The following is a 72,089-nucleotide window of genomic DNA, read 5'->3' on the forward strand; positions in this document are numbered from 1 at the left end:
CCGGCCATATTCAACGGGTGTTGAGCGCTCGTAAATTCATTATTCTGCACTCTGGTACACTCAGACGAGAGTGCTCTGAAATCGGAGTAGATCGCCAGAGCAAATTTATGAAAGCACCCGAATGTCCATTGTGTAACGGCCGTCGTCTGAAGAAGTGGACCAAGGTGCAGCGGAGTTAGTGTTCATTATTACAATTTAATGTAAACAACATGAACACTATACAAAACAAGAAAAGAGCAAACTGACAGCAAACAGTCCTGTCTGGTACAAAACACTGACAGGAACAATTACCCCCAAACCCAAAGGAAAAACATGCTCCTTATGTGTGACTCCCAATCAGCAGCAACGAGCTTCAGCTGTGCCTGATTGGGAGCCACACACACGGCCCAAAACAAAGAAATACAAAAACATAGAAAAAGGAACATAGAACGCCCACCCAATGTAACACCCTGGCCTAACCAAAATAAAGAACAAAAACCCCTCTCTATGGCCAGGGCGTTACAGTACCCCCCCCAAAGGTGCGGACTCCGGCCGCAAAACCTGACTCTGAAGGGGAGGGTCCGGGTGGGCCTTCTTACGGCGGCGGCTCAGGTGCGGGACGTGGCCTCTGCTCCACCCTTGACGTCGCCCTCTTCGGTGGCGCACCTGGCCGCGCCGAAGGTCTGGTGGGCGACACTGACTGCGCCCGGCTGGCGGCCGGCGATGGTTGCGCCCGGCTGGCGGGCGGCGATGGTTGCGCCCGGCTGGCGGGCGGCGATGGTTGCGCCTGGCTGGCGGGCGACCCTTGTTGCGCCCGGCTGGCGGGCGACCCTGGCTGCGCCCGGCTGGCGGGCGGCGATGGTTGCGCCTGGCTGGCGGGCGACCCTGGCTGCTCTGACGGCACTGACCCAGGATTCACCAGGCTGGGGAGACATGACAGAGGCCTGGCCCTAGGCGTAGGCACAGGACTCACCGGGCTGGCGGGCGTCCCTGGCCACTCTGGCAGTTCGGGGCAGTCTGGCCACTCCGGCAGGTCGGGGCAGCCTGGCCACTCCGGCAGGTCGGGGCAGCCTGGCCACCCCGGCAGGTCGGGGCAGTCTGGCCACTCCGGCAGGTCGGGGCAGCCCGGCCACTCCGGCAAGTCGGGGCAGCCCGGCCACTCCGGCAGGTCGGGGCAGTCTGGCCACTCCGGCAGGTCGGGGCAGTCTGGCCACTCCGGCAGGTCGGGGCAGCCTGGCCACTCCGGCAGGTCGGGGCAGCCTGGCCACTCCGGCAGTTCAGCGCAGTCTGGCCACTCCGGCAGTTCAGCGCAGTCTGGCCACTCCGGCAGTTCAGTTGACTGGCGGGCAGCTCTGATGACTGTTGACTGGCGGGCAGCTCCGACGACTGTTGACTGACGGGCAGCTCCGACGACTGTTGACTGACGGGCAGCTCCGACGACTGTTGACTGACGGGCAGCTCCGACGACTGTTGACTGACGGGCAGCTCCGACGACTGTTGACTGACGGGCAGCTCCGACGACTGTTGACTGACGGGCAGCTCCGACGACTGTTGACTGGCGGGCAGCTCCGACGACTGTTGACTGGCGGGGCTGGGGACACGCACCTTGGGCTTGGTGCGGGGTGCTGGTACTGGGCGTACCAGATTGGAGACACGTACCTCAGGGCTAGTGCGGGGAGCTGGCCTGGGGCTCCATCCTTGCCCCTCTTCACAGCCCTTGTGCCCCCCCCAAAAAATTTCTTGGGGCTGCCTCTCGGGTTCCCTTAACTCTTCCATAGCCCTGGACACGAACATCCTTAAATCCACCCACGTCCATCCATCCATGCTGTTCTCCTGCTGCTTGGTCCTTTGGTGGTGGGTAATTCTGTAACGGCTGTCGTCTGAAGAAGTGGACCAAGGTGCAGCAGAGTTAGTGTTCATTATTAGAATTTAATGTAAACAACGTGAACACTATACAAAACAAGAAAATGAGCAAACCGACAGCAAACAGTCCTGTCTGAAACAAAACACTGACAGGAACAATTACCCCCCAAACCCAAAGGAAAAACATGCTCCTTATGTGTGACTCCCAATCAGCAGCAACGAGCTTCAGCTGTGCCTGATTGGGAGCCACACACACGGCCCAAAACAAAGAAATACAAAAACATAGAAAAAGGAACATAGAACGCCCACCCAATGTAACACCCTGGCCTAACCAAAATAAAGAACAAAAACCCCTCTCTATGGCCAGGGCGTTACACATTGAGAATGCACAACGACTATACCATTTAGCTAAGCTAAGAATGACGGGAATAATCAAGTCAATAACGTTGGGTAGTTACCCTATAGTTAATATACAAACAAGTTTTATGTATAACTACTAACGTTAGGTAGATAGCTAACGTACCGGTACATACTGCTGCAATGATATGCTATGTGGTTCGTAAGGACAGCGTAACTAACAAATTGTCAGCCAACATAACGTGTAAGTTAACTTATTTGAAAGTCATTACTTTATTACATTGAGTAGCAAGCTACCGCAAAGACGTGCTCTATCGACTCCGCGGCTTGAGCATGCTTTTGGTGCACAGTTGATAGCACGCTGGACTTCGGGCAAGAAGGTTGAGGGTTCGAAACCTGCTCCCTGCTTGTTTCATTTGAAGTCGTGCACAATTATCAGTTTACTATTTGGTTTATATTGCCCATTCATTGTCAGTTAGAGACACAGTAGTGCATTGGGACCCAAAAGCATAACCAGTGCTCTAACTCCCCCTTGGTCGTTAGGGCAAATCTGGTCTGTGAAAGTAGAGGGGGTTTTTCAAACCTAGCTCGGCTATTAGACTATTCTTTAGTAAAGGTTGAATAGTCTAATGTTCAGCTATTAGCCCCCCTCCCCAACTTGCAACAGATTATTGTTACTCCCATCTTGTTCCTCGCCCTCTTCCACGTGTCATTCTCCGCCTGAGTGGCTTGCTTGTGGGCGTGCTGGCAGGATACGGCAGCACCTTCGGTTGTGCCACAAGAATTCTGCATAACAAGTTTGTATGAAGGTCTAGTTATTCATTGGCAAATTGTTATATGCTATGGAGGTACATTTGTGTCTTTTTGTCGAGAGCAAAACCTTTTTCTTTTCAATCAAAATAATTGTTCTGAAAGCAACTTTTTTATTTTCAATCAAAAAGAATTGTTCTGCACTCAAATATTTTGTAAGAGTGCATAACTTCATGCATTTTATTCCCCAAACATATTTTGAGAATAAAAAATGTATTTGAAAATAAAACTCCAATTTAATTTTGCTATATACCACCCTCCATTTTGGCCATTTTTTGAGAGTCAGTTTGGCTACAACAATACTGTTCAGCCTTTCTTTCCGACACAACGGAAGTCATAGCGGACATCTACGAAGGACTGTGTGATGATGGTATCTCAGGTAAGCAGCACTGGGCGGTCTTCTGTCTAACTTCTACATAGCTAGTAGTCAGCTCCTACGATTCAGTGTTGGTTCATAACATTCTACTATATTACATACATACATACATACATACATACATACATACATACATACATACATACATACATACATACATACATACATACATACATACATACATACATACATACATACATACATACCGTAGAATGATAAATCATGCAATTATTATTCTCAGATTAACCAAAAAGATTTAGCTACGAACGCCTGTTCTCGCCATTTTCAGTTGAACTCATCTAACTTTCTTTCATGGCAACTCATAAGCAGGCCATGTCCTATTTGCTTCATCGTCAATATATAATCATATTTCATGACAGTGTAACGGTTAGATTTTTTTACAGAAGGATGAAAGAACACAATATGTCTGTCAGGAAATGCTACTCTGATATGTCAGATAGACCAGAAAGTCAGGGCCATTAACCTTTTACATCTAGATGTTCCGCTAGCGGAACACCGCTCCAATATCCAATGATAGGGCGTGGCACAAATTACAAACTCCTCAAAAATCCCAAAACTTAAATTTTTCAAACATATGACTATTTTACACCATTTTAAAGACAAGACGCTCCTTTATCTAACCACATTGTCCGATTTCAAAAAGGCTTTACAACGAAAGCAAAACATTAGATTATGTCAGGAGAGTACCCAGCCAGAAATAATCACACACCCATTTTTCAAGCTAGCATATAATGTCACAAAAACCCAAACCACAGCTAAATGCAGCACTAACCTTTGATGATCTTCATCAGATGACACTCCTAGGACATTATGTTATACAATACATGCATGTTTTGTTCAATCAAGTTCATATTTATATCAAAAACCAGCTTTTTACATTAGCATGTGACGTTCAGAACTGGCATACCCACCGAAACTTCCGGTGAATTTACTAACAATTTACTAAATTACTCACGATAAACGTTCACAAAAAGCATAACAATTATTTTAAGAATTATAGATACAGAACTCCTCTATGCACTCGATATGTCCGATTTTAAAATAGCTTTTTGGTGAAAGCACATTTTGCAATATTCTAAGTAGATAGCCCGGCATCACAGGGCTAGCTATTTAGACACCCAGCAAGTTTAGCCTTTTTTACTATTAGAAAAGTTTGATTACCTTCGGTGTTCTTCGTCAGAATGCACTCCCAGGACTTCTACTTCAATAACAAATGTTGGTTTGGTCCCAAATAATCCATAGTTATGTTAAAACAGCGGCGTTTTGTTCGTGCGTTCAAGACACTATCCGAATGGTAAATAAGGGTTACGAGCATGGCGCATTTCATGACAAAAAAAATCTAAATATTCCATTACCGTACTTCGAAGCATGTCAACCGCTGTTTAAAATAAATTTTTATGCCATTTTTCTCGTAAAAAAGCGATAATATTCCGACCGGGAATCTGGGTTTAGGTAAATAGACGAAAGAAAATAAAGCACGGGATTGACTCGTGCACACGCCTAAGCCCATTATCCTCTTATCGGCCACTTGCCAAAAGCGCAAATGTGTTTCAGCCTGGGGCTGGAATGACATCATTCAGCTTTTTCCCGGGCTCTGAGAGCATATGGGAGCCGTAGGAAGTGTCACGTTACAGCAAAGATCCTCAGTCTTCAATAAACAGAGACAAGAAGAACAAGATCTTGTCAGAGAGGGCACTTCCTTTAAGGAATCTTCTCAGGTTTTTGCCTGCCATATGGGTTCTGTTATACTCACAGACACCATTCAAACAGTTTTAGAAACTTTAGGGTGTTTTCTATCCAAAGCCAATAATTATATGCATATTCTAGTTACTGGGTAGGAGTAGTAACCAGATTAAATCGGGTACGTTTTTTATCCGGCCTTGTAAATATTGTCCCCTAGCCCTTAACAGGTTAACAAGAATTTAAGCTTTCAGCCGATATAAGACACTTATATTTACCGTCATTTGTTGTTTCTCTAAAATCTGCGATCATGACAAAAGGTGCTGCATGATTTATAACTAGCCCGTTGACAGGACGCCTATCCCTAAGAAGTGCTTTAATAAATAAACGTAACATAATACAAAACAAGAAACCACAAACAACGCACAGACATGAAACAGAAACAATGACACCTGGGGAAGGAACCTGAAGAAGGTTAAACCAAGGCCTTATACCTTTTAAAGGGTTAATAAATTATGTTATGATAAACTGTAAGGTCTCTCTGTGTGTGTTAACACCTGTTTTGAGTGTTGTGACCATCAGACACTATCAGAAGGCGTTACCATTCAGACTCCTGTCTGGATCCCACCATGGTTATCTGGTTTTGCGACAACACAAGGCTGCCACAGACCTGATGAAACCAGCAACATGTCAGAAGATGCTTACACTCGTTCACATTGTTATGACTCTATACTTGTGATGAAAGGTTAATTTTCGGTCATACCCACTTCTGAGTTTTTACTTGCTGATAAGATGGGGTTAGATTTATTAAAATGTTGTTGCTAGGGAAAGTTACGTAAGGGGGATTGGGGAGGCTATATGAGTTACAGGATGTCTTACACATTTTGCAGAACTTGGGGAGAACTATCATATCTTCTTCGGGCTAGGGGGCAGTATTCGGAAGTTTGGATGAATGAGGTGCCCAAAGTAAACTGCCTGTTACTCAGGCCCAGAAGCTAGGATATGCATACAATTGGTGGTATTGGATAGAAAACACTCTAAAGTTTCCAAAACAGTTCAAATAATGTCCGTGAGTATAACAGAACTGATGTGGCAGGCGAAAACCCGAGGACAATTTTTTTCAGCTCACCCCTGATTACTATGGCTGTAAATGGGAATATAAATGGAATACCTCCCAGATTGCAGTTCCTAAGGCTTCCACTAGATGTCAACAGTCTTTAGAAAGAGTTTCAGGCTTGTTTTTTGAAAAATTGAGGTAGAATTTGTAGCTTTCGTAAGTGGCTCCCATTTTGGCTGTAGTGTTTGTTGCGCGTTCCGGTGAGGGCGCGTACTTCGTTATTTATCTCCGGTAATAGTCTCCGGTATTCTCCGTCTTACATTTGATAGTTTATTTACATATTAGGGTACCTGAGGATTGATTAGGAATGTTGTTTGATATGTTTGGAAAAAGTTTATTGGTAACGTACAGGATTCATTTGTATGCATTTTGAATGAGGAAAACTGGTGGATTACTCAGTCAAGCGCACCAATGAAACTGACTTTATCAAACAAAAGGACCCTTTGTTATGTAGCTGGGACTCTTGTGATTGCAACCAGATGAAGATCTTCAAAGGTAAATTATTTATTTTATCGCTATTTCTGACTCTCGTGACACCTCTGCTTGGTAGGAAAATGAATGTAATGCTTTTGTGTGTGGGGCGCTGTCCTGAGATAATCTCATGGTGTGCCTTCGGCGTAAAGCCTTTTTGAAATCTGACAAAGCGGCTGGATTAACAAGAAGTTAAGCTTTTAAATGATGTATGACACTTGTATTTTCATGAATGTTCAATATTACGATTTTTGTCATTTGAATTTCGCGCTCTGCAATTTCACCGGATGTTGGCCAGATGGGACGCTAGCGTCCCAATGATCCGTAAGAAGTTTTAAACTGTACTCTGTATCAACTTCTGCCTACAATTGTATTACTACAAGGAGTATTTAGATACTTAAACAAAGAGTCTGTGTTTCCTTTCCATTACTAATGTATGTTTGATAATTATATAGACCTGACCATTTGTGAAAGAAATTGACCAACAAACCAAAGGGAGTGACATATATATATATATATATATATATATATATATATATATATATATATATATATAGGGCAGGTAATCAAGGAAATGATGGAGTCCAGATGAGTTTGACGACACGCAGGTGCGCATAACAATGGTGACAGCCATAACGAGCACCTAGAGGCCGGAGAGGGAGTACAAGTGACAAACGGTCATATCTCCGTTATTGTTTTCTTATCTACAAAAAATAAGCTATTTTCTTTACTTTCAGAGTATGAGCTGATCAAGGGGTCGAAAATGAAGATATTGCCAGATGTATGTTCACTGTCCGAGGAACAGGCCATGGAAGCTTTATTGCTGGCAAAAGTGTCCATAACCAGAGGTAATTAAACTGTTCTGTGTTCTTTTTCTCTCTTCCTGTCTTGTTGTACATGGAATCTGTCTCACATTGATTAATTAAAAAACCCTTAAGATGTCAGCTGCTAATTTTCAGATTTACACTAAAAACACTCAGCCATTTTCACTGAACTCTCAAGCACCTGTTGCTGCCAAGTCATGATTTCCCTTTAGGGGTTAGCCTTGCAATAACCAAGTGGTGAGACACATTGCCCTCTATATTTAAATGTTTCAGGTACATTCAGATAGGTGTCTGCGTCACATACAGTCAGTAACCACTCACAGAGGCACACAAAACTTGCATTTCTATAAACTCGGACCCACCTCAGTGATCATTATTCATGGAGGAAGACCACAGGACAACAGAGATTAGGTCCCCCCCCACAAAACCTTTTATTTCTCTATTAGGGTGGAACGCTTATGGAGAGATGTTTGGAGTGCTGTGACATGTCAGTGCTACAACTTGCTGCACAGTTTGGAGGAAGAAGGCTACCTTGACCTGTCGAATTCCATCCACCTCTTCTGTGTTGGAAATGTGTTCTTACCTCATCTGAAGGCAGATCTGCAGCATTTCACAGAGAGTTGGAATAATCACCCTTTAAGTACAGAGGCGAACCTGACATCTCACCAGCTGTTGCCTTAGCACTACACAACTGAAACAAGCCTGAAACAATGAACAAAGACTGACATCTAGTGGAAGCCATAGGAATTGCAATCTAGGAGCTGGAATTGCATAGAACCCATAGCTTTCCAATATAAAAAAAATTCTGGTTGGTTTTTCTTTGGATTTTCGACCTGCCATATCAATTGTATTATAGTCTCATACATTATTTTAACATTTCTACAAACTCCAAAGTGTTCTATCCAATGCTACCAATTATATGCATATCCTGGCTTCTGGGCCTGAGTGGACACATAAGTCAGGCGGAAATGAGAAAAATAGTACAGATAAAGATGTAGTAGTCCCAGAGTAAATGATCTAAGGTCAGTTTTGCATTTCACCTCCTGATGATTATGATGACTGACCATGTTAGAATAAAACCAGCCTTTACTTAAATCATGTTTCTAGTCTATTGCATAGTTACAAAATGTATAATCATTTATGTCCCAGCCAGGAGCAGGAGTGGTAAACACAGTTTTAGTGTATAATTGTAATACATACATGCAGACACAGCATCATTCAAAGAATGGAGTTTGATACACCTGGTATTGGATATGACTGAAAAAGAATGTCTCACAGAGATTCATACCTGAACCGCACCTTTATTTTCCATGGAAGAGTACATGATCAATGAATATATTCAATGTACAGACTACAATGTGGGGATCTCATGCGTGGCAATAACTACAGTACATGTGGACTTGCATCTTTGGCACAATAAAGTTATTATTATTCTACTCAATTCATAGGCTTCATTAATGTCAATCAGACTTGAAGTCGATACAACAACTATGATAGCTGAGGTTCATAGGTTCTGAACTAATGTGCATACCAAATGTTTTAGGGTCCATAAACAGATCGGCTACATACTGTAGCTAGCTACACATCCATAGGCATACAGTTATTTTCATCCTCCACTACACAATAAGCAAATAAATAGTTAGCTAGCTAAGTTACTTCAGCTGCATTGCATGGCAAATTTAAGCAAGGCAAGCTTACATAATTGTACATTCAATTTGCAGTAAATGCTTTAGCTAGCTAGATTCTTTACATCCACTGTTTTGGTTTCCTGGTTTTCTCAGGAGTCCCTAAAACATTAAACAACACGAATTACAATTTCATACTCATGTCATAACACTAGCTAGCTAGCTGGCTAATGTTAGCTAGTCAGCTAACTTGCTAAATATTTTCATAAATTAACTTTATGACAAGAAATATGCACAATCATTTTTCTCTACATTAACTAACATATTCCTCTTAATTGTACATTTTTTGCTTGACTCGTTATGACGTTATAATACTTACATTTGTTTCCACCATAATGTTTTGTCAGTCATCTTTGCTGAAGAAAGTCACCAGCGATGGATGGCTCACGTCAAATTCGTCATTGGAACCACTCGATATGATTGGTCATATGAAAACCTTGGGACCCAAATGCACAATGAGAGCTCTAACTCCTCCTTGCAGTGGTCTGGAGCAATGAAGCCGTGACGCTGGGTACCTCTAAGTCCCGCGATGTAAACTCACAACTTTTAACGGAGGAACCACTGTACACACACATAAACACACACACACAATGTGCTTGATCAGGATAATTTCAATTCTACATGAAGACACTTGATTTAGACTTGAAGAGTTTATTTCCAAAACACTGTATCCACAAATGTTTTACATTTCAGTTTTTTCATAATTGTCACGGTTGTCGTTGGTGATGGAGGACCAAAACGCAGCAGGTATGTGTATGCTCATCTTGATGTTTATTTATTTTCAAAATGAATACCAAAATAACAAAACACGAAAACGAACAACAACAAACAGTCTGGCAAAGCATAAGGCTCAACACAGAACAATCACCCACAAATACCAAACACACCCTAATATATGGGACTCTCAATCAAAGGCAGATAGACAACACCTGCCTTCAACTGAGAGTCCCAACCCCAATTAACCAAACATAGAAACAGACATACTAGACTAAACATAGAATACCTGAAAACCAAACAGTGCCCAAAAACCCCGGAATACTTAAACCAAATGCCCCTTCAACAAAACACACCACCCCGAACCACATAAAACGAATACCCTCTGCCACGTCCTGACCAAACTACAATACTAATTAACCCTTATACTGGCCAGGACGTGACAATAATAAATGAATGCTTATTGTACTTTCGTGTGTGTGTAAAATATTACTGTTCTCATTTTTTGATTTGTGGAATTTAGATTAAAACAAATGTAAAATTCTATATATTCATTGTTTAGCTGGAATGGAATGTTGGTGTATTGTTTATTTGACTGTGATGTGGTTGTCTCACCTTGCTATCTTAAGATGGATGCACTAACTGTAAGTCGGTCTGGATAAGAGCATCTGCTAAATTACCATTTATTTTTTGCAAAATGCTATTTATCCACCTCACTCTCAGAGAAATAAATGACTAAAATGTAAAATGTAAATGTTTTACATATAGATCTCATATTACTGTCACGACGTGGCCCTTTTGGGTGTATATCATGGCTTCCCCCCTTCTCTCACTCTCTCTCCCACCACAGGTTTTACAATGGTCATAAATTCCTGGGAAAAACTCTCTTTGCTGCCATGGAGTATTGAGGGAGAGAGCCTACGGAGAACAAAGACATTCTTCTTGCCAAAACTCCTAATACAATATTCATATTTTTGAGAATGTGGGAACGGTCCGTGGACACTTAAGGGACAGTCATGTCGAGTTTGTTTAATTTGGTGATCTCATTGAAGGACAGGAAACACACATTACTGTGTCTTTGGTTGTGTAAACATCTGATGGTTGCATAAAATATATGATTGAATATGAAACTATTTGTGAGAAGATGTATTGTGATGTTGGCCTTCTAAATGAGATACGTGTTTAGATATGAAGTTTTAACTAGTCAGTGGCCACGCCCCCGTGATTCCAGACATTACATCAGGCGTCATGGAACCGCCCTTTCTTCCCCAGAGTATAAAAGCACTTGTGACAAAATGTACATTTTATGCCGAAGAGACCCACGGTAAACCGTACGTCACGAATGGTTAAGAAATCTACAAACTAGAGTCAAGATAACGCCAGGACAGGGTCCCCACGTTGAAATGGCTAAACTCTGAAACTATCGATCACTACCGAAGAAGTAAATCCTAGACCGTAACCTTTATCAGTCCGCAGCTGAAAATATGCGTAAGGCTAGGACGAGAATACCGACAACCTCGGAAGCATCTATTCTAACAGAAAAACTCTTATGAACTACAGGGTACGCTGACGTATCAATTATAACAGATCTACAAAGGACACGGCGACCAGCATTAAACAAGCAGAGACTCTGATTAACTATTATCCAGCAGACAGACCGGCGATCGCAGAGAGGGACAACAAAGGCATACACTCGTAAATATGTAAATTGCAATTCATTTTCGAATGAGCAGTTGTTCATGTTAAAAGTATTAGCATTTCCATGAGTGTAGTTAGAAACTTTGAGTTTCCCGCTCTTCAACTGTCCCCACCCCTTTCCTTTGTCTACCAAGCCGTCATATCGGCTTAGCCCACTAGGGACTTTTCTATCATGTCAGTAACCAATGTATTGTGTGTGTTTATGTAATTCTGTTACTGAATAGATTGATTAGTTAGTAAATAAATAATTAAGCCAATTTGTATATCACTGATTCATGATTTATGTTAGGGTTCGTGCAGATATCCAAGCGTTTGCGACGTTCAGTAATGAGACTGATGAAGTAATAAAATACATTAATAAGTGACTGTAATGATAAGATATGAAAATATCTGGAGCGTTGTGTATAGTATGTATAAGCTGGAAGTAGAAGCCTAAGTGTTATTGTTTATTTGTTTACTCTAATTGGGGGAAGGGTGATAGGGTTTGTGAGGAATAATAAAGGAAGGTATATTCTAAAGGAAGTGTATATGTGTATATACACTACCGTTCAAAAGTTTGGGGTCACTTAGAAATGTCCTTGTTTTTTAAATAATTGTTAAAAAATTGCCCATTATAATAACATCAAATTGATCAGAAATACAGTGTAGACATTGTTAATGTTGTAAATGACTATTGTAGCTGGAAACGGCTGATTTTTAATGGAATATCTACATAGGCAAACAGAGGCCCATTATCAGCAACCATCACTCCTGTGGTCCAATGGCACATTGTGTTAGCTAATCCAAGTTTTCCATTTTAAAAGGCTAATTGATCATTAGAAAACCATTTTGCAATTATGTTAGCACAACTGAAAATTGTTGTTCTGATTAAAGAAGCAATAAAACTGTCCTTCTTTAGACTAGTTGAGTATCTGGAGCATAAGCATTTGTGGGTTCGATTACAGGCTCAAAATGGCCAGAAACAAAGAACTTTTTTCTGAAACTCGTCAGTCTATTCTTGTTCTGAGAAATGAAGGCTATTCCATGCGAGAAATTTCCAAGAAACTGAAGATCTCGTACAACGCTGTGTACTGCTCCCTTCACAGAACAGTGCAAACTGGTTCTAACCAGAATAGAAAAAGAGGAGTGGGAGGCCCCGGTGCACAACTGAGCGAGAGGACAAGTACATTAGAGTGTCTAGTTTGAGAAACAGATGCCTCACAAGTCCTCAACTGGTAGCTTCATTAAATAGTACCCGCCAAACACCAGTCTCAACGTCAACAGTGAAGAGGCGACTCCGGGATGCTGGCCTTCTAGGCAGAGTTGCAAAGAAAAAGCCATATCTCAGACTGGCCAATAAAAAGAAAAGACTAAGATGGGCAAAAGAACACAGACTCTGGTCAGAGGAACTCTGCCTAGAAGGCCAGCATCCCAGAGTTGCTAAGAGCTAATCAACAGTTCAATGAAAATAGTACAGGTGTCATACCAGTGAAGGGGTTGACCCCCGCCAGCCTTTCAGAAGTCTGATATCTTCAGAGAGAGACAGACAGACAAACAAACATATACAGACAGACAGACAGACAGACAGACAGACAGACAGACAGACAGACAGACAGACAGACAGACAGACAGACAGACAGACAGACAGACAGACAGACAGACAGACAGACAGACAGACAGGCAGAGCAAGAGAGAGACAGACAGAGAGGGAGAGGGGGGAGAGAGAGACATACAGATAGAGGGAGAGATGGGGAGAGAGACAGAGAGGAAGAGAGACAGAGAGGGGGAAGGGGAGAGAGGGAGAGAGAGGGAGAGAGATCTGTTGTGTGAAGAAGACAATGGTCGCCTCCTTCAACAAACCCCACTTAGACCGCAGCAACACTGACAGACTCCCAGCGTACACCACTCCATAGGTCCCCCGGCCCAACACCACACAGTCCGTCTTCTCGTTATTGTCATACCGCAACACACACAAACACTCGCTCACACAGTCACAGACACACACACGCAGAGAGAGGGAGAAGGACAACGAGAGAGCTTGAGAGATGGAGAGAGAGGACACAGAGAGAGTGAGAGGGGTGGAGAGAGAGGACACAGAGAGAGCTAGAGGGATGGAGAGTTAGAAGGACAGAGAGAGAGAGCTAGAGGGATGGAGAGAGAGAAGAACCAAGAGAGAGAGAGGGATGGAAAGAGTGGACACAGAGAGCTAGAGGGATGGAGAGAGAGAAACAGAGTGGGAGGGATGGAGAGAAAGAACAGAGAGAGAGAGCTAGAGGGATGGAGAGAGAGAGAAACACAGAGAGCTAGAGGGATGGAGAGAGAGAAGGACAGAGAGAGAGAGCTAGAGGGATGGAGAGAGAGAAGGACAGAGAGAGAGAGCTAGAGGGATGGAGAGAGAGAAGGACAGAGAGAGAGAGCTAGAGGGATGGAGAGAGAGAAGGACAGAGAGAGAGCTAGAGGGATGGAGAGAGAGAAGGACAGAGAGAGAGCTAGAGGGATAGAGAGAGAGAAGGACAGAGAGAGAGCTAGAGGGATGGAGAGAGAGGACAGAGAGAGAGAGCTAGAGGGATGGAGAGAGAGAAGGACAGATAGAGAGCTAGGAGGGATGGAGAGAGAGAAGGACAGAGAGAGAGCTAGAGGGATGGAGAGAGAGAAGGACAGAGAGAGAGAGCTAGAGGGATGGAGTATGTGTGCTTTTACCAGATTGGAGGTTTGAGTTTGAAGAGTTTTTCTGCAGCCTGAGTAGCTTTATGTCGTTAGCTAACATACTAATGGTGAAGAACAGTAACCCATTCATTGTTAATCTTCTCTAACAAGCCCTTGCGACCCAGTAAACTGTTTAACCTTACTCCTGGGAGAGAGAGAGAGCAAAAGAGAGAGAGCAAAAGAGAGAGTGAGTGAGTGATTAAACAACAGGGAAGTGAGTATTGATCCCTGGGGAACCCCGGTGACACAGTCAAGTTAAGGGTGTCGGGGATAGGTGTACAATTAAGGGTTTACGGGTGTACTACAGTAGTGTAGAGTTCTTACTTTTGTCCAGCAACAATGAGCAGAATAGCCATGTTGATACCAAAGTAGAGAGGTGGCTGGAGTTCAAAACATTTCCTGTACCTAGAGAGAGAAAGAGAGACAACTTATAGCCTACAAGGCCCCTTTCTTGGGGACAGTGCCTCATGGGACATAGCCACATGGCCTCCTGCTTTCTCGGGCTCCTGGGCTTCAGTCCTGGCAAACCTGTGTGTGTTTGTCTCACCACTGGATGGCGTTGTCCCTGTTCTTGGTGTCTTTACAGTTAGATTCGAGGAAGATGTCCTTGCAGATCCGTCCACACAGACAGAACATGTCTGGAACCGGGTGGTCACATGACTTAACACATGTAACATCACACCTAGAGCCTGCTCCCTGTCCCCTTGGCTGTTCCTCCTTGAAACATGTCGGTATTACAGACTCAAAACTAATCAAAATAAGGGAAGTTGCACACTCCATATATAAACTCCCAGCAATTGAATGGGTATTTACCAACGCTTCGGCATCACTGTGCCTTCCTCAGGGTAATGTCATGAATACTTGAACCAGATTATGTAGACAAACAGTGCAATTAGTGCAACCAATGACAATAGTGAGGGGTGTTTACATACACCTTAGCCAAATACATTTAAACTCAGTTTTTCACTATTCCTGACATTTAATCCTAGTAAAAATTCCCTGTCTGGTCAGTTAGGATCACCACTTTATTTTAAGAATGTAAAGAGAATTATTTATTTCAGCTTTTGTTTCTTTCATCACATTCCCAGTGGGTCAGAAGTTTACATTCACTCAATTAGTATTTGGTAGCATTGCCTTTAAATTGTTTAACTTCGGTCAAACGTTTCGGGTAGCCTTCCACAAGCTTCCTACAATAAGTTGGGTGAATTTTGGCCCATTCCTCCTGACAGAGCTGGTGTAACTGAGTCAGATTTGTAGGCCTCCTTGCTCGCACATGCTTTTTCCTCAAAACATAATGATGGCCATTATGGCCAAACAGTTCTATTTTTGTTTCATCAGACCAGAGGACATTTCTCCAAAAAGTACGATATTTGTCCCCATGTGCAGTTACAACCCGTAGTCTGGCTTTTTAATGGCAGTTTTGGAGCAGTGGCTTCTTCCTTGCTGAGTGGCCTTTCAGGTTATGTTGATATAGGACTCGTTTTACTGTGGATATAGATACTTTTGTAGCTGTTTCCTCCAGCATCTTCACAAGGTCCTTTGCTGTTGTTCTGGGATTGATTTGCACTTTTCGCACCAAAGTAAGTTTATCTCTAGGAGACAGAAGGCATCCCATGGTGTTTATACTTGCGAACTATTGTTTGTATAGATGAACGTGGTACCTTCAGGCACTTGGAAATTGCTCCCAAGGATGAACCATTTTTCTTTTCTGATGTCAAGCAAAGAGGCACTGAGTTTGAAGGTAGGCCTTAAAATACATCCACAGGTACACCTCCAATTGACTCAAACGATGTCAATTAGCCTATCAGAAGCTTCTAAAGCCATGACATCATTTTCTGGAATTTTCCAAGCTGTTTAAAGGCACAGTCAACTTAGTGTATGTAAACTTCTGACCCACTGGAATTGTGATACAGAGAATTATAAGTGAAATAATCTGTCTGTAAACAATTGTTGGAAAAATTACTTGTGTCGTGCACAAAGTAGATGTCCTAACCGACTTGCCAAAACTATAGTTTGTTAACAAGAAATTTGTGGAGTGGTTGAAAAACGAGTTGTAATGACTCCAACCTAAGTGTATGTAAACTCCCGACTTCAATTGTATGTTGATGCTAATATGATGTATAATATTAAATTATGTTTCTATATGATAAGAATAGCGTAATATATTTAATATGCCATAAACATTTTTTTTTAACAGTTTAACTAATTCATTTTAATTAACTTAATCATTATGACACAACCCTCACTATTGTCTACATAACCTGGTTCAAGTATTTATGACATTACCCTGAGGAAGCCACAGTGATGCCGAAGCGTTGGTAAATACCCATTCAATTGCTGGGAGTTTATATTTGGAGTGTGCTACTGTCTTTATTTTGATAGTTTATAGTTTATCTGCTGTTAGTCAGCACCTCCACACAAAACTATTTTTCTGGGTGTGCGTCCTCTCATGTTTTTTAATCTAGTATTACAGACTCAGTCAGGGACTGGTGGAAAATGTCAGTGAAGACACTTGCCAGTTGGTCAGCACATGCTCGGAGCACACGTCCTGGTAATCCGTCTGGCCCTGCGGCCTTGTGAATGTTGACCTGTTTAAAGGTCAACATTCACATCGACTATGGAGAGCGTGATCACACAGTCATCCGGAACAGCTGGTGCTCTCATGCATATTTCAGTGTTACTTCTATGCTTGCTTCAAGGCAAGTAATTTAGCTCGACTGGTAGGTTTGTGTCACTGGGAAGCTCGCAGCTGTGCTTCCCTTGGTAGTCTTTAATAGTTTGCAAGCCCTTAGTACAATTCAATCTTAGTCCTGTATTGACGGTTTGCCTGTTTGATGGTTCGTTGGTGGGTATAGCGGGATTTCATATAAACTTCTGGGTTAGAGTCCCGCTCCTTGAAAGCGGCAGCTCTACCCTTTAATTCAGTGCAGATGTTGCCTGTAATCCCTGGCTTCTGGTTGGGTATGTATGTACGTATTGTCACTGTGGGGACGACGTCATCGATGCACTTATTGATGAAGCCTTTGACTGATGTGGTATACTCCTCAATGCCATTGGAGGAATCCCGGAACATATTCCAGTCTGTGCTAGCAAAACAGTCCTGTAGCTTAGCATTTGCTTCATCTGACCACTTTCTTAATGACCGAGTCACTGGTGCTTCCTGCTTTAGTTTTTGCTTGTAAGCTGGAATCAGGAGGATAGAATTATGGTCAGATTTGCCAAATGGACGGCAAGGGAAAGCTTTGTACGCGTCTCTGTGTGTGGAGTAAAGGTGGTCCAGAGGTTTTTTCCCCTCTGGTTGCACCTTTAACATACTGGTAGAGATTTGGTTGAACGGATTTAAGTTTCCCTGCATTAAAGTCCCCGGCCACTAGCAGCGCCGCCTCTGGATGAGTGTTTTCCTGTTTGCTTATGGCCGTATACAGCTCATTGAGTGCGGACTTAGTGCCAGCGTCGGTCTGCGGTGGTACATAGACAGCTACGAAAAATATAGTTGTAAACTCTCTTGGTAAATAGTGTGGTCTAAAGCTTATCATGAGATACTCTACCTCAGAGGAGCAAAACCTCAAGAATTCCTTAGATTTCGTGCACCAGCTTTTGTTTACAAATATACATAGGCCGCTGCCCCTTGTCTTACCAGAAGCCTCTGTTCTATCCTGCTGAAAAATAATTAAAACCTGCCAGCTGTATGTTAATCATATCGTCGTTCAGCCATGACTCGGTGAAACATAAGATATTACCGTTTTTAATGTCCTTTTAGTAGGATATACGTGCTCGTAGTTCATCTATTTTATTATCGATTGATTGTACGTTGGCTAATAGGACCGATGGTAAAGGTAGATTACCCTCGGCGACAGATCCTTACAAGGCACCCAGACCATCGTCCTCGATATCTCCGTCTTTTCCTCCTGCGAATGATGGGGATAAGGGCCATGTTGGACGTCCGAAGTAAATCCTTCTCGTCCGGCTTGTTGAAGAAGAATTCCTCCAGTATGAGGTGAGTAATCGCTGCCCTGATATCTAGAAGCTCTTTTCGGTCATAAGACACAGTGGCAGAAACATCATGTACAAAATAAGTCACAAATAACGCGAAAAAACATACACAATAGGTTACGGGATCGTAAACCAGCAGCCATCTCCTTCAGCGCCATATATAATCCACTGTGTGTCCTCTGATCTGACACCCCCAGACAGCCAGCCAAGCTGAGTTATGTCCACCGTCTGAGGACATTCTTGAAGTGTCGCACACGATCTGCGTCTTTAATCAAACAACACACACACACACAAAACAACATGCACACACTACCTGATGAGACAGAGATGGTAACACACTTGTCTACAACACACACAGCAGTTTATACAAGCAAGAAAACGGCAGCCTGTATGTGTGTTGAGGAATGTGTGTGTGTCCAGCGCTCTGATGTTCGACCAGACTAATTACCGTAATCAACAGAGTAAAGAGCAGTGGAGGGGCACTGGACAAACACACACAAACAATGCACACGTGGGGTGGCAGGTAGCCTAGCGGTTAGAGCGTTGGACTAGTAACCGAAAGGTCGCAAGATTGAATCGCCGAGCTGACAAGCTACAAATCTGTCGTTCTGCCCCTGAACAAGGCAGTTAACCCACTGTTCCTAGGCCGTCGTTGTAAATAAGAATTTGTTCTTAAGTGACTTGCCTAGTTAAATAAAGGTAAATAAAAAAAAATGTGTGTTTGGGTTGGGCAAGGTAAGGTAGTGTGAGACAGAGTAAATGATACTGTAGCTCCCCTACTGGGGTAGGGTGACAGACAGGTTGGTTGAGTTTATTTTTATTTTATTAAAATCAGCACACATCCATAATCTTCATCTTTAGAACACTGGAATATAAAAGTCTATTTCACTTTCCTGGAGATATGAAGTCCACAAACGGTCTTTATGTCATCAGAAAGAAAGACATCTAAAACAGGAAGGAAGGCCACAGTGTGGGGTTGCCATAGAAACCTTGTATGCTGACACACACACTCTAACAGCAGGTGAAGGTGTTCCAGGTGTTTTGAGTAGCGTGATGTCAGACAGAATAGTAGTGAGACTACGCCCCTGATCCAGAACACTCCAATCAGATAGCAGGAAACAAAAAAAATAAGCAAGCCTTTTCAACACAAACAGACAAGAGGGGATTGGGATCGTCTGTCATTGATGTTGATTTCTGGCACAAACTAGTTCGTCTGAACCCTGTCCAGGGATGATGTCACACTCTGGCTCCAGCGTGAGGTGATGTCATCAATATGCGCCAGGGAGGGTGAAAGGTCATTTAAATAAACTCCTCTTAATCTTCTCCACCTCCATCTGAAAAAGACAAACACAAAATGTAAGATGAAAAATGTAGCAGCGGTAAATGAATGTTGTTCAGCACTAGACGGCGAGCATCTCTAGATGTGTTCACCTGCATAGTAAGGCGGATCCTCTTCTCCTCGTCCAGGTCACTGGACAAATGCTTCATCTCCTGCCTGGGACAGAGACACCAGTCACTCACACTATTAACACACACACACACACACACACACACACACACACACACACACACACACACACACACACACACACACACACACACACACACACACACACACCTGTGTTGGCTCTTCAGCAGTTCTACAGAGGCTCTCAGCTCTCCCAGTTGTCCCCTCAGCTCCTCCAGGGTGGGCGTCGGCCTGGGCTCTGGGGAGGGGCTTATACATGAAGAGGTGGGTTTTGTGTATGAAGGGGAGGGGCTTATAGGGCGGAGGGCCAGGCTTTCTGTCGACGGTGGGTGAAGGACAGCAGGCTTGGGTGGCAGCACACCCTTACTGTCAGGTACCTGTGGGGTATGTCACAAATCAGGATTCATGAGTTAGCCAGCTAACTTACTTAAATGTTTGGAAATAACTTCCCATTTGTTAGGAATATATGCTTGAAATGGGCATGGATTGATTCTATTGTTTCAACCAGCAACTCATACACAGGTCTAGGTTCATTAATAAACCAGAAATCCTTTTTATTTTTCGCAGGCCAACTTGATGGTCCGGGAATAGACAAACACACACAATATACTCCGATTCACTGCTAAAATGTAATTCACCACATTTAAATTCAACAAATTCTTACAGTGATGGTGGGAAGTGCTTTCCTCTCCTGCAGCTCCTTTTCTCTGTCCTTCCCCCTTCTCTGCTCCTCCACCACAGGAGAGTCCAGCTGGTCAATACTGGACAGAGAAGACTGAGAGAGAGAAGAGGAGAGAGGTGTCATCAAGACATGTTCAAGAGAAGGATGTGTGCGTGTGTGTACACTTACTGTGCTGATGATCAGGGAGCGTGGTCTGCGGAGGAAGACTCTTGGTCGCATTGCGGTGGGATGGCTTAGTTTCTCTGTAGACAAGACTAGCGAGTCCAAATATATCACATCTACACACAGACACACATTATATTGTTAATCCACAGGAACACATAACATCTTACCAGAGAACAGGCACAAACAAACCCACAGTTCCCTGACCAATATGAAGGCTAGGGCAGCTAATCCCTCACATATGGACAGAGAGAGAGAGAACTGAGGATCTTCATTCATATTCAAACCTCTCTGTCTCTTAAGTCAGCCAATTCCCTACTCTGATTGGACTAGTGTCCTGTCACATAACTGTCAAACTGCCCCAGGTCTGCCCCTTGTCCTCTCAGTCAAACTCACCGATGTCTTTTGACATGTCAGAGGCAGAATCTGGAGTCACAGCCCCACCCTCAGACTTAGGGCTCTCACACCTGAACAGGCAGACCAGTTGACAACTTTAGTGTGTGTGTGTGTGTGTGTGTGTGTGTGTGTGTGTGTGTGTGTGTGTGTGTACTGACGGTACAGAAGGAGGTCTTTCAGGTCTGTCTGGGCCTCGGGGAGGGAGGTGGGAGGAGCTTGTCTTTGGTGGGCGGGGCTTTTTTGGAGGGATGGACGGAAGGGCGGGCTTAGGGATTTCTCCAACCTTCACCTCCTCACCTACACACAAAAACATAAACACATTCACATACACACACAAACACATATACGGATGGGATAAGTGGGGATGTCACACGCGCGGGCACATGCACACACACACACACACACACACACACACACACACACACACACACACACACACACACACACACACACACACACACACAGTGTAGAGGTGAGGTGTGAGCCAGCTGAAGAGGCGAAGAGAGTTAAGGCAGGCAGGCTGAATAGGGCCATATAGGTTAGTAGTCAGGCTGCAGCAAGCCGGAGCAGGCATTGTAGATGATTGTGGAATAGTGTAGTATAGTAAAGGTAGTAGTAGTATAGTAGTAGTAGTAGTAGTAGTAGTAGTAGCTCTGTTGTCATCAGATCTGTGATGCAGAGTTAGTAGCTTTTTTATAGTATTACTGTAGTAGTACTGTAGTACCTTTGTTGTCGTCAGGTGGTCTGTGAGGCACGTGCTCTGGGCGCTCCGGGGGTACCTTCCTGACCTCTGACCTTTTCTCTACAGGTCACATAGGGGTCAGCGATCAACTGAGGGTGACATTACTGACACTCTTCCCTATAGATATCTCTATCTTTGGTTCTCTCCCTGTTTAATTATCACCATTTGGTTCTCTGCCTATTTAATTATCACCATTGCTCCTAGTTTCTATCTCTCTCCCTTACACACACACACTAACACAAAACAGAGAAGAGCAGAGATGGAGATAGAGAGATTATTGAGACACGCACAAAACGGTACCAGTGGCTGAGTGGAGAAGAGCAGAGAGGAGAGATAGAGGATTGTGATAAAGGAGAAGTAAGGTGAAGAAAAATAGGGAGATTACCTGTGGAGAGAGGAGATGGGGGATTACCTGTGGAGAGAGGAGATGGGGGATTACCTGTGGAGAGAGGAGATGGGAGATTACCTGTGGAGAGAGGAGATTAGGGATTACCTGTGGAGAGAGGAGATGGGGGGATTACCTGTGGAGAGAGGAGATGGGGGATTTACCTGTGGAGAGAGGAGATGGGGGATTTACCTGTGGAGAGAGGAGATGGGGGATTTACCTGTGGAGAGAGGAGATGGGGGATTACCTGTGGAGAGAGGAGATGGGGGGGATTACCTGTGGAGAGAGGAGATGGGGGGGATTACCTGTGGAGAGAGGAGATGGGGGGGATTACCTGTGGAGAGAAGAGATGGGGGATTACCTGTGGAGAGAAGAGATGGGGGGATTACCTGTGGAGAGAGGAGATGGGGGGGATTACCTGTGGAGAGAGGAGATGGGGGGATTACCTGTGGAGAGAAGAGATGGGGGATTACCTGTGGAGAGAAGAGATGGGGGATTACCTGTGGAGAGAGGAGATGGGGGATTACCTGTGGAGAGAGGAGATGGGGGGGATTACCTGTGGAGAGAGGAGATGGGGGGGATTACCTGTGGAGAGAGGAGATGGGGGATTACCTGTGGAGAGAGGAGATGGGGGATTACCTGTGGAGAGAGGAGATGGGGGATTACCTGTGGAGAGAGGAGATGGGGGGATTACCTGTGGAGAGAGGAGATGGGGGATTTACCTGTGGAGAGAGGAGATGGGGGATTACCTGTGGAGAGAGGAGATGGGGGGGATTACCTGTGGAGAGAGGAGATGGGGGGGATTACCTGTGGAGAGAAGAGATGGGGGATTACCTGTGGAGAGAGGAGATGGGGGGGATTACCTGTGGAGAGAGGAGATGGGGGGATTACCTGTGGAGAGAGGAGATGGGGGGATTACCTGTGGAGAGAAGAGATGGGGGATTACCTGTGGAGAGAAGAGATGGGGGATTACCTGTGGAGAGAGGAGATGGGGGATTACCTGTGGAGAGAGGAGATGGGGGGATTACCTGTGGAGAGAGGAGATGGGGGGGATTACCTGTGGAGAGAGGAGATGGGGGATTACCTGTGGAGAGAGGAGATGGGGGATTACCTGTGGAGAGAGGAGATGGGGGATTACCTGTGGAGAGAGGAGATGGGGGATTACCTGTGGAGAGAGGAGATGGGGGATTACCTGTGGAGAGAGGAGATGGGGGGGATTACCTGTGGAGAGAGGAGATGGGGGGGATTACCTGTGGAGAGAGGAGATGGGGGATTACCTGTGGAGAGAGGAGATGAGGAGATTACCTGTGGAGAGAGGAGATGGGGGGATTACCTGTGGAGAGAGGAGATGGGGGGATTACCTGTGGAGAGAGGAGATGGGGGGATTACCTGTGGAGAGAGGAGATGGGGGGGATTACCTGTGGAGAGAGGAGATGGGGGGGATTACATGTGGAGAGAGGAGATTACCTGTGGAGAGAGGAGATTACCTGTGGAGAGAGGAGATTACCTGTGGAGAGAGGAGATGGGGGATTACCTGTGGAGAGAGGAGATGAGGGATTACCTGTGGAGAGAGGAGATGGGGGATTACCTGTGGAGAGAGGAGATGGGGGATTACCTGTGGAGAGAGGAGATGGGGGATTACCTGTGGTGTTTTTACCCGAAGGGACGCTGGGGGGAGGCGGCTTCTTTGGTCTCTGGAAACGCACACAAAGAAACACTAAGTGATTTTGCTCTCATGGAATGTCATTCCTTGAACACTATAATAACAGTACAAATCAAATGATATTTGTGCGTTTTACCTCTTTCTCCACATCAGGTATTAACAGCTTGACAAAGTTATCAGGGAAGACTCCCTTTCTCCCCCCTATCTCCCCCATCCACCACCCCGCATCAGCACAGTCCTACAACACACAGAATCCACACACAGGTTAAACACACTAGGCTTGGGCGGTATACAGTATAAACTCTAACCGGGGTATTTGGAAATAGCCACGGGATGGTTTTTCAATACCGTTGAAACAACTTTCAATAATTTGAATATTTGTAGCTACTTTAAGTAAATACCTGCAGTCAACTTGTGCAATACATTAGGAGATAAAGCGGATCACATTCTTCATGTCACCTGTCACATTATTTAAGATTAGGAAGCTTAACGTAGTTCCACACAACAGTTGAGCCAGTCACGTGTTTGTGAGTCCAGCTGTGTATTGACAGGGGTCAAGGTTTATATTGAAAGTCAACAGTGGTTTTTTGCTACAATAGAGTGATCAGGGACGTGCAACTATAGTTTTCCTTCACATAAAATGCATCAGTGCACCACATTCAGCAGAAAACAGCTTCATTGTCATCAGATGACTACAGAAGTGTGACGCTAATTGGCTGGCAGCCACACAAGTAAATGAGCTTACAATGAAAAAGCAAGGTCTTTCTTTGCAAATAATGATGCATGGCCATTATTTTTCTAATGTTTATCATAAAAAGAATGTAACCAGCTACATTTGATAATGTTTCGCTTAAAGTTAATCTTGCATTTTACCAGAGAAAAATAGGCTGGCTACACCAAGAAAAGTACCAGAGAAAATTAGCTCCACATCAGTCACAGCGCTGTCTGCTGATAGAATGCCCGTTCCTGAATTCTCATCCGAGTGGAGAAGCGCAACTGAAGCACAAAATTAGAAATTACAATAAGAAGCAAGATAGATCTGCATTTACCAAACGCAGCAATATATTTCTTATGCATTTTATCTTTTTCGTTTATTTTCATTTGTGCTCGTTAGCATATTTAGCTAGCAGCCTCCATGGAAATTCACCTTTAGTTGTGCTAATTTTGTTAGCATTCTGGTAAAAGATGCCCAATGGGTATTTTGTCGCCCCCTTGTGTACAGAACTGGTAATACAGTCAATCCCCACTTGAGAGAAGGACAGTCTGGATACAACCCAAGCATAATACACACCGGGGTTGGGGTCAATTAAAATGTCATTGGAAATTGCAATTACATTTTTGAATTCACTCATGAAGGGGAGAATTTATGTTGAATACAAAACAATCTTCCAGCTATGGAATTGTAATTGAATTGTAATTGGACTGTTTGAATTTAATTGGAATTGTAAAAGCATTTCATCTTTGGAATTTAATGGGAATTGGCCTATATGGATAGGCCTAAATTGAAATGTTTCTTACAGAAGAAATATGAAAAGCATATGCATAACCATGGCAGCAATTGAAAGGGAACAGTTTGGATATTATGGGAATATTATTATTATTACATCTTAGGGGTAGATCAGCTTAATATTGTGGAAAGATTGTTGCTTCCATCAATGTAATAGTCTGCATCATTTCCAATCCCCTATATCTTTTTTTGGTAAATATATATTTATTTATTTATTTATTTTATTTCACCTTTATTTAACCAGGTAGGCAAGTTGAGAACAAGTTCTCATTTACAATTGCGACCTGGCCAAGAAAAAGCAAAGCAGTTCGACAACATACAAAAACAGAGTTACACATGGAGTAAAACAACATACAATCAATGATACAGTAGACAAAAATAAGACTATATACAATGTGAGCAAATGAGGTGAGATAAGGGAGGTAAAGGCAAAAAAAGGCCATGGTGGCAAAGTAAATAAAGTATAGCAAGTAAAACACTGGAATGGTAGAATTATAATTTGAAGAAAGTTCAAAGTTAAAATATAAATAATATGGTGCAAAGGAGCAAAATAATAAATAAAATAAATAAATACAGTAGGGGAAGAGGTAGTAGTTTGTGCTAAATTATAGATGGGCTATGTACAGGTGCAGTGATCTGGGAGCTGCTCTGATAGCTGGTGCTTAAAGCTAGTGAGGGAGATAAGTGTTTCCAGTTTCAGAGATTTTTGTAGTTCGTTCCAGTCATTGGCAGCAGAGAACTGGAAGGAGAGACGACCAAAGGAGGAGTTGGCTTTAGGGGTGACCAGAGAGATATACCTGCTGGAGCGCGTGCTACAGGTGGGTGCTGCTATGGTGACCAGTGAGCGGAGATAAGGGGGGACTTTACCTAGCAGGGACTTGTAGATGACCTGGAGCCAATGTGTTTTGGCGACGATTATGAAGCGAAGGCCAGCCAACGAGAGCGTACAGGTCGCAGTGGTGGGTAGTATATGGGGCTTTGGTGACAAAACGGATGGCACTGTGATAGACTGCATCCAGCTTGTTGAGTAGGGTATTGGAGGCTATTTTGTAAATGACATCGCCGAAGTCGAGGATTGGTAGGATGGTCAGTTTTACGAGGGTATGTTTGGCAGCATGAGTGAAGGATGCTTTGTTGCGAAATAGGAAGCCAATTCTAGATTTAACTTTGGAATGGAGATGATTGATGTGAGTCTGGAAGGAGAGTTTACAGTCTAACCAGACACCTAGGTATTTGTAGTTATCCACAAATTCTAAGTCAGAACCGTCCAGAGAAGTGATGCTGGACAGGCGGGCAGGTGCAGGCAGCGATCGGTTGAAGAGCATGCATTTAGTTTTACTTGTATTTAGGAGCAGTTGGAGGCCACGGAAGGAGAGTTGTAAGGCATTGAAGCGTGTCTGGAGGGTTGTTAACACAGTGTCCAAAGAAGGGCCAGAAGTACACAGAATGGTGTCGTCTGCGTAGAGGTGGATCAGAGATTCACCAGCAGCAAGAGCGATATATCCATATATACACATACCTATATAGATATACTTATTTTTAGAATATACCTTTATTATTTCCCGCAAACCCTACCACCCTTCCCCCAATTGGAGTAAACTAATAAACAATAACACTTATGCTTCTACCTTCAGTTTATACATCTTATACACATTTTACAACTATCTATTTTACAATAGTTATATTTTGTTTGTTTTTAGTCCTTCCTCTATTTCTGATGTCCATCCAGTTTGATTTGTATTTCTAACTATGCTATTTCACAAAATGTATGAACCTATATACCTTTTACAGACCCCGTATGTTTTACATTGGTTATCTTGTTATTAGTCCCACCCTTCAGCTCCATTCAACCCCTCCCATCTATCTCTCAACACCATCCATTTTGGATTTCTATTTGCCATATATTTTTCAACTGTGCTGTGATGCTTCTCAAAAGTACTGAACCTTTCTATTCTCATAGCTTCTACAGATTGTTTTTGCTAAAATAATTATTATATTATTGATTGATTGACTATGGCTTTTCAAGTCACACAGTATTGCTATCTGCAGCGTTAGTTCTAGACAAATGTTGCAATTCTTCAGTCATTCCTGGACCTGTGACCAAAAACGAGCTACATATGGACAATCCCAAAATAAATGATCTAATGACTCTGCCTCCTCACAAATCTGCAGAGCTGGGAAGATTGTATCCCCCATATATACACTGCTCAAAAAAATAAAGGGAACACTAAAATAACACATCCTAGATCTGAATGAAATAAATAATCTTATTAAATACTTTTTTCTTTACATAGTTGAATGTGCTGACAACAAAATCACACAAAAATAATCAATGGAAATCCAATTTATCAACCCATGGAGGTCTGGATTTGGAGTCACACTCAAAATTAAAGTGGAAAACCACACTACAGGCTGATCCAACTTTGATGTAATGTCCTTAAAACAAGTCAAAATGAGGCTCAGTCGTGTGTGTGGCCTCCACGTGCCTGTATGACCTCCCTACAACGCCTGGGCATGCTCCTGATGAGGTGGCAGATGGTCTCCTGAGGGATCTCCTCCGAGACCTGGACTAAAGCAGCCGCCAACTCCTGGACAGTCTGTGGTGCAACGTGGCGTTGGTGGATGGAGCGAGACATGATGTCCCAGATGTGCTCAATTGGATTCAGGTCTGGGGAACGGGCGGGCCAGTCCATAGCATCAATGCCTTCCTCTTGCAGGAACTGCTGACACACTCCAGCCACATGAGGTCTAGCATTGTCTTGCGTTAGGAGGAACCCAGGGCCAACCGCACCAGCATATGGTCTCACAAGGGGTCTGAGGATCTCATCTCGGTACCTAATGGCAGTCAGGCTACCTCTGGCGAGCACATGGAGGGCTGTGCGGCCCCCCAAAGAAATGCCACCCCACACCATGACTGACCCACTGCCAAACCGGTCATGCTGGAGGATGTTGCAGGCAGCAGAACGTTCTCCACGGCGTCTCCAGACTCTGTCACGTCTGTCACGTGCTCAGTGTGAACCTGCTTTCATCTGTGAAGAGCACAGGGCGCCAGTGGCGAATTTGCCAATCTTGGTGTTCTCTGGCAAATGCCAAACGTCCTGCACGGTGTTGGGCTGTAAGCACAACCCCCACCTGTGGACGTCGGGCCCTCATACCACCCTCATGGAGTCTGTTTCTGACCGTTTGAGCAGACACATGCACATTTGTGGCCTGCTGGAGGTCATTTTGCAGGGCTCTGGCAGTGCTCCTCCTGCTCCTCCTTGCACAAAGGCCGAGGTAGCGGTCCTGCTGCTGGGTTGTTGCCCTCCTACGGCCTCCTCCACGTCTCCTGATGTACTGGCCTGTCTCCTGGTAGCGCCTCCATGCTCTGGACACTACGCTGACAGACACAGCAAACCTTCTTGCCACAGCTCGCATTGATGTGCCATCCTGGATGAGCTGCACTACCTGAGCCACTTGTGTGGGTTGTAGACTCCGTCTCATGCTACCACTAGAGTGAAAGCACCGCCAGCATTCAAAAGTGACCAAAACATCAGCCAGGAAGCATAGGAACTGAGAAGTGGTCTGTGGTCACCACCTGCAGAACCACTCCTTTATTGGGGGTGTCTTGCTAATTGCCTATAATTTCCACCTGTTGTCTATTCCATTTGCACAACAGCATGTGAAATTTACTGTCAATCAGTGTTGCTTCCTAAGTGGACAGTTTGATTTCACAGAAGTGTGATTGACTTGGAGTTACATTGTGTTGTTTAAGTGTTCCCTTTATTTTTTTGAGCAGTGTATAACATTCTATTGGTTGCAATAATTTTGTATAGTAATTTAAATTGAAAAATTCTAAGTTTTGAATCCGGCGTTGTTTTGCGTATCAATTCATAAACCATGTGCCATGGAATAGGTACATCGAAAATCTCTTCCCAACTATTTTGCAATTTATATGGCACAGCTGTCAGTTTTTTTGGTCCTTAAATGAAATTGGTGTATCTTTTTATTTCACACACTTTTTTTTAACCATTTATGGTCTTTAATGCAGGGCCGACAGACAAGTTCCTTACTTTTTTCCCCTTCTACTTGCCTCTTCCATTTTTTGTGGTAATGCTGCAATTAGTTGGTTATAATTTTGGGTAGAGCAGACATTTCCATATGTCTGTGTTAGCTGCATGTGTGACATAACTCCACCAGTCCTATTTATGATATCATTCACAAAAATTCTACCTTTTTTAAAAATGTCTTCAAAAAAGACATTTTATTTTTTAATCAATTAGTATATTTGAGTTTAACCAAAATATTTGTTGTATTATTTGTTTTGTCTTTTCAGGTGGATCAAACTGAAATTGCAACCAACTTTCTATGGCTTGTTTAAAAATAAAAATAAATATTTTGGAGATGATTTCATTTTCAAACAACCGAAAGTGAGCAGGTGTAATCTGAATAAAGGGAAAAAGGCCATTCTTGAACACGGGGTGAGACATTCCTACCAATTTACTAGAGAACCAGTTTGGATTTAAGTAGAACTTTTGTATGACTGATGCCTTTAGTGAGAGTTCTAATGCTTTAATATTGTATCATTTCTGCCCTCCGAATTCATATTTGTTATATAAATAGGCCCTTTTAATTTTGTCTGGCTTGCCGTTCCAAATAAAATTGTATATTTTTTGTTAATAAAATTTAAAAAGGAGGTCACCAGGTGTAGGAAAAACCATAAGCAAATAGGTAAACTGTGATATGACTAAAGAGTTAATCAGGGTGATTTTTACACAAATAGACAGGTATTTTCCTTTCCATGGTAGCAAGAGCTTATCTATTTTTGCTAACTTTCTATAAAAATGCATTGGAGTGAGATCATTTCTTTCTTTTGGGATTTGTATACCGAGTATGTCCACATCTCCGTCAGACCATTTAATTGGTAAACTACATGGTAATGTGAAATTTGCATTTTCTTTGTGATCCAATACGTAATATAGTACACTTAGAATTTGGTTTTAATCCAGAGAGGATAGCAAAAGTATCTAGATCCTCTATGAGGCCGTGGAGAGATTCTAATTGTGGTTTTAAAAGAAAACATGAATCATCAGCATACAATGACACCTTAGTTTTTAAGCCACGGATTTCTAATCCCTTAATATTATTGTTGGATCTAATTTTAACAGTTAACATTTCGTTGGCAATAATAAATAGATATGCTGATAGTGGACAACCTTGTTTTACTCCTCTAGATAGTTTAAAACTTTCTGAGATGTAGCCATTATTTACTATTTTACACCTAGGGTTACTATACATAACGTTAACCCATTTAATAAGAGATTCCCCAAAATGTAAATATTCTAGGCATTTATATATAAACTCCAGTCGTACTTTATCAAAAGCCTTTTCAAAATCAGCTATGAAAACCAGGCCTGGTGTCCCCGATATTTCATAGTATTCTATTGTTTCCAGTACTTGTCTTATATTATCTCCAACGTATCGTCCATATAAAAAAACCTGTCTGATTAGGATGAATAATATCTGACAATACTTTTTTAATTCTATGCGCCAAGCATTTTGCTAGGATTTTCGCATCACAACACTGAAGTGTAAGAGGTCTCCACTTTTTTAAATGGACTGGATCTTTATATATACTACTTGTGTCCTGTTTCAGTAATAATGATATCAAACCTTGTTGCGTGTCCGATAATCTACCATTTATATAGGAGTGGTTAAAACATGCTAATAATGGTCCTCTGATTATATATTAAAACAAGTTTGGTATACTGTACTTCCACTGGTATGCCATCCAGCCCTGGAGTTTTCCCAGCCTTATAGGCTTTAATTGCACCAAGAAGTTCCTCCTCTGTAATTTGACCTTCACATGAGTCTTTCCTGTACAGATGTTAATTTTACATTATTAATATAGAAAAAAATCCATACAATTAGATTCGGTTAGTGGAGATGGAGGAGACTGAAACGAAAACATATTCTTAAAGTACTTTACTTCTTTCAAAATATCATTCGGTGAATCATGCATGACTCCATTGGTAACAAGTTTCAATAAAACAAATGTTGGTAGCATTTCTATATTGAAGATTGAAAAAGAATTTAGTGCATTTTTCCCTATATTCCATCCTGTTCGCTTTATTTTTATCATATTTATAATATTACACTGGATCTTTCTTGAACAAGTTCCTCCATTTCTTTTTGTTTTTCCTCTAACTTATTCTGTGCCTCTATGGTACAGTTTTTATTGCTATCTAACTGTACTGTTAGTTCTTCAATTTCCTTTGTTAATATGGACTCTTTTGATCTAAATTGCTTTTGTTTTATAGATGAGTACTGAATTGTATTTCACCACTCACCATAATGAGACAACTTTAAATTCTATTTATCAAAATATATGTTTGTAAACGTACCATTAAAAAGTAACATGATGATTGAGTGTCCATATAGCTGTACCATGATATTTGCATTGCTACTAAGTAAACCTCCAATTGGTCCCCACTATTCCACCCGCTAAAAGCCCTCCTCATCGTGAGTTGGGTTGTCATCCCAATGCCCGGCAGACCACCCCCGACCCCCCGTATTCCATAGCCCTGAAAAGACTTGGATCCATCCTTGGAAAAGAGCACACAGTGCCATTTACAGAACAGAAGTAGATCAACCGCCAAATGCATTTCTATCGCCCTCACCTCGATTTGGATTATATATAGCCATATATATATTTTTTTATTTTTAAATCCTGTTTCTTATTTTCCATAATTAGCTATTAATATTTGTAGTAATGTAGACAATTTATGCAAAGAATTTTACCTCTCACCAGTCTCGCCATTACCAAAATTACATTATTGCAAGCAATTATTATATTAGCAAACAATTATTGTGAATCATCCTATATTGTCCGTAACATCTTTTACTCCTTTGCAACAGTTGTGGGATACGCACATACACCCACACACACTCAACCATTTCCCCCCACACAACCATAAGCTCACATTCTCAACAGTTGCACCATCCCAGAGCCCAACTCAAGAAAGGTCTTGATTTACAAATGCATATACAGTTGCATGAGAAGGCCTGCAAGACTGTGCAAAAAAATGGGCAGAAATGGGGAGATTTTATTAACCATTGTCACGTCCTAGATGATGGAGGTCAAATGTACCCCTTTCCCCCGTATTGACCATATTCCCAGGCATCTCCATGCAGTCAGACTTTTGATTTTGTACCACCAGGGCCATAATAATATACCCCCTCTCTGAATGTCCGAGTGTGACCCCCACCCCATGGGTTACTGCAGCTAGTGTTGCCAGCACTGCCACTGCCTGGGTGGGGGCACCCCACCGGAATCCCCACCGGCTAGGTACAAGGTCGTCAAGGTTCTCATTAGCAGCTTTGAGAATTTCCTTGTATATTATGCTCTCCCTTCAGGTGACTTTGACTTTGCAGGACCAACCCTGCCAAGCAGGCTCAGAATCTTGAGGGGGCAGTGCTGCTCTAGAAGGTCTCTGACCGCATTTTGGCTGCATACAGACCGCTTACAACAGGCCCATAAAACAGTTAGGGACTTCTACTTAGTATCTGGGTCATTCAGGTGGGTGTATATGGTTGTGGACCGTTCCATCAATATAGGATCATAAATAAATAAATTAGATGTAGAATTTATTTTTTAAATGTAGTTCCCCATGATAGGACAATAAATAAATTAGATGTAGAATTTATTTGAAAACGCTGTTCCACCATGATAGGGCAATAAATAAATGAAATGTATAATTCATTATAAATGTATATCCCTCATCTGAACAACATTGAAAGTTCTCTCACAACCCCCGCTCACAGCAATACATTGGTTCTGGGATACGCAACCATTTCCTTTCTCACTCAACGCCACACTTTCCCAAACATAAAAAACACACACCACACCATCCACACATACTGTGCCTTCGGTTTACTGAGTTTTTATCTTCACCAAGTTGAATTAGTGCTTTTGTGTTCCAATTAGTTATATTTGAAGATATATAGAAAAGCTATATTTTTTGTTGTATTATTACAATCCATAACCGGGCTAGAATTGTGTTTCATTATTTTCCTCGTCTATAATAACTTTAATTGTTTAAATAACCATGGAGTAGTCTTTGTGTCTCTGAACAACTGGTTATCAATATATAGTTTATCAACGACGAGAGCTACTCGTTTCCCTTGATAATTGGATACAGAACTTTACAGGTAAGGACACAACAGTTCACCTGACAAGACTGAATCCAAACATTACACTGTTGATTGTATGATCATTTTACATTTACTGTACTTTTTGCTGCATTTGTTGATAAAGAAATCTGAAAATATTCTGGATACACTCAGTAACATGATAAGAATATTCTTGGTATATTTGGGGTAGATGCAACATAAGACGAAAAACTGGTGTCTCCAAGTGGTCACACACCTCTCCAAAGTGTGCACAGTTATTTAGTCATTTCAATGCACTTTTATGACTCAAAGAAGAGTCTTCAACTATAAGGTGCTTTTGTAGCTCTCCTAGCTGTGCCGTTGAGGAACTAGAGCAAGCACACTTTTTACTTGTTTTGTTGGAACACAACCCTGCATCACACAATGACTGTTGTTTACCCCATCCAAAAAACAGTCTATTATAATTTGCAATCTGGGTCAGGTGAGCATCATTTGAAGGTCTGTTCTATTGCCAACATGACTAGCTAAGTTATAAAATATAATATGACATGGACTAGTCTTTGATGTGTATAGAAAGATGTGTATTCAGGTCCGTATAGGCTCCTTCTGTTCAGGACAACCCAGGGTATGACAGTATGTCATCTGGTAACTGTACATCAAACAGGCTCCTTCTGTTCAGGACAACCCAGGGTATGACACCATGTCATCTGGTAACTGTACATCAAACAGGCTCCTTCTGTTCAGGACAACCCAGGGTATGACAGTATGTCATCTGGTAACTGTACATCAAACAGGCTCCTTCTGTTCAGGACAACCCAGGGTATGACAGTATGTCATCTGGTAACTGTGCATCAAACAGGCTCCTTCTGTTCAGGACAACCCAGGGTATGACACCATGTCATCTGGTAACTGTGCATCAAACAGGCTCCTTCTGTTCAGGACAACCCAGGGTATGACCACATGTCATCTGGTAACTGTACAGCAAACAGGCTCCTTCTGTTCAGGACAACCCAGGGTATGACAGTATGTCATCTGGTAACTGTACATCAAACAGGCTCCTTCTGTTCAGGACAACCCAGGGTATGACCACATGTCATCTGGTAACTGTACATCAAACAGGCTCCTTCTGTTCAGGACAACCCAGGGTATGACCACATGTCATCTGGTAACTGTACATCAAACAGGCTCCTTCTGTTCAGGACAACCCAGGGTATGACAGTATGTCATCTGGTAACTGTACATCAAACATAGTGATCATAAACGCTGTATATGACAGTAGTTTTATGATATAGAAATGTGATGTGCACATTTGGACTCACAGGTGTTTGGTTTGCTTGTATGACATCAAAGCGGTATTTATTATAATCCTCAACGTCTAATTTCCATGAGACCAAAAATGTGCAAAAGTTGCCCAATTAGCAGGAGGAATGGGGGCAACTTCTTGGCGTGCGGTGCTCAAGTTCAAAACGTCTGTCAGTCAAAATCCACACAGCGCTGTGAACCGAAGAGCCAGAGCTCTGACATCATGTATAGCATGTTACTGTATAGCCACTGAGCTCTGACATCATGTATAGCATGTTACTGTATAGCCACTGAGCTCTGACATCATGTATAGCATGTTACTGTAGCCACTGAGCACTGACATCATGTATAGCATGTTACTGTAGCCACTGAGCACTGACATCATGTATAGCATGTTACTGTATAGCCACTGAGCTCTGACATCATGTATAGCATGTTACTGTATAGCCACTGAGCTCTGACATCATGTATAGCATGTTACTGTAGCCACTGAGCACTGACATCATGTATAGCATGTTACTGTACAGCCACTGAGCTCTGACTTCATGTATAGCATGTTACTGTATAGCCACTGAGCTCTGACATCATGTATAGCATGTTACTGTAGCCACTGAGCACTGACATCATGTATAGCATGTTACTGTACAGCCACTGAGCTCTGACATCATGTATAGCATGTTACTGTATAGCCACTGAGCTCTGACATCATGTATAGCATGTTACTGTACAGCCACTGAGCTCTGACATCATGTATAGCATGTTACTGTAGCCACTGCGTTCCAACTTAGGTGCTTATTAGTGCCCAAATCTGCCATTTTCAACCCGTATACAGGTACGAGTGGAAAGGGCTACTTGAGTTGGAATTCAATATTTATACATCTCCCCGTTAATGGATTTAATGCACTTAAAATAAAGAATTTACTGCAGAATTTGAATTAAATGGAATGTGGAATTTACAGGTACAGGGAATTGAATTGGAATTGAATTTGTGGAAGTAACCCCAAACCTGATACACACATGCACAACCGCATGCATGGACACTCTGAGGTTAGACACACACACCCTGTTGATTATGGTGACAATCTCTCCCTCTTTCATTGACAGCTCGTCTTCGTTATTGGCGTCGTACGGGAAGATGACCTTACACAGCTCACGGCCTGGGAACCAATCAGAATACAGACACTCACGTTGAATCCCAAAACTCAGGTTTATTAAAGTAAATCAAGAGACTCAGCAGGTGTGAATCTTTATCTTATTCTAGGTGTGAAACAGGAAGTGAGAGACTGTCTAGAACAGGGGTGTCAAACGTCCGGCCCGCGGGCCGGATCAGGCCCGCAAAGGGGTTTAATCCGGCCCGCGAGATGGTTTTGTAAAGTATAAAAATGAGCTGCAATTTTTCAATAAAAGAAACTGCTGTTCCAATTGCGTCCACTGGATGGCGCAATAGCAATTGTGTTAAGCAAGCAAACCGTTTATAACGGAGCAGAGCAAGTAAGTCAAGCAAGTGCAGCCAGTCCAGATGAGCTACTTTGTTTTGCCCGCGATATTTATTACGGCTTCTACTTTTAACATTTTGTGCTTTGGCACCATCATTGCCCCAATATGTCTCTGTCAAAAAAGAGAAAAGTGGACGCAGTGTTCCAAGAAAAATGGTCATCCTCCTATTTATTCACGGAATTGAATGGGAAAGCTGTATGTTTGGTGTGTTCACAGCATGTTGCAGTGCTGAAAGAGTATAACCTTCGTCGCCACTATGTGAGTCTTCATGCCGACAAATATGACAACTTTCAAGGACAGCAGAGAAGAGAGAAGGTGAATGAACTGTTGGCGGGTCTGAAGAAACAGCAGTCTGTGTTTACTCACAGCCGAGACATCAGTGACGCTGCAGTGAAAGCTAGCTACCTCATTGCTAATGAAATCGCAGTGGCTTCAAAACCATTTAGTGAGGGTGAATTTGTAAAAACATGCATGATGAAGGCAGCGGAGATTGTGTGCCCTGAAAAGCGCCAGGCTTTTGCAAATATCAGCCTGACAAGACAGCCTGACAGACAGGATTTCCGATCTTTCAGTGGATTTGGACAGCCAGTTGAAGCAAAAAGTAAAGTCATTTATTGGGTTTTCAGTTGCAATTGATGAAAGTACGGACATTACAGATGTTGCACAACTGGCCATTTTCATCCGCGGAGTTGATGATACATTGACCATCACCGAGGAGTTCGTGGAGTTGGTGCCGATGACAGATACAACGACAGCAGCTGATATTTTCACCGCACTCGTCGGCACGCTGGACAGGGTCGGAGTGGACTGGTCCCGCGCTGTCAGCCTGGCTACAGATGGTGCGCCCTCAATGATCGGGAAAAAAGCAGGCGTTGTGACAAAGTTCAGAGAGAATGTGCAATCTGCAAATGGAGGACGTGATTTTTGGACTTTTCACTGTATTTTGCACCAGGAGGCTTTGTGTTGCAAGTCATTAAAGATGGATAACGTCATGAAGGTGGTCATCCAAACTGTTAATTTCATCCGATCCAGAAGCCTGAATCACCGTCAGTTTGACAGCCTTCTCAGAGAGAAAGACCACATCCATGGCCTGCCATACCACACTGAGGTAAGATGGTTAAGCCGAGGTGCTGTGCTTAGGCGTTTCTTTGATTTACGAGAAGAAATTGAACAGTTCATGGAAGAAAAGGGCAAACCAGTGTTAGAATTTCATTCCGCAGAATGGATGCAGGACCTTGCATTTATGGTGGATGTTACAGAGCACCTGAATAACTTGAACAAACAGCTGCAAGGGTGCAACAAAGTCATCACGCAGTATTATGACAGCATATGTTCTTTCAAGTTGAAGCTGTCATTGTGGGAGACGCAACTCGCCGGTGGTGATGCAGCTCACTTCCCCTGTCTGAAAAATGTGTGCGCGACCCAACATGTGGCAGACATGAAGCGGTTCAAAGATAAAATAACGGCACTGTTACGGGAGTTTGAGCAACGCTTTCAGATTTTTGGTGAACTGGAGAAAGACTTCAACGTTTTTTGCTCGCCATTCACCGTGAATCCCTCTGATCTGCCCGTCAGCATCCAACTTGAAATAATAGACTTGCAGTGTGACTCGGATATGAAGGGCAAATTTGCCGCAGCTGGCTTGGACACATTTTATCAGAATCTCTTGCCAGGTTACCCCAACTTGACAGCCCTCGCTGCAAAACTGTTGTGCATGTTTGGAACCACATATCTTTGTGAGCAAGTTTTCTCTGTAATGAGCATAAATAAAACAAAGCTGCGCTCAAGGCTCACGCACAAGCACTTGAATCACATCCTGAAGTTGGCTGCCACTCAGGATGTGACGCCTGATATTGATGCGCTGGTGAAAGCTAAAAGATGCCAGGTATCAGGAGTCAAATAAACTATGCAACCCCACTTAAAGTGCTGCATGAGACACCCTGATATAGTTCTGTGATCTGTGATATACTTTTGTGAATCACTGAGGCATTGTGTGTTTGTGTGTTCTTTTTCTTTAGAATTTTCAAATAAACTTGAGGTGTTTTATGATTAATAGTGATGTTGTGCTTGTACTATTGTGGACACACTGTCCTCAGGCTCCAGCTTTATGTTTTATGTTGATCGTATTAAAACAAAGAAAACAATCTGAAGTTGTTGTTTTTAAGTTATATATATACCATGATTTTACCGGTCCGGCCCACTTGGGAATAGATTTTCCTTCATGTGGCCCCTGAGCTAAAATGAGTTTGACACCCCTGGTCTAGAAGATCCCAGGCCCCTCCCTCTCACCTTTCACCATGCCCTCAGGTTCCGCCTTCATGGTTTCCAGGGAAACAGAGGGTGATTTCCTAACCTGTGCCTAGAGGAGAAGGGAAACACACAGGAAACTACATTCCCAGAATACTCCATTTGCGATCAATTCCGGACAGACTGGGCTCTGTCTATGTGGCACACACACACACACACACACACACACACACACACACACACACACACACACACACACACACACACACACACACACACACACAGAGAGAGCCCGGTCTGTCTCAAACACACACTTCTCTGTTTCACACTCAGAAGAACATCCCAACTCCTCTGCCCCAGTCCCTCTTCACCTCCCTCCCTCCCTCCCTCCCTCCAGTCCCAGATCCCTCTCCCTCCACAACTTCCTGCCTCTCTCTCTCTCTCTTCTTTCCTCCCACTGCATCCCTCTTTCTACCCAGTCGAGCTGTTCTAATGTCAAGCCATGTGGAGTGCACACACACACACACTCTCTAACTGGTCAACCATGGTTAAAGTAACGTCAGACTGTGACACACAGCTGGATACTCCTCAGCCCTCGGGGGAAGATAGAGTTCAGTCTAGTACAGAAGTTAACTGTAGACGCTTTGTATTTTTTGGAGGTGGGGCAATCTGATCCTCCATCTGTGTTTAAAGGCTACTACCAGGAACTACCCCCCCCCCCCCCAAAACCCTCTCCCACCACCAGCCCAATTATCATTAGAGAACAGAGATTACACTTCCCATAAACCACCACTACACAGCCACCCGCACAGCAGGACAGGCTGCAAGATATCGTACACACATCAGCACAAACACAGCCTGACACGTACCCAAACTCACACACACAACCAAAATGCACACGCAGACACAGATCAATATACTCATACACAACAAACATTACACAAGACACACCCTAAACCAAACATGACCCTGCCATCATCCACACAGTCCCGTTATAAGTCAGACTCAGCGAGAGTGTGACAAGAGAAAAGGGGAGAGAGCAAAGTGAAGAGAGAGAGTGAGAGAAAGAAAAGGAGAGAGAACAAAGTGAAGAGAGAGAGTGAGAGAAAGAAAAGGAGAGAGAACAAAGTGGAGAGAGAGAGTGAGAGAAAGAAAAGGAGAGAGAACAAAGTGAAGAGAGAGAGAGAGAGAGAGAGAGAGAGAAAAGGAGAACAAAGTGAAAGAGAGTGAGAGAGAGAGAAAAGGAGAGAGAACAAAGTGAAGACAGAGAGAGAGAAAAGGAGAACAAAGTGAAAGAGAGTGAGAGAGAAAAGGGGAGAGAGAGAGAGAGAGAGAGAGAGAGAAAAGGGGGGAGAGAGAGAGAGAGAGAGAGTGAGAGAGAGAGAGAGAAAAGGAGAACAAAGTGGAGAGAGAGAGAGAAAAGGAGAACAAAGTGAAAGAGAGTGAGAGAGAAAAGGGGAGAGAGAGAGAGAGAGAGAGAGAGAGAGAGAGAGAAAAGAGAACAAAGTGGAGAGAGAGAGAGAAAAGGAGAGAGACCAAAGTGAAGAGAGAGAGAGAGTGAGAGAGAGAAAAGGAGAGAGAACAAAGTGGAGAGAGTGGAGAGAGAGAGTGAGAGAGAGAGAGAGAGAGAAAAGGAGAGAGAACAAAGTGGAGAGAGAGAGAGAGAAAATAGATGAACAAAGTGGAGAGAGAGAAGAGAGAGAGAGAGAAAAGGAAACAAAGTGAAAGAGGTGAGAGAGAGAGAAAAGGGGAGAGCGCAAAGTGTGGGAGACGAGAGAGTTGAGAGAGAGAGAAAAGGAGAACCAAAGTGAAAGAGAGTGAGAGAGAGAGAGAGAGAAAAGGAGAGAGAACAAAGTGGAGAGAGAGAGTGAGAGAGAGAAAAGGAGAACAAAGTGAAAGAGAGTGAGAGAGAGAGAGAAAAGGGGAGAGAGCAAAGTGGAGAGAGAGAGAGAGAGAGAGAGTGAGAGAGAGAAAAGGAGAGCAAAGTGGAGAGAGAGAGTGTGAGAGAGAGAGAGAGAGAGAGAGAGAAAAGGGGAGAGAGAGAGAGAGAGAGAGAGAGCGCAAAGTGGAGAGAGAGAGAGAAAAGGGGAGAGAGCAAAGTGGAGAGAGAGAGAGAGAGAGAGAGAGGGAGAGAGAGCAAAGTGAAGAGAGAGAGAGGGAGAGATGTATGCTTGTCTTACCCTAGTCCTGTGGTTCTAGACACAGCCCTGCTACATCTGTCCTGCCAGCCACAGTGACTCAGTGTGTGTGTGTGTGTGTGTGTGTGTGTGTGTGTGTGTGTGTGTGTGTGTGTGTGTGTGTGTGTGTGTGTGTGTGTGTGTGTGTGTGTGTGTGTGTGTGTGTGTGTACACGTAGGTGAAAACCTCTACTGCCTCTCCCTCCGTTACTCCCTGTAGAGCGCTCTCACACGCCTTCATCACTGAACGGTGTGTGTGTGTGTGTGTGTGTGTGATATAATATGAGGTACTTCCTGAAACTGAGAGACAGGAAAAGGAGGAGCCTGGAATGGACTTCCTTCCTCCCATTTACACATAAACACTGACATCGTATACAGATGTAGGATCTTAACTTGTCGTGCAACGTTTCCCAAACTCGGTCCTCGGGACCCCAAGAGGGGTACGGTTTGGTTTTTGCACTAACACTACACAGCTGATTCAAATGATCAAAGCTAGATGAGTTGATTATTTGAAATCAGCTGTGTAGTGCTAGGGGAACAAAAACTAAATGTACACCCTTGTAGTCCCAAGGACCGAGTTTGGGAAACCTGTGTATTTCAGGTTTAAAAAGGCTTCCAAACGTTTGTTATTTTCAATTTAAAAATGTCAGACATGATTTACCCTAAAGAAAAATGTCCATTAATTATAATCCATTTAATAATTCACATTTCCTGCTGCTGAATAATTATTTTCCTGCTTTAGCAAACTGGCTCAAATTAAATCCTACATCTGTATGCACCATTAAAGGGATAGTTCAGGCAGAATCTATATTTGGGTGGAATTACCCTTACCTTGAGTTGTTTCTGAAGGCCCATAGTGACAGAATCCACAATAATCCATTGTTTCCTTCTGCCACAGCCAGGAGCTTACATAATTAGGATCATCTAAGTTTATGAATTTAAACTGCTGGACTATTGTGGATTCTGTCACTATGGGCCTTCAGACACAACTCAAGGTAAGGGTAATTCCACCCAAATATAGATTCTGCCTGAACTATCCCTTTAAGTGTGTGTGTGCGTGTGTGTGTGTGTGTGTGTGTGTGTGTGCGTACGTGCATCACCTTCTCTCCCTCTGTGTCCATGTCTCCAGATGCAGGTCTCAGTCTGATGGGCTGGTCTTTAAAGATGTTACCGAACCCAAACCCTCGAACCTGGAGACACACGTTACCATCACTATAGTTACCACGACAATACTGTTCTAACACATCACAGTTATCATGAAACTGTTATTAAACTACACTTACCACGACACAGACAGACAGACAGACAGACAGACAGACAGACAGACACAGAGACAGACAGACAGACAGACAGACAGACAGACAGACAGACAGACAGACAGACAGACAGACAGACAGACAGACAGACAGACAGACAGACAGACAGACAGACAATAGAGACCTTCTTGGGTTGAATCTCTCCACTGTCAGAGCGACTCTCTCCTCCGTCACTCTCGCTGCCTGGACTGTCTTTACCTACGCACACACACACACACACACACACACACACACACACACACACACACACACACAATGACTATTTATGCTAACAATAGATTAGAAACCCTGTTTTCAGCAGAATCACGTAACAATGTTCTTTAATTGTATTACATCATATGAATATTGATCTGCCATTTCATGCATATAAAAACCATTTGATCAGTAACCAGGTTTCCATCCAACCTTTTTATGTGTGTAAAATCCACGCTGGATAAAATATGTCAAGACAAGCCTGATGGAAAACTTTCCAAATGTCAACAAAACAAAATCCACTAGACAAGGTGGTAAAATGAATTATACAAGAAATGACGGTGGAAACGTTTTTATACGCAAATATTGATAAAACAACCATCATATGGATGACATGTTGTCCCACTACGCCTCGTCGGGAAAACTATGCAGTTTATTAGACTACAGATGAAATAAGTTCTGATTCATTTCACAGGGTGGTGAAAGTGCACGGTAATGAGCTTGATGCTGCTTTCCAATAAACATCCAGGGTCTTATTCTGGTGACATGATGATCTATGCTTGACTGCCGTTTGACAAATAGAAATCCTTAATAATCTCATCGTGTAGACTAGACAACCCTCACAGCCTACCTGCACTGTATCTGTGAGCTGTTGGCTAGAGCGCAGGTGCCAAGACCAGAGTAGCACATTTACTATTTAACACAACAGTTTGTGTGACAAAACAATCGCTAGAGTTGAAAATGCGATGGAAACACATTGAACTTTAGATTTTTATTCGGTATGTGAAAATATAAGACAAATGACTTTGTGTGCACTACATCATCACACACTGATGTTTATCTGTAACAAGTCTGTTTGGTGGAAACATACCACTGGTGGGAAAATGCACATGTTTATTTTAGGCAGATTTTTGAATATTCGCATGAAAATCTGTCACCAACTGGATGGAAACCTAGCTGGTGATGGTTTGTGCATGTGCATGGATGTGATGTGTGTGTGACTCACTGGTCTTGTTGCTGCGTAGCTCCTCCTGTGATGACCTAGTGGATGTGTCTAGTGAAGCGGGCGTGTCCTCCAGCTCTCTGGTGAAGTTGGAGGGAAACATCCCTGTCTTACCGTTCAGACTGCCCTCCCACCAGCCCTCCTCCACCTGAACACATGAAACATCCCTGTCTTACCGTTCAGACTGCCCTCCCACCAGCCCTCCTCCACCTGAACACATGAAACATCCCTGTCTTACCGTTCAGACTGCCCTCCCACCAGCCCCCCTCCACCTGAACACACAAGTCAATATTGTAATGAAACAGGAAGGGAGAGTGAAGTTGTCTGAAGATTAAAATTGAAAGCACAGGGTTCTGGTTGGGAGACCTGCATGCTCTCCATGATGTAAGACAGATAGGTCCCGTGGGGGAGCTAATATACATGACTGTGAACACAGGGTTCTGGTTGGGAGACCTGCATGCTCTCCATGATGTAAGACAGATAGGTCCCGTGGGGGAGCTAATATACATGACTGTGAACACAGGGTCACTACAGTATTATAATGTGGTTTACAAGATCTGTCATGTGGCCACCAGAGGGGGAAATTACTACAGTAAAGAAAAAGTTGAAACCGACCCACACCCAAACACACAGTCAGCCTCCCCTCTCACCTCCCCCGTATGTCAGCCTCCCCTCTCACCTTCCCCTGTATGTCAGCCTCCCCTCTCACCTTCCCCTGTATGTCAGCCTCCCCTCTCACCTCCCCCGTATGTCAGCCTCCCCTCTCACCTCCCCAGTATGTCAGCCTCCCCTCCTACCTCCCCAGTATGTCAGCCTCCCCTCTCACCTCCCCCGTATGTCAGCCTCCCCTCTCACCTCCCCCGTATGTCAGCCTCCCCTCTCACCTCCCCAGTATGTCAGCCTCCCCTCCTACCTCCCCAGTATGTCAGCCTCCCCTCTCACCTCCCCAGTATGTCAGCCTCCCCTCTCACCTCCCCAGTATGTCAGCCTCCCCTCTCACCTCCCCCGTATGTCAGCCTCCCCTCTCACCTCCCCCGTATGTCAGCCTCCCCTCTCACCTCCCCCAGTATGTGGATGACATCTCCTATCTTCAGCTCTAACTCATCCTCGTTCTGGGGAACATAGCTGAAGGTAGCCTTACACCTCCTCTGGTGGATCTGATCTCCTGGAACACACACACACACACACACACACACACACACACACACACACACACACACACACACACACACACGTATATTATTGAACTATTTATTATTTTCACAAATATTATTTGTAGTCCACTGCACACATACTAACATTATATATATATATATATATATATATATACACACACACACACACACACACACACACACACACACACACACACACCTGGTCAAAAGTTTCAGAACACCTACTCATTCAAGGGTTTTTCTTTATTTTTACTATTTTCTACATTGTAGAATAATAGTGAATAGATCAAAACTATGAAATAACACACATGGAATCATGTAGAAACCAAAAAAAGTGTTAACAATATATTTTATATTTGAGATTCTTCAAACAGCCACCTTTTGCCTTGACAGCTTTGCACACTCTTGACATTCTCTCAATCAGCTTAATGATGTAGCCACCTGGAATGCATTTCAATTAACAGGTGTGCTTTCTTAAAAGTAATGATGGAATGTCATTTCTCTTAGCTTTATTTGGTAAAAGACCAAATCCATATTATGGTTAGAACAGCTCAAATAAAGCAATCTTCTGTATACCACCCCTACCTTGTCACAACACAACTGTTTGGCTCGAATGCATTAAGAAGGAAAGAAAATCCACAAATGAACTTTTAAGAAAGCACACCTGTTAATTGAAATGCATTCCAGGTGGCTACATCATTAAGCTGGTTAAGAGAATGCCAAGAGTGTGCAAAGCTGTCATCAAAGTAAAGGGTGGCTACTTTGAAGAATCTCAAATATATTTCATTTTTTAATTGGTTTAACACTTTTTTGGTTTCTACATGAATCCATGTGTTATTTCATAGTGTGTCTTCACTATTATTCTACAATGTAGAAAATTGTGAAAATAAAGAAAAACCCTTGAATGAGTAGGTGTGTCCAAAGTCTTGACTGGTACTGTATACAGTTGAAGTCAGAAGTTTACATACACCTTAGCCAAATATATTTAAACACAGTTTTTCACAATTCCTGACATTTAATCCTAATAACAATTCCCTGTCTTAGGTCAGTTAGGATCACCACTTTATTTTAAGAATGTGAAATGTCAGAATAATAGAAGAGAGAATTATTTATTTCAGCTTTTATTTCTTTCATCATATTCCCAGTGGGTCAGAAGTTTACATACACTCAATTAATATTTGGCAGCATTGCCTTTAAATTGTTTAACTTGGGTTAAACGTTTCAGGTAGCCTTCCACAATCTTCCAACAATAAGTTGGATACATTTTGGTCCATTCCTCCTGACAGATCTGGTGTAACTGAGGCAGGTTTGCAGGCCTCCTTGCTTGCACACGCTTTTTCAGTTCTGCCCACAAATGTTCTATAGGATTGAGGTCAGGGCTTTGTGATGGCCACTCCAATACCTTGACTTTGTTGTCCTTAAGCCATTTTGCCACAACTTTGGAAGTATGCTTGGGGTCATTGTCCATTTGGAAGACCCATTTGCGACCAAGTTTTAATTCCTGACTGATGTCTTCAGATGTTGCTTCAATATATCCACATCATTTTCCTTTCCTCATGATGCCATCTAGTTTGTGAAGTGCACCAGTCCCTCCTGCAGCAAAGCACCCCCACAACATGATGCTGCCACCCCCGTGCTTCACGGTTGGGATGGTGTTCTTCGGCTTGCAAGCGTCCCTTTTTCCTCCAAACATAACAATGGTCATTATGGCCAAACAGTTCTATTTTTGTTTCATCAGAACAGAGGACATTTATCCAAAAAGTATGATCTTTGTCCCCATGTGCAGTTGCAAACCGTAGTCTGGCTTTTTTATGGCGGTTTTGTAGCAGTGGCTTCTTCCTTGCTGAGTGGCCTTTCAGGTTATGCCGATATAGGACTCGTTTTACTGTGGATATAGATACTTTTGTACCCGTTTCCTCCAGCATCTTCACAAGGTCCTTTGCTGTTGTTCTGAGATTGATTTGCACTTTTCGCACCAAAGTACGTTCATCTCTAGGAGACAGAACGGGTTTCATTCCTGAGCGGTATGACGGCTGCGTGGTCCCATGGTGTTTATACTTGCATACGATTGTTTGTACAGATGAACGTGGTACCTTCAGAACCAGACTTGTGGTCTACAATTTTTTTTCTGAAGTCTTGGCTGATTTCTTTTGATTTTCCCATGATGTCAAGCAAAGAAGCACTGAGTTTGAAGGTAGGCCTTAAAATACATCCACAGGTACACCTCCAATTAACTCAAATTATGTCAATTAGCCTATCAGAAGCTTCTAAAGCCATGACATCATTTTCTGGATTTTTCCAAGCTGTTTAAAAGGCAGTCAACTTAGTGTATGTAAACTTCTGACCTGCTGGAATTGTGATACAGTGAATTATAAGTGAAATAATCTGTCTGTAAACAATTGTTGGAAAAATGACTTGTGTCATGCACAAAGTAGATGTCCTAATCAACTTGCCAAAACTATAGTTTGTTAACAAGAAATTTGTGGAGTGGTTGAAAAACGAGTTTTAATGACTCCAAACTAAGTGTATTTAAACTTCTGACTTCAACAGTATGTATATATATAGTACTGTTAATATTGTGAATAATTCCTTTAGTCAACGTTAGTACCAGGACTGTGTGCACGTGTGTGTGAAGGACAAAGGATAACCTCATGCTAATCCCTATCACTCTAATAGGATCTGTGTATGAGCAGGGGGACATTAACCTACCTACGGATGTGTGTGTGTGATTGGGGGGGGGGGGGTACCTTTCCTGGCTGGTCGTCGGTCAGGCTCAGGTACAGGGCTTGTACTGCCATTGGACAAATCAGATTTAGGACCCGCCGCTCTCTTCACCTCCTTCTTCATCTCCTGGACAGAGAGAGAGTTTGAATGTTTGTATCTCTGTGTATCTTGTGTCCCATCTATCTATCAGGTGCTGAAGTCATGGTAATGGTTAAAATGTCTGTAACCCGAGTCACCTAACCCTTTATGAGCAGGAAGAGGAACACACACACACACACACACACACACACACACACCTAACTTCATGTCCACCCACAAACGCTAATGCAGTTATTGTGTCTTGCCCTTTTTTTCTTATGTAAACTATCACAGGACACACACGACCCGAGTTACTGTGTGTACGTCAGCATTGCCCTACCTGAGTTACTGTGTGTACGTCAGCATTACCCTACCCGAGTTACTGTGTGTACGTCAGCATTACCCTACCCGAGTTACTGTGTGTAAGTCAGCATTGCCCTACCTGAGTTACTGTGTGTACGTCAGCATTACCCTACCCGAGTTACTGTGTGTACGTCAGCATTACCCTACCCGAGTTACTGTGTGTACGTCAGCATTACCCTACCCGAGTTACTGTGTGTACGTCAGCATTGCCCTATCCGAGTTACTGTGTGTACGTCAGCATTACCCTACCCGAGTTACTGTGTGTACGTCAGCATTGCCCTACCCGAGTTACTGTGTGTACATCAGCATTGCCCTACAGCTGCAACATACACAGCCTTTTAATTCACACACATGGCTGTGTATTTCACAGTTCTTTAATGCATTCGTCAGGATGCAGTTTCGTAATCCCTGCTCTGCAGCTAACAGTCTGACGCAATAACACACACACATTCACATGCACGCACACATTCACACACACACCTGAGTGTGTCAGAGTATAAGTGAGTGTGTTTCTCTATAGAAGTTAACCAAACTGATATAACAAAAGGAAGAGGAACAGATTTGCAATGTCAGAACAGGAAACACCTGCTTACTGTACAGTCATGGCCAAAAGTTGAGAATGACACAAATATTAATTTTCACAAAGTCTGCTGCCTCAGTTTGTATGATGGCAATTTGCATATATTCCAGAATGTTATGAAGAGTGATCAGATGAATTGCAATTAACTGCAAAGTCCCTCTTTGCCATGCAAATGAACTGAATCCCCCAAAAACTTTTCCAATGGATTTCAGCCCTGCCACAAAAGGACCAGCTGACATCATGTCAGTGATTCTCTCGTTAACACAGGTGTGAGTGTTGACAAGGACAAGGCTGGAGATCACTCTGTCAAGCTGATTGAGTTTGAATAACAGACTGGAAGCTTGAAAAGGAGGGTGGTGCTTGGAAACATTGTTCTTCCTCTGTCTACCATGGTTACATGCAAGGAAACACGTGCCGTCATCATTGCTTTGCACAAAAAGGGCTTCACAGGCAAGGATATTGCTGCCAGTAAGATTGCATCTAAATCAACCATTTATCGGATCATCAAGAACTTCAAGGAGAGCGGTTCAATTGTTGTGAAGAAGGCTTCAGGACGCCCAAGAAAGTTCAGCAAGCGCCAGGACCGTCTCCTAAAGTTGATTCAGCTGTGGGATTGGGGCACCACCAGTACAGAGCTTGCTCAGGAATGGCAGCAGGCAGATGTGAGTGCATCTGCACGCACAGTGAGGCGAAGACTTTTGAAGGATGGCCTGGTGTCAAGAAGGGCAGCAAAGAAGCCACTTCTCTCCAGGAAAAACATCAGGGACAGACTGATATTCTGCAAAAGGTACAGGAATTGGACTGCTGAGGACTGGGGTAAAGTTATTTTCTCTGATGAATCCCCTTTCAGATTGTTTGGGGCATCTGGAAAAAAGCTTGTCCGGAGATGACAAGGTGAGCGCTACCATCAGTCCTGTGTCATGCCAACAGTAAAGCATCCTGAGACCATTCATGTGTGGGGTTGCTTCTCAGCCAAGGGAGTGGGCTCACTCACAATTTTGCCAAAGAACACAGCCATGAATAAAGAATGGTACCAACACATCCTCCAAGAGCTACTTCTCCCAACCATCCAGGAACAGTTTGGTGACGAACAATGCCTTTTCCAGCATGATGGAGCACCTTGCCATAAGGCAAAAGTGATAACTAAGTGGCTCGGGGAACAAAACATCAATATTTTGGGTCCATGGCCAGGAAACTCCCCAGACCTTAATTCCATTGACAACTTGTGGTCAATCCTCAAGAGGCGGGTGGACAAACAAAAACCCACAAATTCTGACAAACTCCAAGCATTGATTATGTAAGAATGGGCTTGCCATCAGTCAGGATGTGGCCCAGAAGTTAATTGACAGCATGCCAGGGCGGATTGCAGAGGTCTTGAAAAAGAAGGGTCAACACTCCAAATATTGACTCTTTGCATGAACTTCATGTAATTGTCAATAAAAGTCTTTGACACTTATGAAATGCTTGTAATTATACTTCAGTATTCCATAGTAACATCTGACAAAAATATCTAAAGACACTGAAGCAGCAAACTTTGTGAAAATTAATATTTGTGTCATTCTCAAAACTTTTGGCCACGACTGCGCGCACACACACACACAAACATCTGGTCAAACTCTTTTCCTCTGAGATGAACGTTTTCCAACCCTGGTCCTGGAAAGCATTTTTTTTTTTTTTTTACAGGTTTTTGTTCCAGCCTAGCACTAACATACCAGCAGGGCCCATATCCATAAAGCATCACAGACTAGGAGTGCTGATCTAGGATCAGGTACCCTCTGTCCATGTAATGTTTTCATTATGATCTAAAGATCAGTACTCGAATACCAAAACAAATGATAATAATCAAAATCAAATGTATTTATAAAGCCCTTTTTACATCAGAAAATGTCACAAAGTGCTTATATAGAACCCCAGCCTAAAATCCCAAACAGCAAGCAATGCAGATGTAGATACATGGTGGCTAGGAAAAACTCCCTAGAAAGGCAGGGACCTAGGAAGAAACCTATAGAGGAACCAGGCTCTGAGAGGTGGCCAGTCCTCTTCTGGCTGTGCCGGGTGGAGAGGAACCAGGCTCTGAGAGGTGGCCAGTCCTCTTCTGGCTGTGCCGGGTGGAGAGGAACCAGGCTCTGAGAGGTGGCCAGTCCTCTTCTGGCTGTGCCGGGTGGAGAGGAACCAGGCTCTGAGAGGTGGCCAGTCCTCTTCTGGCTGTGCCGGGTGGAGATTATAAGAGGACATGGCCATTAAGGCCTCTTTTCAATTCATGAGATGGGGGTGAACAAGTGCACACTTCAGAAAGATGGAGAAGAGAATCATAACATTTGTAATTCTTGGCACAGCCAAGCCGACAAGGTGGTGGAGCGCCCCGCTTGTTAGGGGATACCCCATGCCATAATGATCATACAGAGCCTTCCGAAAGAATATACCCTCTGACTTATTTCACACTTTGTTGTCGTCACAGCCTGAATTAAAAATGTATTCATTGTATTTCTCTCTCACCCATCTACACACAATACCCCATAATGAGAAAGTGAAAAGATGTTTTTAAGACATTTGTACATTTACATCTCAGTATGTGTAGACCATATATGTAATGCTGTCTGGACCAAAATAGTATAGCATGTCATACTATTTCTGGCCAGACCGCGTCAGATACATGGGCTATATATAGAGGGGTGTTGTTTCACTCGCTTAGATGCTTTCTCCGGTGATATAGTTTTAGCAGACAGGAAAAGGCAAAGTGAGAGGGCTCACTCTTACCCAAATCTGTCCAGTATAAGTCCAATGCTGTTCTAGGGGTATAATGTGCAGACCTGTGGGTGGCGGAGGGGTGTGTGGCCAAGATATGGTGCAGCTCTCCAGAATGTGCTCAGCTGTCTACCGCCAATTCTTGCCCATACATTTTTTCATTGTGTGAATTCTTTGCCGGTACATTTTTTATCAATTCACCATTACATATGTCTCCAGTAGGCCTAGTAAATGTACTGTTATTCCCTCATCATATGGTTACATACACTTCTATCAATGCATGTATTCATTACAGTAATTCGCCGTTCTCATTCTCGGAGTGGAAAAATTGTTTGCAGAGTTCACAACCTTCTAAACTTGTGAGAAACAAGTTTTGGTTTTGTCAATCGTTTCATTGCCTTTTCTTTTCTCTTTGAGCAATGAGTATGTGTTCTCCTGTCCTGATAACGTTGAGGGACGCATATAGAGTAGGCCTACCTGGCCTGCGGCATACAAATACAGGAAGGTGCCCATTTGTTAATGTCTGATTGTCTTAACTCACCACGTCCACCACTAATAAGCTGAGCTTCTCAGTATGGTTTTCTTCACCTCACACATCGGAAACGAAGTGAGTATTTTCTGTATTATTATATATTTTTTTACATCCATTGCAAATTATAGTGTCCTCAGTATTTAAAAAAATCTTTCCAACACTCCCGGCCACAATAATCACCAAGCCTCGGTGTGAAAGAGCAAAATATCATGATCTGATGAGCCCATATAGTCGGTGGAAACGTTATTTAAAAAACAGCGGTCTAGAGCTCACTGGCGTGGGAAACTCTGAGGGCCTGGAATAGTCTAGTTGATACAACGTTGCACTTCACTAACAACAGCTCAAGACAGATAGAAAGGGAGGCAGACAGGCGGAGAAGAGAGATTCATGTGATTGAAAGAACCAGAATTTTCATCAGGGTATTTTCTACTGTTTTTATTTGTCAGCTTTACTTAGTTGAGATGGAAGTTACAGGCCTACTGCTGCATCTCAGAGTTCTATGAGCTCATTTCTTTAGCCGCCAATGGATCACAGTGTATCAATGTGTTCATATGGCAGAGGCTGCTGCCCTCACCTCAGTTGAATTTTGTCAACCACGTAACAATGATTTTGAGAAAATAAAATGTTATTATTGAAATTAAACTGTTCCACAAAAATGTGCATATAAAAGATAGATCGGTAGAAATGGTAGGATAAATTGTAAGCTTCCCCAAACTTGAAATAAACCAGCTGCCTATGGTCTTTACTATTACACCTATTAAAACTAATTGTGAACGCGCAAGCGGGTGCACACATGGCTGGTCCAACTGATTTGTTCTGGCGCCGGCCCTGCCCTGAGTCAATACTTTGTAGAATCACCTTTGGCAATGATTACAGTTGTGAGTGTGTGAGTCTCTAAGAGCTTTACATACCTGGATGGTGCAACATTTGCCCATTTTTTTTCCCTAAAATTCTTCAAGCTCTGTCAAATTGGTTGATGGTTATTGCTAGACAACCATTTTCAGGTATTGCCATAGATTTCCAAGTAGATTTAAGTCAAAACTGTAACTCGGCCACTCAGGAACATTCACTGTCTTCTTGGTAAGCAACTTCAGTGTAGATTTGACCTTGTGTTTTAGGATATTGTCCTGAGAAATCAAATGGAACCCTGTTTACAACTCTGTACAGAAAAGAAACGGACAGAAATACTCTACGGGGGACAGCGTCCATCCTGAGCCATTAAAAAGAGGACTTCCTAGAAGCCAGTTTTTCAGACTGCGCCGTATATGCCACAGATGATTATCTAGAAAAAGCAGCGGAGATGCGCATTAGGTTTCTAAGAAGAGGCTATTCGCCACAATGTGTGGATGAAGCTCTTCATTTGGCATTGGGGAAAACACGAGATGAACTGCTACAAAAAAGACCCGCTAAAGCTAAAGAACACTCCATAATGTTCACAACCACATACTTGAACACGCGAAAAGTGGGAGATGCGGACAAGAAACACTGGCATATTTTATCATCGGATCCAGCTTTGCCGGCAGAATTTAAAAATCCACCACTTATTGTGTATAAGCGAGGTCGCAATTTACGCGCTAAATTGGTTCATGCCAACTGCCAGCCACAAAAGAAAATCAGCCAGGCTCTTTTACGCCCTTTTCCAAATGGTAGCTATAAATGCAGAGGATGCGCACAGTGCAACAATATGATGACGTGTGAATATTTCTGCCACCCACACACAGGAAAACGGTCCCAAATAAATGACATTATTACATGTCCACCACCCATGTTATCTACATTATTATATGTCCATGTGGGCTGTGCTATTTCGGTAAAACCTCTCGTTCTCTCAAACAGAGAATTAGTGAACATAAAAGTTCAATCAGGAGAAACGACAGGGATTATCCAGTCGCAGTACATTTTCATGACCTAAAACATGACATTTCTACCTTTTAGATTTTGTGGCATAGAGAAAGTCAAGATATCAGACAGGGGAGGTGATATTAATAATACTCTGAGCAAAAGAGAATGTTTTGGGATTTTCACCCTCCAGACATTATTTCCTAAAGGACTTAATGATGAAATGCCTATGTATGTTATGTTGTGAATTTGAACATGAATTATGTCCCTATTTAATATGACTCTGATGTTTTTCGTACGATGATTAATGAAAACTTGCTATGTCATCATTGTGGTTTATAGACGTGTTTAATACGTCTTATTTACACACTTTATTCAAATATTTATGAAATGCATATTGTTATATTTGGTAGCACTTATTTGTTTTTCCTTCGCCTCCAACCCCTTTCCATGCGTGGAACAGATGTGGGTGGGGCTAGGTCTACATAAGGGTGCTAATTTTAAGAAATTCACAAAAGCTCTGACAAAGGCCGTGAGGCCGATACGTGAAGCTTATTAAAGATTAAAGATCAATGATCAATGATACTATCAAGAGCAGTGTGCGGTTTCCTTTTTCCTTCCCCAGGTTATTGTCCTGCTGAAAGGTGAATTAATCTTCCAGTGTCTGGTAGAAAGCAGACAAGCAGGTTTTTATTTTCACTCTGTCAGTTAGGTTAGTATTGTGGAGTATCTACAATGTTGTTGTTCCATCATCAGTTTTCTCCTATCACAGCCATTAAACTCTGTAACTGTTTTAACGTCACCATTGGCCTCATGGTGAAATCCCTGAGCGGTTTCCTTCCTCTCTGCAAACTGAGTTAGGAAGGATGCCTATATCTTTGTAGTGACTGGGTGTATTGATACACCATCCCAAGTGTAATTAATAACTTCACCATGCTCAAACGGACATTCAATGTCTGCTTTTTTTGCCCTTCTTTGCATGTCATTGGAAAACCTCCCTGGTCTTTGCGGTTGAATCTGTGTTTTAAATTCACTGCTCGACCTTACAGATAGTTATTTCTCGGGACTCTCGGCATAATATGTATTATTCCTGGTGTTGAAACCTGGAAGGTTCTCTGGGAAATATTCATCCCTAAAACTGACACAGGGTGAGTGTAATCTGAGTGAGCAGTGAATTTCAACACAACAGTTATTAAATAAGGAGTTTTAGGAGCAACATTTCAGCAGGTGAATGTCTCTTGTCTGCTGTATTCTAGATCGACTTCATCATTGACCATTCAGGGTTAAAGAAACACACAACAACACTGGGTTCATGTTTGCTTGTGTCATTTTTACTTCCTCTACTGTGAAAGGAAGTGGATGCTTCCCCTGTATCACACAACCACACCACCGTTAGATACTGGTGTCAGTGTTTTTGCTGCAGCATCTGGTCTCCCATCCAGGACATTCAAAGAACATGTTTGTGTTCTTTACAGGTTCACAGAACCATTCATTAGGTTCATTAGGCTACACTGTAAAAAACATGAAACGTGACGTGTTTAAAACTTAAATGTTAGATATTTAGATTTGCCAATAAGTGTTCTCATCCTAAACACAAGCATTTAGAATGCTTGATTAAACATCATAGTGAGCTTTTTCCAGTTAGTTTCCAACCCGGAGAACACCTTCATCTCCTAAGTGTTCAGATTTTAAACACTAGTGTTTACTTTCCCATAGTCCTGTTAAGAGTGGATTTAGTCAATAGAAATGTATGTGACTTTCCATGCCTTCTATACAGATCAGTGTTAGGAATGTCTGCCACCTTTCCCTCTTAAAAAGGACCATCATGGAAATAAGCTGTTAAGATTTATTGTGTTATCCTTGACAATTTCCTTAAATTGTATGTGGCGGCGTCACCAGCTGGAGCACCCTTTATGTATGGATTTTACAAATTGTCAAGTAAATTCAATCAATCAATCAAACCTACATTTCAGGACAACTGAACAAGACATTTGATTCAAGAAATGTTTCCATTCCCGTGGTGTTATTGTTTCTCAACTATGTTGAGTTCAACTCTCAGAGTGAAAAAGACATGGGCGGGGCCTCGTTATCAGTTTTGTCCCGCATGTTTAGTTGCAGGTTGATGTTTAGAATAGTTTGTTTTAATATCTATGCTTCCTCATGCACATTGATTGATTACTTGATTGTATACTATTCAAAGATAAATAACTTACATTTTTCTAAATTAATCCAATCTGTAAGGGGTTGGATTTATTACATCCGTTACTGAGATGGTGGTTCCAGTTTAGATGGTTAAGGTAGTATTGTTTGTTAAGTCCTTCACCATAGCAGTCATTGAGTGCAGGTTTGGGTGAAAAATATATTGGCTTTAATATTTTATTTATTATATTTTTTTTATAATCCAAAATATCCACATACAAAACGACAACATAAAGATGCACACAAACATCCACGACATCACTCCTGCCAGGACCCACCTGCTCACACCCCTCATCTCTAGCGCCTGCATCACTCTCCGCCACATGGCCTTAAACTGCACCATTTTGTTTCTCTATGTCGCCCACGCACTTGTAACCTTTAGATAGTAAAGCATTTGACCTTTGGTTGATTTCGAGTTTTCAAAAGCAGCAATATGTAACTTTTTTTAGGCGGACCGACCAAATTCACATAGAAATGTGTGTTATAGATCTCAATGAAAGCAAGTCTAAGAAGAGGTAGATCGGTTCTATGTGCTCTATTTCTACGCTTTCTCTTAAGTTTAGTTTTTTGCGTATTTCACTTTCAGTTTTATACACCAGCTTCAAATAGCTGAAAATACAATAGTATTGGTTATGCAAATATATATTTCAGAGCGGTTTAGACAGTACAATGATTCTCTACACCTACCTGTTTGTTTTGCCACATAAACTGAAATTAGAAGAACTATTGTAATTTTAGCAACCAGGAAATGGTGGAGCTATTTCTGCATAGTGCAATCTATAACTATACGCTTTTTTTCAAGATGATTGACGAGAAAAGTATCATCTAACCGATTGGGTATCTCACTGCTCCCCCATATGCCATGTCTTGAGTGAAAAAAAATAGTTAAAAATTGTTGGATATTCACCCTCTAGCTGTATTCCAATAAGAATTATTAATCACTTGTGGCCAATGAGTCAAGATTTTCAGAACACATTATCAAGGATAACTAGGCCACAACTAAAGGTCTCAGGACATGTATAATATGTGAATGGCCATCAGTTATAGCCAAGTTAGAGTTCACTTTTACATAAAAAAGTTACATGTTCACATAGACAATCAAGTTTTTTAAATCAACAACCATGTCTCTCTCACCAACAAACACAGTCATGGGAGGTCTCTCACATTCACTTGAAAGGCATGCTGGGAAATATGCAAATTGTGCTTTACACCCTAAACTGTTAAAACCTCATCCCCAGTGTGTTTAGTTTTTAAAATCTAAAATGTTACAGTGAACAAACATGTTGAGGTATTTACAATTTAAACACTGTGAAGCATTTTTATTGACATTCTAAATACCTTGACGCATTTAAAAAGTGCTACAGATCCTAAACACTTGGCTGTACAATGCTCTTGAAACACAATATGGGAACAACAACATTGATTTGAGTGTGTTGTCATTGTTACTCACTCTGACAAAGTTGTCTGGGAACAGCCCCCTCCGTCCGTCTATCTCTCCTTTCCACCACCCTCCGTCATCCTTGGTTACCTTGACGATGATGTCACCGACACGCAGACTCAACTCATCCTCCTGTTGAGCCTCATAGTCAAACTCTACCACCGCCTCCACTGGAAACACACACAGAGACAGAGAGAAACAGAGAGAGAAGAGAGAAAATACTAACTATTTAGACTTAATGGCTAACAAACTTGCTGAAGTCACCAAGTTTTCCATTGACATGAATGCATCATTTAGTTCCTGTTTTTTTTAAAATAATTTTTTAAATTGTAGACATTTACTGCATTGCCCCCGCCATAACACCTGCTAAACTGTGTACGTGACCAATAAAATGTTATTTGATTTCCGCAATAGTTGAGTTGTGTTGGCATCCCAAGTCAGGAATGCGCCCAAAGAGAATACCTCAGTTTGTAAAAGGACACACAAATACACAGATCGCTGTCATAGTTGTGTGGGTGGTGGTGTAACTACGGGAATGGTGGAATGAGACGGAGGACTGCTATGACTCAATCCCCCTCCTCCTCGCTCCCAACCCCTAAAACACCCTCTCTCATTCTCTCCCTATCTATCCCCATCTACCCTGTGCTTGTCTGCACTGAGAGAAAGAATAGAGGAACCATAGGAGTGTACCAACTAAGCCTGTAGACATAATACACTCCCAACTCAGTAGTAGAACACACACAAATACTGATGACACACTGCAGCTGCATCATGAATATTCATATGTCAGCTGGCCACCAATAACAATCCCCATGGAGGTGCTGCTGAGGTGTCTGGTTACCATGGGGACCAGGACTTCAACTCAGGGATGGTGCCAGGTGGTGTCTGTGTGTATCTGTGAATGAGTATATTATTGGTCACAACTAGGGGGGGTGGCTTATACAGGCACTACAGGAATAGAATGAAGAGAGGAGAAGAAGAAGAGAGGAGAGGATTGAAATAATAGAGGAGGAAGAGAGGAGGGGACATCTGGCCTATCTACACAACAGCTGCTATCTCAGTCTGTATTACAGTGAAGATTATGAAGCTGCTTTCTCTTCCGGTCCTCCCCCTCCTCTCTCCCCCCACCTCTCCCTGGGGTTTACCTTGAGGGAGCTTCACTACCTATCAGTAACTCTACAACTAAACCCATTTACACTCAGTTAGGCTATATTCTAGCAAAAACGGGGAGAGGAAGAGCGAGAAAGGGGAAGAGAGAGGACGGAGAATGAAAATGTAAACGTGTCAACATCTGTAACACATCAATGTCTTCTTACTGTCTGCTGTACTCGCAACACACACGCAAGTTCCCCGCCTAAGCATCGCGTTATGGTCATCAGGACACGCAGCTAACGAAAACATAGTTTAGACTACATTCAGCGTCTTTACTGTAAAGTATCCCGGTGTGTCCAGTTGTGTTTAGGTTTTCTACTGTTACAACTGTAAATTGAAGCATCACAAAGGTAAAAAAAATATATTTTTAAATAATCTTGTCTCAACTCACCCATCTGTTCCCGTGACGCTCAGCTACTGCTGCAGGGACTACCGCGTTAAACGGGAAAGGCAGGAGTCCTGGTTATTCGGTGGACCGAGTACAAGCCCCAGCTGCCCACACGAAAACTCCGTTATGACAGCGCTGCAGCCGGAGGGACGTGAGATGGAACCATATTCCTTCCGCTTTATCCCCTTATCACACCAGACAGCAGCCAGATAGCGGAAAACCACGGATGTACAGATAGATCTGCGCGCTCGCTTTCTCTTTGCGCTGAGCTGCGTACCACGTCAGTACAGAAAATATCGCGAGAAATCACGAATCTTCCCACAAAAGATTGGGTGCGTTCCAGAGCCTAGCTTCAGTCCTTTAGTAAGGGTAGACATCCAAAAGTTCAGCCCTTTGGGTCCTTTTTAAAAAAATGTTATTAACAGTAACATGCAAAACATAAACATAACAGCCAGAGGGATTCCAAATAATTGAGAAAAAAATTAAATAAAACTATTCCACATTATATCAAATCAAATACAGACATATAGCGAATACATTTTTTTGACATTTTGTTTTGTATACGTTTTAAAGACTCTAAATAGTTTTCCACATCAGATAAAAAAATTAAGAAAAGGGGCTTTTTCTTCATAAATTTTGATTTGTGTATGAAACATTTGCCTAATAAAATAAAGAGATTTATGACATACTCACGTTCAATTGTGGAATCAGTGTAGTAAAAATATATGTCAAACTTAGACATATCAATGGTTGTATATAATATAATAATATGGTTGTATATAATATAATAATATGGTTGTATATAATATAATAATATGGTTGTATATAATATAATAATATGGTTGTATGCAATTTGAGGCCAAGATATAGTTTTACATCAGTCCAGAACACTTCACTATATAAACAATTACAGAATAAGTGTTCAATAGATTCAGTTTCTAGTTCACAAAAACTGCATTCACTAGTAACATCAAGTATGTATTTAGAAATCAAACTATTACACGGATAGAATCTATGGATTATCTTAAAGGAGATCTCCTTCACTTTATTGGTCACCATAACTTTGTGTGGAGTGAGCCAAGCACGGTGCCAGTTTACATCAAACGATGAAGCCCAACAAAATATCGCAGAGGGAATAGACTTCCTGTAGAAAATATCCCTTAATAAACGATTGTTGAATTTCGTATCTAGTAGACCAATGCCATTCACCTGAACATTGCTTACAATCGGAGATATTCCAAAATATGTATTATTCTGAAGTAAAGTTTTTATCCCACTAGGTATAGCTTTAATAACAGTGTCATATTCCTTGCTTGAAACCTCAAAGTTGTATCTTTCCATAAATTCTCTCTGTGTAAATAGATTCCCACTATTATCAACTAATTGGCTGACAAGAACAATGTTTTTCGAGAACCATTTATGGTTAAATAACATCTTGTTTCTATATATCGACCCATTGTTCCATATAAAACATTTATGAGGTGAAAAGTTGTGTTTATACAACAAAGCCCAGCACATTAAAGCCTGCTTGTGAAAATCCGCCAGTTTCACAGGAAGTTTACCCACAATATATGGACATTGTAGTAAAAAATTAAGCCCTCCGAACTTCTGAAAAACAAAATGAGGTATAATATTCCAGAAACTATGAGGATTTTTTATGTACCTTTTAATCCAGTTGACCTTTGATATCTGATTAAAGAGAGTGAAATCTAAGACATTTAGACCGCCATCACAAACCCTGTTGGTGATAACATCTCTTTTTATCTTATGTGGCTTGTTTTTCCATATGAAGTTGTACAAAAGCCTATCTAAGGAACAGCAAGTGGATTTGGGAATGTCAATAGATGAAAAAAGATAGGATGCACGAGATAGCCCCTCAGCTTTGGATTAAAGCACCCTTCCTTGAAGACTTAAATCCCTCCCTAACCATGAGGATAATTTGTTTTTGACAGATTCAGTTACAGGGTTCAAATTAAGATCATTCATAGCCTTAAGATTTTTGGTGATCTTTACACCAAGGTAGGTTACAGTATCTTTTTCAGAGATGTTACAATCTGCTGGATTGACAGCTCCTTTCAAAACAAACATCTCACATTTGGAAAGATTTAAAACCAAACCTGAGATTTTGGAGAACTGCTTCACGATATCCAATGCTAATCTAGCTTGAGACACATTTTTCAAAATAAGTGAGGTGTCATCCGCCAGTTGGGATATCTTAATCTCTCTGGCCTGGAATGTAATGCCTTCAAATGGACTTTTATGAACTAATGAGCATAGCATTTGAGATACTAACAAAAATAAAAAAGGTGAAATTGGACAACCTTGTCGTATTCCTTTGTAAATGTTAAACCTCGAGGAAGTTCCATGACAGAGTTTGATACAGTTATTGCCACCATTATACAGAGTTCTAATAGCATCAACAAAAAAACGACCACATTTCAAATGCTTAAGACAATCAAAGATAAAATTGTGACTTACTGTATCAAATGCTTTCTGAAAATCCAAAAATAGGATAACAGGGAAGTCATCTAATAGATCACAATACTCAACCAAGTCTAACACCAGCCTGAGATTATTAGATATATGGCGCCCTTTCATAAACCCTGATTGACGTTCATCAATCAGATCATTTAAGCAAGACTTTAACCTTTTTGCAAAGATTAAGGCTATAATTTTGTAGTCGTTATTTAGGAGTGTGATTGGACGCCAATTATCAATACATAGGAGATCCTTGTGTGGTTTAGGTATAAGAGTAATAACCCCTTGCTTCAGAGAGGCAGGTAGTTCTCCCTTCTTTATAGCCTCCTTAAAGGTTTCAAGTAAAAAAGGTGCTATTTCTTCAAAGAAGGTTTTGTAAAATTCAGAGGTTTATCCATCACAACCTGGAGATTTGTTCTTTTTTAACTGAGCAACCCCGTACTGGATGTCCATAATCAACATTCTCTATAGAATCAAGGAGATCCTTAGAGTCACTCAAATTGTTATCTAAGGAGTAAAGATTCTCATAAAATTTAGTGGTAAATTCTGATAACAACTCTCTATCCTCAGTGGTAACCCCATTAATCTTAAGTTTCCGAAGTGTGTTGAGTTCCCCTCTCCTCTTCTCCAAATTAAAAAAGTATCTACTGTTCTTTTCACCTTTTTCAAGCCATTGTTTTCTAGATCTTATGAAAGCTCCTCTAGCCTTTTCCTCATACAATGTATCTAGTTGATTCTGTAAATCATTCAATTTAGCTTTCTCATTAAGATCAAGATGCTCAATCTCTGTGATATCGGCAATTGTTTTAGAGAGTTCAGCTACCTCACATCTCCTTCTTAAAGCAAGCCATTTTCCATAAGTAATACAGGCTGAGCGGATTTTAAATTTCAGCAGTTCCCAATATTTCCCATATTCTGCATTAGATGTAGCTAAACTCCAGTAAACAGAAATTAGATTCTTAATCACATTTTTTAAATCATCATGCAATAACAATGAGTTATTTAATTTCCAGTAAGCACCAGAGTATTTCTTACCATCATTACTGCATATTCTTACAGTCAACCATATGACTTAATGATCCGTCACGACTGCAGGCAGTATTTTTACCTCTACAGTGTTGGGCTCAAGACTAGAGGTTATCACCCACAAATCAATTCTTGATTGTAAGAAACGATCTCTATTACTCCATGTGTATTGTATCTCTCCAGGGTTTTTTACTCTCCATATGTCAATTAAGTCCAGGCTTTGGCAGAAATTCACCAACTTGTTCACACCAATGTTAGGCCTATGAGGCAATCTATCAGTCTCATTAGAATAAACCATATTAAAATCTCCACCAACTATAATCTGACTGGATGGATATTTTCTCAGAAGACTTTTAAGAATTTCTTCAATTTCCTCTAGAAGTAAGTTATTTGGAGGACTAGAACAGTATCCATATACATTACACAACACAAATAATCTGTCCATGTGGTTGGTGACCGCTACTAGCCAATGTCCATTGGAGTCCATTTGAGTAAACAAAAATTTCCCTTTGAAATTGTGTGCTAAAATTGCAACCCCAGCTGAATGATTTGTCCCGTGGGCCAAAAAAATGTCACTGCCCCACTGATTTTTCCAATAATTATAGTCCTCTTTGCATGAATGTGTTTCTTGAACGAATACAAGATCTGCGTTGCAGTCCTTACAAAAAAAAAGCTTTTCTCTTCAACAGGTTACGTATCCCCCTGGCATTGATTGACATAAACTTCAAGTCCATATCTATAGAATAGAAAGAAAAATCCTATGCAATCTCAACTTTACCCTCTCTATAAAAAGTTGCTTCATATATGTATTAACAGAAGTCTTAACTTGTAAAATAGTGACACCATGTTTCAAAAGTAGAACGTTCAGTTTGCAGTGAGGGAGGAACTACCTTGTAAACCTACCGACAGAACAAATCACCCCGGTCGTATTTCTTTACCGTTGGCGAAAAAGGCTCTGATTCCCCTGTAGTATCCACCCTTTCCTTGATTTCGGGCCTGTTGTACAAGAGGCCACAGTTTTGCCTTTGCTGCCTTGTCTGCTGCAATCAAATCCTCCCCGAATCTAAGTTTTTTTCTTTCAGAAAGGCGCTTTCCTTTGCTTTCTTCCAAACTGCATCTCTCGCTGTGCGAAAAGCAAACTGGATGATGATCGATCGGCTGACGATGGCATCTTGTTTCTTCCCAATACGATGAGCGACATCCACAGCCATATCCATATATCCATCGGGGAAGTCCGGTGCCACACGGTTACAGATGTCTCTTACTAAGCGCTTCACATTCTCATCCTGGTCCTCGGGGACACCGTAAAGCCGTAGCCCCCACCTTCTCCGGTATCGCTCTGCTTCCGATAAGCGCTCTTGCATGTCTGCGATGGTCTTCTTCTGAGCAGTGCATTTCTCAGACGTAGCAGTGTTTGCAAGTTTAAGCTCTTCGATACTCTTGTATGCATGATTCAGAGAGGTCTCGAGGTCAACTATTTTTGATGTGTTTTCGCGTATCATTTTCTCCAGACCATCGGCTCTTTCGTTTATCTTTGCAGAGACAGCATCGATTATGTTGACCTGTAGTTCGCGCAAAGACAATTCTTTCTGTGACTTTTTGGGTGCAGGACTATTGACTGCATTTTCAGAATCAACCGAATGTCCAGAATCCTCCATTTCTTCTCCTGAGGAGTCAGGTGGCGGTTTTTCTCCAACGTATGAGTGCTCAGCTAGCAACTCCCTTCTCCTCCCTTTGCTCTTTCGCACATTTTTTCCTTCCATTTCTCAAAGTTTCGAATCAAATTATCGGTCAACTAAGTGTTGTTCTCTATTGTGTTTACTATAAGCCAAGTTCCGTTACATTTAAGTAAGTTTGAGAGGGATAAAAGTTAAGGTTACTCGGAGCAAGCTGGAATCTCGTCTGCAATCGCCGCCATCTTTTTGCGGCCCCCTTTGGGTCCTATCATAGAATTATATTAAAAGTGCCCTTCCAAGAAGGCTCAAGGTCATTGGCCACAGAAATGACGTCAAATCACGTTATATGTACAGTAGCTTTGATTGGACTGATCATGTCAACGTCTTACTTTCACAATCTTAGCTAGCAGTCATCATCGTGAATCAAGTCTACTGGCAAATCCTTCTTAATCCTTATCAAATTAAGAGAAATAATGAAGAGAAAATATAGATGAAACGTATCAGTGCTCATCGGCCATTGAACATAAACATTACACAACAAGTTGGAAATCGCAAATTCAACAATGAGTTGTTTGGAAGGAATCGGTGACAGTGGATAATCGCAAGCATTGCAACTGGGAAGTCAGACTGGGAAAATAAGTTTTGAACGGTCATCCAACTCAGAATTGTAAATCTTTTTCTTTGATGACAAAATTTGCCAACGAAGGAATGCCGCACAGAACAAAGTCAGTCCAAAAATGTCTTATATGCTGCTGCATAAATTATGAAATATGCCAGGAAGATATGGTCAGCCATATCGGCTATGTTTTTTAAAAAGTCAGTAAACGAAGCTGAATGAATTTTTTCGCTGCCAGACAAGACTCCGCTGATTGCCAGGTGAAGCGGTGGTAAGGATTCACTCCATTGTGCCAGAAAGAAAGGTCTGCTGTAGGGACAGCTTTATGTAGGCCCTAAACGTTTGTGGGCACCGCTTGTCGCCGTTATAGTGCAATTCATGTATTGTTTAGTGTTGTGTAGTGGCTTTGCTGGCATGCATCTAAAACCATTTTTTTGAGTTTGCCCCCACCAAGATTTACATGCTAAAATCGCCACTGGGACAATAATATTAATGTGGATTATCCGATGATAAACGTCCTCCGGCCATTGAAAATAAAGACTGGATAATCTGTGCAGGCCTGAACAGAATTTGGTGGTGTTCCATGCTGCCTACATTGCAGACATGTTGGGCAGATTATCACATAGTTCCTCGTATGTAGAGACCTTATATACAATTGATCTGTATCCGATCTCTGCAAATGTGAACGTTGTGTTTTACATGGCATATTGATGTACACTGAACAAAAATATAAATGCAACAATTTCTAAGATTTTACTGAGTTGCAGTTCATATAAGGAAATCACTCAATTGAAATAAATGAATTAGGCCCTAATCTATGGATTTCACAGGACTGGGAATACAGATATGCATCTAATGGTCACAGATACCAAAAGAAAACGGGCATGGATCAGAAAAACAGTCAGTATCTGGTGTGACCACCATTTGCCTCATGCAGCACGATATCTCCTTCCCATAGAGTTGATCAGGCTGTTTATTGTGGCCTGTGGAATGTTGTCCCACTCCTCTTCAATGGATGTGCTAACTTGCTGGATATTGGAAAACTCTTTCACTCACGTTGATCCAGAGCATCCCAAAAATGCTCAGTGGGTGACATGTCTAGTGAGTATGCAGGCCATGAAAGAACTGGGACATTTTCAGCGACCAGGAATTGTGTACAGATCCTTACGTCATGGGGCTGTGCATTATCATGCTGAAACATGACGTGATGGTGGCGGATTAATGGCCCGACAATGGGCCTCAGGATCTCGTCACGGTACTTCTGTGCATTCAAATTGCCATCAATAAAATTCAAATTGTGTTCATTGTCCGCAGCTTATGCCTGCCCATACCATAACCCCCCCCCCCCCTCCCCTCCCCTCCACCATGGGGAACTCTGTTCACAACATTGGCATCAACAAACTGCTCGCCCACACGACGCCATACACACTGTCTGCCATATGCCCGGTACAGTTGAAACCGGGATTCATCCATGAAGTTCACACTTCTCCAGCATGCCAGTGGCCATCGAAGGTGAGCGTTTGCCCAATGAAGTCAGTTACGACGCCAAACTGCAGTCAGGTCAAGACCCTGGTGAGGATGACGAGCACACAGATGAGCTTCCCTGAGACAGTTTTTGACAGTTTGTGCAGAAATTATTTGGTTGTGCAAACCCACAGTTTCATCAGCTGTCCTTGTGGCTGGTCTCAGATGATCCTGCAGGTGAAGCCGCATTTGGAGGTCCTGGGCTGGCGTGGTTACACGTGGTCTGCGGTTGTGAGGACAGTTGGACGTACTGCCAAATTCTCTAAAATGATGTTGGAGGCGACTTATGGAAGAGGAATGAACATTCAATTCTCTGGCAGCAGCTCTGGTGGACGATATGTAACTTTTCAGGGAAGTGAGGAACAAATATACTTAGTCAGTTAGGAAAGCTAAGGCTAACTTTTTCAAACAGAAATTTGCATCCTGTAGCACTAATTCCAAAAAGTTTTGGGACACTGTAAAGTCCATGGAGAATAAGAGCACCTCCTCCCAGCTGCCCACTGCACTGAGGATAGGAAACATTGTCACCACCAATAAATCTATGATAATTGATCATTTCAATAAGCAATTTTCTATGTCTGGCCATGTTTTCCACTTAGCTACCCCTACCCCGGCCAACATCTCAGCACCGCCTGTAGCAACTTTCCCAAGCCCCCCCCCGCTTCTCCTTCACCCAAATCCAGACAGCTGATGTCCTGAAAGAGCTAAACAAAATCTGGATCCCTACAAATCAGCTGGGCTAGACAATCTGGACCCTCTCTTTCTAAAATTATCTGCCGAAATTGTTGCAACCTCTATTACTAGCCTGTTCAATCTCTCTTTCATATCGTCTGAGATCCCCAAAGATTGGAAAGCTGCCGCGGTCATCCCCCTCTTCAAAGAGGGAGACACTCTAGACCCAAACTGTTATAGACCTATATCCATCCTGCCCTGCCTTTCTAAAATCTTCGAAAGTCAAATTAACAAACAGATCACCGACCATTTCGAATCCCACCGTTCCTTCTCCACTACGCTATCTGGTTTCAGAGCTGGTCATGGGTGCACCTCAGCACGCTCAAGGTCCTAAACAATATCATAACCGCCATCGATAAAAGACAGTACTGTGCCGCCGTCTTCAACGACCTGGCCAAGGCTTTCGACTCTGTCCATCACCGCAATCTTATCGGCAGACTCAACAGCCTTGGCTTCTCAAATCACTGCATCGCCTGGTTCACCGACTACTTCTCTGATAGAGTTCAGTGTGTCAAATCGGAGGGCCTGTTGTCCGGACCTCTGGCAGTCTCTATGGGGATGCCACAGGGTTCAATTCTCGGGCATAAGCTGCGGACAATGAACACAATTTGAATTTTATCGATGGCAATTTGAATGCACAGAAGTGGTGATTCTCTGATCCACCTCTACTCAGATGATACCATTCTGTATACTTCTGGCCCTTCTTTGGACACTGTGCGAACAAACCTCCAAACGAGCTTCAATGCAAGCTTTTTTGCACTATTGGTTAGAGCCTGTAAGTAAGCATTTCACTGTAAGGTCTATACCTGTTGTATTCGGCGCACATGACAAATAAACTTTGATTTGATTTGCTATACCACACTCCTTCTGAGGCCTCCAACTGCTTTTAAATGCAAGTAAAACCATGTGCATGCTCTTCAAACGATTGCTGCCCGCACCCTCCCACCCGACTAGCATCACTACTCTGGACGGTTCTGACTTAGAATATGTGGACAACTACAAATACCTAGGTGTCTGGCTAGACTGTAAACTCTCCTTCCAGACTCACATTAAGCATCTCCAATCCAAAATGAAATCTAGAATCGGCTTCCTATTTCGCAACAAAGCCTCCTTCACTCATGCTGCCAAACATACCCTCGTAAAACTGACTATCCTACCGATCCTTGACTTCGGCGATGTCATTACCAAAATAGCCTCCAACACTCTACTCAGCAAATTGGATGTAGTCTATCACAGTGCCATCCGTTTTGTTACTAAAGCCCCATATACTACCCACCACTGCAACCTGTATGCTCTCGTTGGCAGGCCCTCACTACATATTCGTCGCCAAAACTACTGGCTCCAGGTCATCTATAAGTCTATGCTAGGTAATGCCCCACCTTATCTCAGCTCACTGGTCACCATAACAACACCCACCCGTAGCACGCGCTCCAGCAGGTTTATTTCACTGGTCATCCCCCAAAGCCAACACAAGCCTTTCCTTCCAGTTCTCTGCTGCCAATGACTGGAACAAATTGCAAAAAATCAGTGAAGCTGGAGTCTTATATCTCCCTCTCTAACTTTAACCATCAGCTGTCAGAGCAGCTCACCGATCACTGTACCTGTACAGTCGTGGCCAAAAGTTTTGAGAATGACACAAATATTAATTTTCACAAAGTCTGCTGCCTCAGTTTGTATGATGGCAGTTTGCATATACTCCAGAGTATTATGAAGAGTGATCAGATGAATTGCAATTAATTGCAAAGTCCCTCTTTGCCATGCAAATAAACTGAATCCCCCCTGCCACAAAAGGACCAGCTGACATCATGTCAGTGATTCTCTCGTTAACACAGGTGTGAGTGTTGACGAGGACAAGGCTGGAGAACACTCTGTCATGCTGATTGAGTTTGAATAACAGACTGTAAGCTTCAAAAGGACGGTGGTGCTTGGAATCATTGTTCTTCCTCTGTTAACCATGGTTACCTGCAAGGAAACACGTGCCGTAATCATTACTTTGCACAAAGAGGGCTTCACAGGCAAGGATATTGCTGCCAGTAAGATTGCACCTAAATCAACCATTTATCAGATCATCAAGAACTTCAAGGAGAGCGGTTCAATTGTTGTGAAGAAGGCTTCAGGGCGCCCAAGAAAGTCCAGCAAGTGCCAGGACCATCTCCTAAAGTTGATTTAGCTGCGGGATCGGGGCACCAGCAGTACAGAGCTTTCTCAGGAATGGCAGCAGGCAGGAGTGAGTGCATCTGCACGCACAGTGAGGTGAATACTTTTGGAGGATGGCCTGGTGTCAAGGGCAGCAAAGAAGCCACTTCTCTCCAGGAAAAATAACAGGGACAGACTGATATTCTGCAAAAGGTTTGTTTGGGGCATCTGGAAAAAAGCTTGTCCGGAGAATTCAAGGTGAGCGCTACCATCAGTCCTGTGTCATGCCAACAGTAAAGCATCCTGAGACCATTCATGTGTCTCAGCCAAGGGAGTGGGCTCACTCACAATTTTGCCTAAGAGCACAGCCATGAGTAAAGAATAGTACCAACACATCCTCCGAGAGCAACTTCTCCCAACCATCCAGGAACAGTTTGGTGACGAACAATGCCTTTTCCAGCATGATGGAGCACCTTGCCATAAGGCAAAAGTGATAACTAAGTGGCTCGGGGAACAAAACATCAATATTTTGGGTCCATGGCCAGGAAACTCCCCAGACCTTAATTCCATTGACAACTTGTGGTCAATCATCAAGAGGCGGGTGGACAAACAAAAAAAAACAAATTCTGACAAACTCCAAGCATTGATTATGCAAGAATGGCCTGCCATCAGTCAGGATGTGGCCCAGAAGTTAATTGACAGCATGCCAGGGTGGATTGCAGAGGTCTTGAAAAAGAAGGGTCAACACAGCAAATATTGACTCTTTGTATCAACTTCATGTAATTGTTAATAAAAGCCTTTGACACTTGTGAAATGCTTGTAATTATACTTCAGTATTCCATAGTAACATCTGACAAAAATATCTAGACACTGAAGCAGAAAACTTTGTGGAAATTAATATTTGTGTCATTCTCAAAACTTTTGGCCACGACTGTACATAGCCAATCTGTAAATAGCACACCCAACTACCTCACCCCCATATTATTACTTACCCTATTGCTCTTTTTCACCCCAGTATCTCTACTTGCACATCATCATCTACACATCCATCACTCCAGTGTTAATGCTAAATTGTAATTATTTCGTCTCTATGGCCTTTTTATTGCCTACGCCCCTACTCGTCTACATTTGCACACACTGTACATAGATTTTTTCTATTGTGTTATTGACTGTACGTTTGTTTATGTGTAACTCTGTGTTGTTTGATTTTGTCGCACTGCTTTGCTTTATCTTGGCCAGGTCGCAGTTGTAAATGAGAACTTGTTCTCAACTGGCCTACCTGGTTAAATAAAGGTGAAATAAAATAAATACAAAATTGCACATTCTCTCTAAACTTGAGACATCTGTGGCATTGTGTTGTGAGACAAAACCGCACATTTTAGAGTGGCCGTTTATTGTCCCCAGCACCAGGTGCACCTGTGTAATGATCATGCTGTTTAATCAGTTTCTTGATATGCCACACCTGTCAGGTGGATGGATTATCTTGGCAAAGGAGAAATGCTCACTAACAGGGATGTTCAATGTATAAACCCCAATTAGAGGTTTTGATGCTACCAGCTGCCATATTTGTACTCCTCAAAAGGAGCAGTCCTCCATCGGAATAGATGGAATTTTACAGTATTTCAATAAAATGTCTCAAGGACAAAATTACATTTGTGTTTATGTGTTGTCCTCTGCTGCCCTCCTCTGGTTGCATCTCTCTCTCCCTCTCTCTCTCTCTCTCTCTCTCTCTCGCTCTCTAATTCTCTCTCTCTCAATTCAATTTAAATTAAAGGGCTTTATTGGCATGGGAAACATATGTTAACACTGCCAAAGCAAGTGAACTAGATAATAAACAAAGTGAAATAAACAATAAAAATGAACATTAAATCAAATCAAATTGTATTGGTCACATACCCATGGTTAGCAGATGTTATTACGAGTGTAGCGAAATGCTTGTGCTTCTAGTTCCGACAGTGTAGCAATATCTAACAAGTAATCTAACAATTAGACAACAACTACCTAATACACACAAATCTAAGTAAAGGGATGAACTAAGAATATGTACATATAAATATATGGATGAGCAATAACAGAGTGGCATAGGCAAGATGCAATAGATGGTATAAAATACAGTATATACATATGGGACGAGTAAACATCCTTATTAAGGTGGCATTAATAAAGTGACTAGTGATCCATTTGTTAGAATGGCCAATGATTTCAAGTCTGTATGTAGGCAGCAGCCTCTCTGCGTTAGTGATGGCTGATGGCCTTGAGATAGAAGCAATTTTTTTGTCTCTCGGTCCCAGCTTTGATGCACCTGTACTGACCTCGCCTTCTGGATGGTAGGGGGGTGAACAGGCAGTGGCTCAGGTGGTTGTTGTCCTTGATGATCATTTTGGCCTTCCTGTGACATCGGGTGCTGTAGGTGTCTTGGAGGGCAGGTAGTTTGCCCCCGGTGATGCGTTGTGCAGACCGCACCACCCTCTGGAGAGCCCTGCGGTTGTGGGCGGTGCAGTTGCCGTACCAGGCAGTGATACAGCCCGACAGGATGCTCTCAATTGTGCATCTGTAAAAGTTTGTGAGGGTTTCAGGTGACAAGTCAAATTTCTTCAGCTTCCTTAGGTTGAAGAGGCGCTGAGGCCCAGGCCTCACCAGGCTGGGGAGACATGAAGGAGGCCTGGCTCTGGGCGCAGGCACTGGACTCACCAGGCTGGGGAGACCCACAGGAGGCCTGGTCCTGGGAGGAGGCACAGGATAAACCAGGCTGGAGCGACCAACTTGAGGCCTGGTCCGAGGAGGAGGCACAGGATAAACCGGGCTGTGGGGGAGCACTGGAGTTCTGGTGCGTAGGCTTGCCACCCAAACTCCAGGCTGAATGCCCACTTTTGCCCGGCACGGGCGGAGTGCAGGCATTGGGCAAACTGAGCCCTCCCAGCGCCCTGGAGACACAGTGCGCAGAGCCGGCGCATGATAGCCTGGACCGAAACAGCGCACTGGAGACCAGACACGCGGAGCTGGCACAATCCGTCCTGGCTCGATGCCTGCTCTCGCATGGCACTTGCGGGGGGCTGGCATGTAGCGCTCCAGGCTATCAACGCGTACTGGGGAAACCGTGCGCTTTACCGCATAACACGGTGCCTGACCAGTACTGCGCTGCCTCCTGTAAGCACGGAGGGTTGGCCCAGAATTCCTTCCTGGCTCTGCCACACTCCCCGTGTGAACCCCCCAAAAAATGTTTTGGGGCTGCCTCTCGTGCCTGTTGCGCTCCCTTGCTTCGTACCAGCGCCTCTCAGCTATCGCCGCCTCGATCTCCCACTGCGGGCGGCGATACTCCCCAGCCTGAGCCCACGATCCACCTCCGTCGAGCAATTCCTCCCATCTCCAGGAATCCTGAACGCACCTCTCCATCTCCTCCAAAGTCCATGAGTCCATATTTCCCCTCTCCTGGTGCTTCTCCTTCCTCCGCTGCTTGGTTCATTGTTGGTGGGGGATTCTGTAACGATCGTCTAGAAGAGGGGACCAAGATGCAGCGTGGTAAGTG

General features: G+C 42.7%; 1 protein-coding gene and 1 long non-coding RNA gene across 2 annotated transcripts; both read right to left on the reverse strand.

Moving 5' to 3' along the window:
- Positions 1 to 19,063: 19,063 nt before the first annotated feature.
- Positions 19,064 to 58,652, reverse strand: sh3kbp1 (SH3-domain kinase binding protein 1). The gene is made up of 19 exons (XM_029755329.1): positions 58,379 to 58,652; positions 56,848 to 57,005; positions 47,085 to 47,187; positions 44,221 to 44,327; positions 43,166 to 43,310; positions 42,092 to 42,165; positions 41,752 to 41,841; positions 38,518 to 38,587; positions 35,794 to 35,888; positions 23,908 to 24,009; positions 23,751 to 23,802; positions 21,706 to 21,783; positions 21,140 to 21,278; positions 20,982 to 21,052; positions 20,592 to 20,701; positions 20,406 to 20,516; positions 19,892 to 20,118; positions 19,705 to 19,768; positions 19,064 to 19,607 (listed from the first exon to the last, which is right to left on the reverse strand). Exons 1-19 carry the CDS (start codon positions 58,380 to 58,382, stop codon positions 19,569 to 19,571), a joined length of 1,839 nt encoding a protein of 612 aa, XP_029611189.1. The 5' UTR covers positions 58,383 to 58,652; the 3' UTR covers positions 19,064 to 19,568.
- Positions 47,419 to 47,898, reverse strand: LOC115195470 (uncharacterized). The gene is made up of 2 exons (XR_003878702.1): positions 47,514 to 47,898; positions 47,419 to 47,479 (listed from the first exon to the last, which is right to left on the reverse strand). It is a non-coding gene; the product is annotated as an uncharacterized LOC115195470 (long non-coding RNA).
- Positions 58,653 to 72,089: the final 13,437 nt, after the last annotated feature.

This window comes from Salmo trutta, chromosome 6 (assembly GCF_901001165.1).
Source record: "Salmo trutta chromosome 6, fSalTru1.1, whole genome shotgun sequence".
NCBI classification, from domain to species: Eukaryota; Metazoa; Chordata; class Actinopteri; order Salmoniformes; family Salmonidae; genus Salmo; species Salmo trutta.

Excerpts from the sequence above, each read along its gene's own strand:
- sh3kbp1 (XM_029755329.1), bottom strand. Across the intron at positions 44,328-47,084 it reads CCGACGACCAGCCAGGAAAG|GAGATCAGATCCACCAGAGG; the intron begins GTACCCCCCCCC and ends TGTGTGTTCCAG. Across the intron at positions 21,279-21,705 it reads ACCACCTGACGACAACAAAG|GTGAGGAGGTGAAGGTTGGA; the intron begins GTACTACAGTAC and ends TTTTGTGTGTAG.